At 42.1% G+C, this 72,089-nt stretch overlaps 1 protein-coding gene and 1 long non-coding RNA gene across 5 annotated transcripts; one reads left to right on the forward strand and one right to left on the reverse strand.

Annotated features, from left to right (window-relative positions):
- The first annotated feature begins 3,348 nt into the window (after nt 1–3,348).
- On the forward strand, nt 3,349–45,614 carry MTAP (methylthioadenosine phosphorylase). Of its 4 annotated transcripts, XM_042243493.2 has the most exons (9): nt 3,349–3,468; nt 8,957–9,179; nt 15,748–15,834; nt 16,972–17,030; nt 20,673–20,840; nt 33,805–33,907; nt 38,504–38,743; nt 41,964–42,086; nt 44,398–45,614. In XM_042243493.2, the coding sequence occupies exons 2-9, from the start codon at nt 9,108–9,110 to the stop codon at nt 44,434–44,436; spliced, it is 891 nt and encodes a 296-aa protein (XP_042099427.1). In that variant the 5' UTR covers nt 3,349–3,468; nt 8,957–9,107; the 3' UTR covers nt 44,437–45,614. The 4 variants fall into 4 exon arrangements, with proteins under 4 accessions (XP_042099427.1, XP_060266986.1, XP_027820388.1 ...); XM_060411003.1 differs by having other exon boundaries at nt 41,964–45,614; XM_027964587.3 differs by lacking the exon at nt 8,957–9,179.
- Nucleotides 40,814–55,150, reverse strand: LOC132659298 (uncharacterized). The gene is made up of 3 exons (XR_009599560.1): nt 51,313–55,150; nt 50,475–50,625; nt 40,814–40,933 (listed from the first exon to the last, which is right to left on the reverse strand). It is a non-coding gene; the product is annotated as an uncharacterized LOC132659298 (long non-coding RNA).
- Nucleotides 55,151–72,089: the final 16,939 nt, after the last annotated feature.

Raw genomic sequence — 72,089 nt, forward strand, 5'->3', positions numbered from 1 at the left:
CACAAACATTCAACACATAACATTTGTCGTAGCTCAGATACTGACTTACTGAACAGAGCGTATTACATCGCAACTGTATGTTAAAATATAGTTGAGCACTTAAAACATCCTGGTCCTTTTTCTTCCAGAGTACAGAAATGCCCATGTCTCTTTCTCTTTTCTTTCCTTCTTCTTTTTTTTTTTTTTTTTTTTGAGAATTCGTGATGCCTGTGTTTCACAATAAGAAGGAGATACAGAGAACGATCTAGTTATATAGATACTCTATGGCACATATTTTTATTTTCAAGCATTTTCATGTAATGTCATTTGCATCTTGTTTAAACTGTATTTATTTTTAAAGTAGGTCCTTTTTAGTTATCTATTTAAAATACAGTAGAGTGCACATGTCAATCCCAAACTCCCACTCTCCCCTACCCTTCCCCCCTGGTAACCATAAGTTCACTCTCTAAGTCTGTTCCCTGTCTCTTTATGACAAGATTGCATACTCTTTGCTTCACCAGCGGAGGTGAATAGGCTTTAGGAATTCATCTTGATATTCCTTTTCTTATAATAGAAACAATAATAACTACCTCAGAGGATGTGAGGACTTTGTAATTCCAGGATGGAGAGCCATTCTGTTAACCAGAATGCATTCCTCCTGTGCAGCATTGCTCTAGGGAGAGTGATCAAGATTTTCCTTCAACAAATCCAAATAATACATAACAATTCACCTTTGGTGGGATCTCCAGAAATGAAGGGACAGACACAATTTGAAGTGAACATGGAAGAAAAGACAAGATGAGTTGAATGGAAGCTATTTCTAGGCATTTTAGGGCGAAATGAACTCATGGTAGAAATAAGTAATGGAAAAAACTAAAGAAGTAGAAATTGATTGGATGAAATAAGACAGTTAAATAGGGGAATCTCCAACTATCTCGAGCACACCAAGTTCAAAATAGCTGGTCAAAACTGACTCTTATTATCTCATTTCAAATCATGTGTTTCCTCCCTCAATCAAAGATACAAGTTACATGTTATTGCTGGACACTCCATTTTTATTAAATATGGGATTGCTGGGGCTTCCCTAGTGGCTTAGCAGTAAAAGAATCTGCCTGCAATGCAGGAGACTCGGGCTCAATCCCTGAGTAGGGAAAATCCCCTGGAGGAGGAAATGGCAACACTCTCCAGTAATCTTGCCTGGGAAATCCTATGGACAGAGAAGCCTGGTGGGCTACAGTCCATGTGGTTGCAAAGAATCAGATACTACTTAGCAACTAAACCACTGAAATATCGATATAGTACCTTAATCAGAACTTATAAGGTGGCCTGAGTACTTTTTTAGAATTGTCTTCAGAAAGACAAGGTACAGATAAACAGAGGGAATTTACAAGGCAAGAACAGCAGGGCAAGATAAGGTTATAGACACCTTATCTTGTTCCAGATTCTCTATGCCAATCATAAAGGGAGAGACCACTGACTATCAGAAATTTTGGCCTATTTTGATTCTGGGCCTTGTTAAGAAAAAAAAATTATCCAAACTTGGAAATAAGCCAAAAAGATTATTGCCTGCTTATCAAAGCACTGTCTGATAAGTCAGCCCAAAGGTCATCTGCTTCCGGGAGGAGAGAAGTTCATTCAATTAGATATTATCTATCTTTTGCCCCTATGAGTAGTGGGCTATCAGCAACAGGACAAGCTCTCCACAGCTGACCCAGCTTTCCATCTGTTTTTGTATAGCTTCAAACTAAGGATAATTTTTACAATCTTAAGTGACTGGGTAAATATCTAAAGAATATTTTGTCACAGGTGAAAACTATATGAAATTCAAATTTAAGTGTCCATAAGGTTGCACTGGAATACAGCCAGGCTCATTCAGTTAGATATTGTCTGTGTTTTTTAACTTCACACACTCCTTAATTTTTGCTTCTTTGTAGGCAAGGTTTGCAGACCTCTTACCTAAGGGCTGTGACTGTGTTTTATTGTTTCTTATTGATAAGGGTTCAAACTCTGGTGGTAGTTATCTTACATCAAAGCACCTAAGTTTGTCAAGATTCCCTAACTGTGAAGCACCATGTAACCCAAGGTCTCTGTGTCCCTGCAGTGGTTCCCCTCTGAGCAGACAAGCTCCTAGGAAACCACATTCAGGAGCAACTTGCAGCCCCCTGCCCTTTCAAAGGAGCACTCCAGTCTTCCACTTTGCCATTTCATTTTATAATTTAAAAGAAACAGAAGAAAACTTTACATTGCAAGAAAAGTTACATCTTGAGCAAATAATGAGTGAAAATTTTTACTGTTTTAAGTAAACAGGATATGGGAAGCACCCAGTGATGTCTGAATGAAGTTATACTTGTGTGGGGTTTCAGTTTTACTGCTGTAGGGAAAAAAGGAAGTTCACCCCTCCACAGCCATTCTCCCACCCCCAGAGTAAAATCTTCGCAACATTTCTGCCTATCAGAATATCACTGTCACCCAGCATTTTGTTGAAGAGAATTCAACTCATCCAAAGAGTTTAAATTGGATTATCCCAATGAAGGGCTGGTGCAACGTGAAAGGGCGGGTGGAGGTGGGGGGTACCCAACTAGTGGTTGAGTGATGACAGAAATCCGGATTCTGAATCTAGTTGAATTGGACTTTGATCGGGTTGGTTTGGGTTGAAGTCGGCCTTGGCATTGTGGACCCAGGCTGGAAGTTAGGGTATGGTTTATCCCGTGGAAAACCTGCCCCATAGCCAGAGTTTGTAGGTCAGAAAGTTTATCATTATCCAGCAGCACGTTACCCTGTTTCTTTCTGTCATCCCAGAGTCTTGGGCCAGCCAACCCCACTCTGTTCTGTCTCCAACGACTTAACAGAAAGGAGCAAACCCCCGGTTGAGTACCGGGGATGAGACGAGTCAACGGCACCCCGCCCCACATTCGCAGCTGGAGGCAGCCTCAGCGAAGAGCCTGTCCCCTCGTCGCCACGATTCTCCCTCCCCCGCCCCCGAGAACTTCTGGAACAAGATGGGCCCGACTCTACAGATGAGGCCGAGCTTGCCGCGGATACGAGACGGCGCCAGAAGCGCTGCTCTTCCTTGTCGTGTTCTTGCGAAAGTTAACAGAGCCGATGAGAGTGCAAAGCACAAAGTCTGGAACAGCATAAGCTGTCAATCAACGGTCCCTATTATTATCACTATCATGAACCCGTTAGCTACAACTGGGGGGGAGGCGAGGCAGGGAAATCAACCGAGAACCGAAAAGGTCTGCAGAAGAGGCGGGAGGCGGGCGTCTGGAATTGAGAGGGGAGGCGGGGGAGAGCCCACGCCAGCAGCCAATCCAGCTGTCCCCGGGAGGAAGAGGCGGAGCCACCGCCGACCCCAGGACCTCCCTGCTCAGTCCCGCGCCGCGCGCCTGCACCCGCGCAGCTGCTCTGTTCCCCGCCTCCATCCCGAGCGTGGCCGCCGCTCCTTCCTCGCCAGACATGTCCTCAGGTGCCACTCCGGCTGCCGTGAAGGTGAGATTAGACGTCCTGGCTGCTGCGATCCTGCCTGACCTGTACGCTGTCTCTCTCTTCCGGGCGGACAGCGCCTCTGGGCCGTGCGCCTAGCGGGGGCGCCCCCGCCGCGGCGGGGAGGGTCTGCGGCTTAGCCCGGGGCGGCGAGCGAGGGACAGGAAACCACTGCAGAGTTTGCCATTGCCTTGCCTTAGGTCTCAGCTGCTCACGCAGGGCGAAGGCACGCCCTTCGGAGAGGGGCCGCGAATCGGTACTGCAAGTACCTTTCCGAGCAGATGGGTCAGGCTGGGGCTGGGTGTGCCGCGGGGTGGGCACCTACAACCCCTGAAGGTCTCCTCGAGCCCTGAGCCCTGCCCGACTTAAACGCTTCCGCTCCGACTTGGCCCTCCGCCCGCGGCCCACGTGGGAAAACTGCATGCTTGCTCTTTTGCAAGCTTCCGGCTTTTTGTTTGTGTTCTAAACGTAGGCCTTCTCTGCTTTGGGAACTCTTGAGAGTTTTTACAACACCGAAATGGAGTATAGGAGTACTGGGCCGCTCCCTGTTTGGAGGCCTCTGGCTTTAACCTGCTTTGCTGTTGTTTAGTCGCTAAGTCGTGTGGGACTCTTTGGGACCGCATGGACCACCATAGCCCACCAGGCTCCTCTATCCTTGGGATTTCCCAGGCAAGAATACTGGAGTGGGTTGCCATTTCCTTCTCCATAGGATCTTCCCGACCCAGGGATTGAACCCCGACTCCCCCTTGGCAGCGAATTCTTACACCATTGAGCCACCAGGGCAGCCCAAACTGCTTTGTGGGCAACCTTGGAAGGTGGAGATCAGTTTCCTTGCCCTCGGTCTTCAGGGGTCTCCGTATAAGGGATCATTGTACTGTGGAAGCTTTGACCAGTAGTTCCAAGGTTTGCAACGAGTTTCCCAGGGGCTTTTAAACAGTTTTTCCTGTTGGTCCTGGCTTGGGGGGGGGGGGGGGGGGCGGGGAATGTAGAATTACAGTCCACAGAAGTAAATTAATGATCAAAGTTAACATCGCTTTCAGGCCTAACCAGCTAAGAGGTCAGTTAACTTGTCTGGCTTTAGACATTCTTGGCTGATGAGATAGGAAGGTCCATGATTCCACGTTTTGTGGAATCAGTTTTCAGTTCCCCTGGAGAAAGCAAATCTGTGGTCAGTGTGTACTCAGCCAGAGTGATTACCTTAGTAGGCCCTTGCAGCTATCAGAGACACTAGATGAAAAGGGGGGGGGGGGGGGGGCAGAGTTGCAGTCACACTTAAGATACTAAATTCCTTTTTCCATTTCGAAAAGAATCTTGCACTAAACAAGTATTTGTAGACTACCTCTTCCTTATCAGTCATAGAGAACAAAGCAGAATTTTTACGAAGCTCTTTTTCATTTCAGTAAAATGGGAACCTTACTGTAGGGTTTGCTGGGACATTAGAATTGTATTGTCTTTTAGCATGTGGCTGAAACTTATTCAGTGGTAGCGCTTCCAAGTGGGGGAGCTGAGATTAATTTTGATTATCTTTTTTCCAAAAATTAAATTAGGTTGCAGCTTTCAGTGGGCAAGCAAGAAACTATTGCCTTTCTCTTACAGGAATGCACTTAGAGTGACGTTAAAGATAAAGAGGGGTGATATTTAAAACAGTCTCACTTTAACCTCGTTTGGCATTCTCCCTACCACACAGTTTCCCTGTAAATTAGTGCATTTAAGTGCAGAATGGGCACTGTGATTAGAACTCTGATGTAAATATTGAATGATGTATATGTGTTCTTGGCCAGCTGCTGAATATAAAATTAATAGGTCCAAATAGTGCTGGGCCTGCCTGCTGATTTCTCTTTGGAGTCAGAACAGGTGAAAACATTGCTGTTGCAATTCCTTTATTCCTACACCATTTCTGCCAGACTGTTGAGGCAACATCCTATATAAAGAACACGAGATGGTAATGTCCTGAGCAAAATAAGCTAATGAAAATCATATCGTAGCCCCAGATCATAAACTGTAGAGCTAGAGTGTTCCTTAAGACCATATAACCACACATACCTCTTTTCAGAGGCCCAGAAAGGTCACCTAAAGAGTCCAGAATTACACAGCTGGACCTAGACAGTGATTGAACTGGTGTAGACATTCCACCAGTTAGGTGCTGTGAGCCATTTCTGAACTCTGACACATGTGGTCCCTGTGCCCTGTTTTACTGTGTTGAGAAAGGTCATGCAGCTTTAAGGAAGACGGAGTATAAAGTGTGTCCATAAGCAAGCAGCCTTCCAAGTGCCTTCCGGACACTCTCCCACAGAATTAATAGCAGCCAGTGTCTGAGAGGACCTCAGATATACCGTATCCTACGGCACCAGGCAAGGGCAGGTGGCATGCTTAACCACGTAGAAGGTTTGAACCAGTCTCTGCCATTCTGAGGGGCTCCTTTAATGGGCCATGGCTCCCTTAGGCAGCTGCCCAGCTTCTACTCTGAAAGATTAAAAATCAATCTTGTTTACATGATTGCTATGACAAGGAGGGGATGTGGTCCCATCATAGTTGGGTAGTGCGCTGTAAACAAAATGGTAGTAAGGGGGATGATGGGCCAGTTATGGAGTGTAGACTGTGGAGGACAGGCCTTTGAAGCTCTCCCTTTTGCTGGCTGAGTGTGGACCTTACACTGAAAAGTCCTTGAGTGACCTTAAAATCTGGTAGACAACCCGCAGACCCCAACTGGAAACCACATGACAAGGAGCCTTTGTTTTCTGCCTAGAGACCCAAGGACAGGATGGTTCCTCCCTTAGTAGAACTGTCCTGAGCATTGTTGGACATAAAAGAAACACATCCTGGGTCCCTTCTCCCCACAACATGCTTGTAGCACTCCCCCAGTCATGGTGACGGCCAGAAACGTCCCCGTGGGCTCCCAGGCACCTCCCAGGAGAGCCTCCATGCTTGGTTGGGCACCCCTGAAGCAGAGACCGCCTGGTGAGGAGATGACACAGCCAGGGTTGTGCTCTGAGTAGCAGAGAAAGACAGAAATAAGGGGCTTGTTGTTGTTGCATTAAGGAAGGCTTTTTTTATTTTACTTTTGCTGGAGGTGAGGTGTATAGAAACAGTGACAGATATAAATGCATTATTTCATTTGATTCTCATAGTTGTACAGATTAAGGAAAGGCTGAGCTTACCTGGTGGCTAAGAATCTGCCTGCAATGCAGAAGACCCAGGTTTGATCTCTGGGTTAGAAAGATCCCCTGGAGAAGGGAATGGCAACCCACTCCAGTATCTTTGCCTGGAAAATTCTATGGACAGAGGAGCATGGCGGGCTATAGTCCATGGTGTCATACAGAGTTGGACATGACTGAGTGACTAACACTTTGACCCATTAGAATAATACCTTGACTTTGCAAGGAGAGGTGAGTTAAATTAAAACCATGATGTTCTGAACCTGCAGTTATTTTAGATTAGCGCCCCCACCCCGAGACCTCAGTTAATATTACTTGTTCAAAGACTCATTCTCCAAAAATAGTCAAATTCTGCTCAATGTCACTAATCATCAAAGAAATATAAATCAAAACCACAATGAGGTCACCTCATACCTGTCAAAATGGCTATCATCAAAAAGTCGCCAGGACTTCCCTGGTGGGCCAGTGGTTAAGAACCTGCCTGCCAGTGCAGGGGACATGGGTTCGATCCCTGGTTTGGGAAGATTCCACAAATGCAGCAACTAAGCGCCTGCACCAGAACTGCTCAGCCTGCACTCTAGAGCTCGAGAGCCACAACTACTGAGCCCTCATACCTAGAGCCCATGCGCCCCAACAAGAGAAGCTACTGCAGTGAAAGCCCAGGGACCACAGTGAAAATTAATAGCCCCTGCTCACCACAACTAGAGAAAAGCCCCCATGCAACAATGGAGACTCACAGCCAAAAATAAATAAATAAAGGGCCTATAAGTATGTTGATGGGAGCAACCTAAGTGCTCATCAACAGATGATTGGATAAAGAAGTGGGGTGTGTGTGTGTGTGTGCAGAATAGAATCAGTTCAGTTCAGTCCAGTCGCTCAGTTGTGTCTGTCTTTTTGAGATCCCATGAATCGGAGCACGCCAGGCCTCCCTGTCCATCACCAACTCCTGGAGTTCACCCAAACTCACGTCCATCGAGTTGGTGATGCCATCCAGCCATCTCATCCTCTGTTGTCCCCTTCTCCTCCGGCCCCCAATCCCTCCCAGCATCAGAGTCTTTTCCAATGAGTCAAGTCTTCGCATGAGGTGGCCAAAGTACTGGAGTTTCAGCTTTAGTATCATTCCTTCCAAAGAAATCCCAGGGCTGATCTCCTTTCGAATGGACTGGTTGGATCTCCTTGCAGTCCAAGGGACTCTCTAGAGTCTTCTCCAACACTACAGTTCAAAAGCATCACTTCTTCGGCACTCAGCCTTCTTCACAGTCCAACTCTAACATCCATACATGACCACAGGAAAAACCATAGCCTTGACTAGACGGACTTTAGTCGGCAAAGTAATGTCTCTGCTTTTGAATATACTATCTAGGTTGGTCATAACTTTCTTCCACAATAGAATATTAGCCATTAAAAAAAAGAATGAAATTCTGCCATTTGCAACAGTGTTGATGGACCTAGAAAGTATTAGGCATAGTGAAATAACTCAGAGAAAGACAAATACTCTATCACTTGTATGTGGAATCTATGAACAAATGTCTATAACAAAAACACAGACTCAGAGAACAAGCTAGTGATTACCAGTGGGGAGAAGGAAGGGGGTGGGGTAAGATAGGGGTATAGAATTAAGAGATACAGACTACTCTGTATAAAATTAAAAACCAACAAGGATATAGAACACAGGAAAATATAGCCAATATTTTGTAATAACTTTGAATAGAGTATCATTACAAAAATTGAATCACTTAGCTGGAACTCTAACACTTTGGTCACCTGATATGAACAGCCAACTCATTGGAAAAGACCCTGATGCTGGAAAAGCCTGGACACAAAAGGAGAGGGAGGCAGCAGAGGATGAGATGGTTAGATAGCATCACCAGCTCGATGGACATGAATCTGAGTAAACTTCAGGCAACAGTGAAGGGCAGGAAAGCCTGGAGTGCTGGAGTGCTGGAGGTGGCAAAGAGTCAGGCGCAACCTAGCGACTGGACAACAGCAATGCGATACACCTGAAACGAATATAGCATAACTGTACTTCAGAAATTTTTAAATAGTCAGATTCTGAGGGGTTAGGAGTTAGAACATCAACATATGGATTTGTAAAACACAGTGGCATCCATAACCATCACCTACTAGGGTGGCTTACAGAGAAGGGCCTCCTGTCAGAGATGGAGCCGCTGGCTCTCACCATGGACCATATTGCAGGTTCTGGACAGGCTCCCAGACTGAGACATTTGGCCACGCTCCCCGTACAGCTGACCTTCCAAGATTTTGCAAGACTCTGGCTAGAAGGCCTCACAGCGAGGTCAGCCCATTAAGGGGAGGACTTTTGTCTGCTGTACTTTCAGACCTGTCAGTGGTGACCGAAGCTGAAGGACTGCAGTGCTCAGAGCAGGGCTTGCCGCCAGCTGGAGCTTTGGCTCTTCCCTCATCATGGGCTTGAAGAACTCAGAGGCAGCCCATCTCCCTGGCAGGGGCTAGTCTCACCTGCTCGGGGTTATGGTATTTTTGAGAGTGCCTTCATGGAGTTCTAGGTTCCTCCATGTAATATTTCCAGGCTTCAAATTGATGGTGAGTGGTTGTTGAAAACAAGTGATGTACGTGAAATCAGTTGCTGGTAGAGTTGCACACAGAGTAGGGGTTAGCATGAACCCTTCTGGCATCATTGGAAGTAACCATTCTTGCCAGGCAAGCCAACATTTAGATAGAATGCTTTCACAGTCTCAGAAGTCAAGCGCTCTCTTGTTTTTGAAGAGTCTGACTTGGTCTGCAAGTGGAAAAAAAATATGGGCAGAATCAACTTAATGTTAAAATCTAGCAGTGGCCTTAAATGACCAGGGGATTCTTCTTTCCGAACTTTATCTTGTGTAGTGAAGAAGTCCTGGCTGGGCAGAACTGGCCCAGAAATTCCATCTCAGACCTTGAACACTTCTGAGCATTCTAGGGTTGCTTGGATGCATGCAACACCTTGAAGACCTGATACATACGCATGAGGTCCTGGATGGACTGCCCCCTCAATTCTGGGGTGGTTCACTCAGACGCCCAGAGTTGCATTTCCATGCTCGTTCTGTGACTGGTCCAGAGCTTGAACCGAGCATCAGTTTCTTCCTAACATGAAGACAGGTTTCTAATTGTTGTTGTTCAGTCGCGGTCGTGTCCAACTCTGCGACCCCATGGACTGCAGCACGCCAGGCCTCCCTGTCCCTTACCATCTCCCAGAGTTTGCTCAAGTTCGTGTTCATTGCATCAGTTCTAATAGGGTAGGGTGTTATTATGGATTCCAGGGTATATTGGGAGGTAATACATCATAGTGGTTGAGTATGAAAACCTGGGTTCCTATCCCAGCTTTGCTCTTTATAATTTGCTCTTTGAAAATTCTTAAGTTTTGTGTTTCTGTTTGCTCTTTTGTAAAATGGGTATTAACACTATAGAGCCTATTTTACAGGATGACTGTGGAAAGTAAATGAAGTAAGGCCACTGAAGCACTTAGCACAGTGCCTGTGATGTGTAAATGAGAAGACACAGTTCCTTTATCAAGGCAGATACTATGTTGACCATTTGAATTTAGAGACTGGAGGGGAATGACAAACACCCTTTTCCAACAACACAAGAGAAGACTCTACACATGGACATCACCAGATTGTCGATACTGAAATCAGATTGATTATATTCTTTGCAGCCAAAGATGGAGAAGCTCTATACAGTCAGCAAAACACAACACGGGGAGCTGACTGTGGCTCACATCATGAACTCCTTATTGCAAAATTCAGACTGAAATTGAAGAAAGTAAGGAAAACCACTAGACTATTCAGGTATGACCTAAATCAAATCCGTTATGATTATACAGTGGAAGTGACAAATAGATTCAAGGGATTAGATCTGATAGAGTGCCTGAAGAACTATGGATGGAGGTTTGTAACGTATAGGAGGCAGTGATCAAGACCATCCACAAAAAAAAGAAATGCAAAAAGGCAAAATGGTTGTCTGACAAGGCCTTACAAATAGCTGAGAAAAGAAGCGAAAGGCAAAGAAGAAAAGGAAGGATACACCCATTTGAATGCAGAGTTCTGAAGAATAGCAAGGAGAGATAAGAAAGCCTCAGGGATCAATGCAAATAAATAGAGGAAAACAATAGAATGGGAAAGATAGACATTTCTTCAAGAAAATGACGGATAACCAAGGGAACATTTCATGCAAAGATGGGCACAATAAAGGACAGAAATAGTATGGACCTAACAGAAGCAGAATATATTAAGAAGAGGTGGCAAAAATACACAGAAGAACTATAGAAAAAGATCTTCAAAAAAAAAAAAGAGAGAGAAAGATCTTCATGACCCAGATAACCATGATGGTGTGATCACTCACCTAGAGCCAGACATCCTGGAATGTGAAGTCAAGTAGGCCTTAGGAAGCATCACTGTGAACAAAGCTAGTGGAGGTGATGGAATTCCAGTTGAGCTATTTCAAATCCTAAAAGATGATGCTGTGAAAGTGCTGCACTCAATATGCTAGCAAATTGGGAAAACTCAGCAGGGGCCACAGGACTGGAAAAGTTCAGTTTTCATTCCAATCCCAAAGAAAGGCAATGCCAAAGAATGCTCAAACTACTGCACAATTGTACTCATCTCACATGCTAGCAAAGTAATACTAAAAATTCTCCAAGCCAGGCTTCAACAGTACATGAACTGTGAACTTCCAGATGTTCAAGTTGGATTTAGAAAAGGCAGAAGAACCAGAGATCAGATTGCCAACATCCCCTGGGTCTTTGAAAAAGCAAGAGAGTTCCAGAAAAACATCTATTTCTGCTTTATTGACTATGCCAAAGCCTTTGACTGTGTGGATCACAACAAACTGTGCAAAATTCTGAAAGAGACAGGAATACCAGATCACCTGACCTTCCTCCTGAGAAATCTGTGTGCAGGTCAAGAAGCAACAGTTAGTACTAGACATGGAACAACAGACTAGTTCCAAATCGGGAAGGGAGTACATCAAGGTTGTATATGGTCACCCTGCTTATTTAACTTATAAGTAGAGTACATCATGAGAAATGCTGGGCTGGATGAAGCACAAGCTGGGATCAAGACTGCCGGGAGAAATATCAATAACCTCAGATATGCAGATGACATCACCCTAATGGCAGAAAGTGAAGAAGAACTAAAGAGCCTCTTGATGAAAGTGAAAGAGGAGAGTGAAAAAGTTGGCTTAAAGCTCAACATTCAGAAAACAAAATTGTGGTATATGGTCCCATCACTTCATGGCAAATAGATAGGGAAACAGTGGCAGACTTTAATTTTTTGGGCTCCAAAATCGCTGCAGAAGGTGACTGCAGCCATGAAATTAAAACACGCATACTCCTTGGAAGGAAAGTTATGACCAACCTAGACAGCATATTAAAAAGCAGAGACATTTACCAACAAAGGTCCATCTAGTCATATCATGGTTTTTTCAGTATCATGTTTGGATGTGAGAGTTGGACTGTAAAGAATGCTAAATGCAGAAGAATTGATGCTTTTGAACTGTGGTGTTGGAGAAGACTCTTGAGAGTCCTTTGGACTGCAAGGAGATCCAGCCAGTCAATACTAAAGGAAATCAGTTCTGAATATTCATTGGAAGGACTAATGCTTAAGCTGACACTCCAATACTTTGGCCAGCTGGTGCAAAGAACCAACTCATTTGAAAAGACCCTGATGTTGGAAAAAGTTGAAGGCGGGAGAAGGGGACGACAGAGGATGAGATGGTTGGATGGCATCACTGACTCAATGGACATGAGTTTGAGTAGGCTCCAGGAGTTGGTGACGGACAGGGAAGCCTGGCGTGCTGCAGTCCATGGGTCCAAACAGTTAAACAGGACATGACTGAACTGAATTGACCTGGGGAATGATAGAATTATGCCACTGGTGCGTGGGACTTTTATCCCCTAGTTGTACTTTACCATGGAACCAGCAGGTGGCGACTTTGCCACATCTTTTCACTGCTGGCCTCCATATGCAGCAAGAAAAAGGTGAGTGATTCAGTTCCCTGGTTTGGCTCAGTTGCTACACTTCTTCTGTATCCCTTATAAGATAATGGGTTTTCATAAACCGCTGAAGCCATTTTGACTGGACAGGCTCTCCTGTGGATAATTCCAGTACTAGAGACCATATCCTGGCCTTTCTGAGTTGTAACAGCTCTTGTTTTCACATCCAGTACTAAAATAAGTGAAATCAAAAGACGTTTGCTCCTTGGAAGGAAAGCTATGACCAACCTAGACAGCGTATTAAAAAGCAAAGACATCACTTTGCCGACAAAGGTCTCTCTAGTCAAAGCTATAGCTTTTCCAGTAGTCATGTACAGATATGACAGTCCATAAAAGACTGAGCTTCAAAGAATTGATGCTTTCAAATTATGCTGGAGAAGACTTGAGAGTCCCTTAGACTGCAAGGCTATCAAACCAGTCGATCCTAAAGGAAATCAACACTAAATATTCACTGGAAGGACTGACACTGACGCTCCAATAGTTTGGCCACCTGATGCGAAGAGCCGACTTGTTGGAAAACACCCTGATGCTGGGAAAGATTGAGGGCAGGAGGAGAAAGGGGTGGCAGAGGATGAGATGGTTGGATGGCATCATCAAGTCAATGGACATGAATTTGAACAAACTCCAGGAGACGGGAGGACAGAGGAGCCTGGTGTGCTGTAGTTCATGGTGTTGCAAATACTTGGACACAGCTTTGCAACTGAACAACAACTAAATCTTGCTCACCAGGGCTGAGTGGCTCAGAGGTTAAAGCCTCTGCCTGCAGTGCCGGAGACCTGGGTTCAATCTCTGGGTCAGGAAGATCCCCTGGAGAAGGAAACGGCAACCCATTCCAGTACTCTTGCCTGGAGAATCCCATGGATGGAGGAGCCTGGTGGGCTACAGTCCACGGGGTCGCAAAGAGTCGGACACGACTGAGCGACTTTATGTAGCCAGAGTGGGATGGGCTGAAGCTTAGGGCAGCTGAGGGTGGGCTCCAGGGCACTGAACTTGAGCAAGACCCCAACTGGCATTTCTTATTCACTGCTGTGTTACTGAGCTAGCTTGCCTAAACAGAGAGTAGTTTCACAGCCAAGTCAGATTTGTTTTGTATATACGAGTGTGAGTCCATTGTTAAATCCAGAATGGCAGATGCCTTGGCCCGAGGAAACAGCCAAGTCAAAGTGGTAGTATTTTTTTTTTTTAATTAAAAAGAAACCCCCAAAACCACCCGAAGTTTGCATCCGTAGCAGAATCTCCAAAAGTAGGCTGAGAGTGATTTCAGAGTCATCAACTGAATTTGGTGGTCTAGGGGATGACATGAGTTGAACAGTTCATTACATCCCCTACCCATCCCAGCTATGATCTGAGATGCCTTGGCAGTACATAAAATGATAAAAGGGAGATGCCAGCTGGAGGAAGGATTAGGATTTCATAAAACAGTGTGATCTTAAAATTTTCTTCTGAACTGGAATGATTTAAACCCACTGACTTAAGTGAATGAACACTTCCATTGATTTGAAAACTGCAATAGTGTACTGGTTAGTCTTCACCTATGATTAACAAAGCAGAAAATGGTGAACTGCTGCTGCTTGCTGCTTGTCACTTCAGTCGTGTCCGACTCTGTGCGACCCCATAGATGGCAGCCCATTAGGCTCCTCTGTCCCTGGGATTCTCCAGGCAGGAATACTGGAGTGGGTTGCCATTTCCTTCTCCAGTGCATGAAAGTGAACAGTGAAAGTGAAGTTGCTCAGTCGTGCCCTACTCTTAGCGACCCCATGGACTGCAGCTTACCAGGCTCCTCCATCCATGGGATTTTCCAGGCAAGAGTACTGGAGTGGGTTGCCATTGTAGTTTCAACAATGTGCCACAAGGTGGCAGCAACCTCAAAAACAGGTTTAGCCACCCAATGTTGTGGGAATGCTTTCAAAGTGCTGTCATAAACCTGATTTTGTAAAAATTTTAAAGTTCTTTGTAAAAATCTTACGCAATTGTGCTTTTTCTTACTGTGCTGATGTCTTTTTCTAGGGAATAGAGCTAGTGAGGTAAGTGCTTTCCCACATATTAGTATAATTCAACTTGTGTAACCCTATCTGAAAATTATTTAATTTAGATATTCAGTTAATTCTTAACTTGGAAAATTTTTTTCTCAAGGAGCTACTTTCTTTCATTGAATAGAAATTTTACTCAAGTGACAATAGATTTAAAGCTATTCATTGAAAAAAAATTGCTCAGGTGACTTCATTAGGTTTCTAGTAATTTGTCATCTCTGTAGCTTATTGCTGACAAGTTATTATTTTTCCTTTAGGAAGTATCAGCCCAGGGAAACCTTGCTAATGATTTAAGCTATTTAATTTTTAGTTTGCAGTTAATCAGTTATCTTTGTAATTGTTTTTGTTCGTGTGTCTTAATCATCAAATTAGATTAACTCTACAGGGTAATATCAGGTTTTTTTAATTCAAATTAATCCCTGAGGATAAGCACAATAAAGTTAATCGCTGGAAAATGCAATGTAACACTTAAAAATAATTTAGGACTATGGCCTTTGAATTATTTATATTTACATATATATGAATGATAGCTGGATTTCATAAATATACATGAGGCTAACTTTAAATGCTTTTCCGTATTCCTCTGATCCCTTACAGCTCTGATTTTAGTCGCATAGGAAAGAAAATCTCTCATTTCTTTACAAGTGGGGTAATGAGAAATCCTTACCAAATGGAAATACCTACTATTTTCTATCCTAGTTGTCTTTTGAACATTTATTCCGTTACTTATTCAATAAAGATAATAAAATTGGTTAGAAAGTACTTTCTCCAACCATATTTACTTTATGTTTGGTTTTATAACTTAAAATAGTTACTTTACTATGCTAATTTGTTATTCAAATAGTGAGCAAAAATGTGATTTAGTCCAAAAAGGTGACTCATGCTTTGGTTATTTCTCAAATACAGAAGGCTTTCGAGTATTTGTTGAATAAATGACTGCTTTTCAGTAATGCTCAGATTTTTAAAAATAATTTAGGGCTTAGCAGGAATGGAGAAGAGCATCTAAGTATGGATAAATGAATTTGCTTAAAATGATGAATTTGTTTCTACTGAAAAATGATCAAATGTGGTATCTTTTTATTGTCTCCTTTAGATTGGAATAATTGGTGGGACAGGCCTGGATGATCCAGAAATCTTAGAAGGAAGAACCGAAAAATATGTGGATACTCCATTTGGCAAGGTATCCATTTATGGAGACATACTAGCTTTTTTCTTTTTCCTTGCTAGCTTGATTTTTTTAAGTTGCAAAAAAGAAAAGTTTAATTGCTTTTGTCTTGGCAGCACAGGGCTGCCTGCCCCAGGCGGAGAGGGGCCAGGAGTTCTGCCAACTGAGATGGTGTCCCTAGGGATGCCTTGTACTTGACTACCAAGAACATAGCTTTTAAATACATACAAAAAATTTCTTAATTATATCCCTAGAAGCCAGATGCTCATTTCAAACACAGGAACTGTACCCTCTAGATCAATGCATTCAAATCAGCTTCTAATTTGGGGCTTGTCGGTCATGCCACAGTCTTTAACAAATGGGAGGAAATATCAAATGGTCTTTTCTTAGTAAACCCTGGCTCAAGGGGAGATTTTAGGGGGACTGAGAGCACAACTGCAGAACTGAATTGGAAATAAAACATTCCTCCTTGTCTGTTAAAAGGAGGCTGTTTAGTTTTCCCAGACCATGCGTCATCCAGCCAGGGGGAGGGTGTCTGTCTTCTCCTAATTCCATAGGGGTACTTCTAAACATGTGGTTCCTCTGATCCTCCTACAAAGATCCCTGCATCTGGCAGTCCCAACCCAAATCCCCCTTTTCAGCCAGGTCCTTAGATTTGATATCTCATCCTCCCAAGTCCTGCTGTCAACTTGCTGACATGTTTTCTTCACCTCCTAGGTTCTCAGACCTTTATCTGAGGCCTAGTTAACACAGCGAATGCTTCCAATGCCGAGTTCATAAATTGCCTGAGAGTGGCCTCCTACTCCCTTTGCATTTCACTCTCACACCTGTTCTTGAACCTGCCAAATACCCTTGACACATCTGTGTATGATCAGTCTGGCATCAGAGTCCCCAGGGGTGCTTGCTACAAATAGATCTTACTAAATGGTACCTTCCCATGCACCCTTCTGAGTCTTACATGTCTCTGTGCTGGTAGAGAGGGCTCAGTAGCTACTGAGTGATTAAGTTGAACCATCAAATCTAGACTCTTTTACGTCTTTAAAATATATCTTCAGACCTCAAGTTTCTATGAATCCTACTGTAGTTGAGCAATTTTTGGTTGTTCTATGTATTTTCAAATCACTGACTTGTAACCGTTTTCATTATGTGCAGCCTTCTGATGCCTTAGTTTTGGGGAAGATAAAGAATGTTGATTGCGTCCTCCTTGCAAGGTAAGGTATTTCAATCTTTTGAATGTTACTACTAAAGGACAGTTTAACTTAAATTCTGAAAAGAGTATTGGTGCAGGTATGAGTTTTTAATGTCTTGGTGGAGCCATAGCATCTGGGTCATCTTTATCGCTTATGGTTTGGGGGTAGGTTTTACTGACTTTGGTGATTAAAGATCTTGCCCATACCCCCTTAGGTTGGGAAAATGCTTAGAAGAATCTAATGACCGATGCGATGATTTGACTAAACTTGAAGCTCTGCTTTCAGTTCTAGCAGCAAGAGGCCATGTTTTCTTCTGTTCTTTTTTGTCTTTTATCAAGGTCAAGAAAAACTGTTTTATTCATGACCTTTTGTTTAATAATAGTTCTGGATCTTTGGGAGGGGGTTTCAGGTCCCTGAAGTTGAGTTCTCTATGGTGTCTATACCCTTGTTCCCTTGACAAGGCTCATGCTGTTCCGTAAAGAAAAGGAACAAGTCATTTTTCACAGTTAGAAATTAGTGAGACTGCATATATTAGCTTTCTGTTGCTGCATAACAAATGACCACAGATTTAGCAGCCTAAAACAGCACACATTATCCCACAGTTTCTAAGTAACCAGAGTGTGGCCACAGCTCATCTGTGTCCTCTTCAGGGTCACACAAGGTCACATGTGTATATGTAAGTGCTTGTTTTTATCCGGAGCTCCAGGTCCATGTTCAAGCTCACATAGGAATCGGCAGAAAAAGTTCCTCAGGGTTGAAGGACTGAGGCTGTCCCTCCTAGAGGCTGTCTATGCTCCCTGCATTGTGGCCCTCCCCATGGTCATTTCAGGAGACAGTAACTTGCTTCTGCACAGCCAATGGGAGGTCTCTAGTGCATGCTGGAAGGAGGGGCCTGATCATGGGAGTGACTTCCAGCTCGTGTGTGCTGTGTTATATTGGTTAGAAGCATCTCAGGTCCACCCACACTTGAGAAAGAAGGAATTATTCAGAGCATGAAAATGAAGACCACCCTAAGGTCTGTGCCACACTGCATTTTTGAAACAAGTGGCTTTGCTGAAACCAGTGAATCTAAACTTTAATTTCAGATGGTCACACAGGGTTGGTTTCAGGCAACCTTCTTGTTAATCTGTAGTCATTGCTAGAGAAACACTTAATTTCTTCCAGACTCTTAAGAGAAAGTGGTTGGTGTTGTAGCCCCGTGGTGAAGGTTTTATACTCCTACCAGCTGAACTGAAGTGTTGGATTGTGAACCACTCTACGTAGTGGTTCATAACTCCTTTTGATGTTTGAACTTCTGTTGAAAATCTAATCAGAGTTGGATATGACTGAGCGACTGACCTGAACTGAATCAGAGATTTGGAGACCAGACTTAGAAAAATCATGTACAGTAGTAGTCCACTCTCACTGGAGATTTCAGTTACCCATAGTCAGCTGTGGTCCAAAAATATTAAATGGAAAATCCAGAAAGAATTCATAAGTTTTCATTTCTGTGCCATCCTGCTCCGTATGCTTGGACCAGGAATCACCCTTTATCCAGCGTATCCACCTGTTGTAGGACAAAACTGCATATATGGAAGTCAGTACTACCTGCATTTTCAGCAGCCTCAGGGGGTCTTGTAATGCATTTCCTGTGGCTAAGGAGGGGCTGCTGTACTTTCTGGGCATTCATGGACTTCCACCTTTGGAGAGGCCATTTTTGACCTTGGGGTAAAAACCCTGATATGCTATGCTTATCTGCAGTTAACATACGAATTATTTTGATAGTCTTAATTCTGTTGTTAGTGATCAGAAGAGATAAAGTTATTTCAAAATATAAATATGGAATGATATAAGAGATACTGAGTAACAACCCTGTGCTACTGGTTTCTATTATCTATTTTAACAAATTTTGCCCCCCACCCCCCCGCCAAAAATCGGGGCTGAGAGAGCTGAGTGACTTTGAGGTGGCAGAGGTAGCATTTAAACCCAGGCAGTTTTACTTCAGAGCCCAAGCTTTAAATCATTATGGTACAAAGTAAGATTTTTGTGTGTCAGTTACTTCCTTGAGAGGCTGCTTATTGCGTTACGTGTGAAGACCACTGGTCTCCTGACACTTAGCCTTGTTATAGTCGAACATTCTCCGTGATGTCTGTAGTTTTCCAAGCAGCTCAGGATAGTTTCAACTCTGAAATACGGCTTGTAAATATACCCTCTAAGGTGTGAGTTTTTAAAAAATATGATTAGAAATTGGGTTCCCTTCACTGGCTGTTTCCTGGCACCCTGGGTGGGTGGGTGTGGGTGGATGTGAGAGAGGGGGATGGAGAAAGTGTGTGTGAGTACTCAGTTTCTTGTCCAATGAATGACCTAATCATGCCAAGTGCAGTTCTAGGCACCAGCAGAGAAGACAGATAAGGGGCTTTCCCTCTCAGCACTGTTGCTAGTGGAAAGATGGGTGATGAGAAGGAAATAGTCTGAGTGGCCAGTAGGTGCCAAGAAGAAAAATAAGGTCAGGGGTAGTGATGTATTGTAGATGCCGTGGTCATGGAAAGCACACCTCTGGGGAGGTGACGGGGGGGCCAAGCCCGCACAGGAGTGGGTACAGCTGAGCAGCGAGGCCAAGCAGGCAGGGCGGGAGAAAGGTGCGGGCTGAAGTGGCCATGTGCGGGCTGGGCCCAGATGACCTGAGGGCCACGGTAAGGTGCTTGGATTTTCTGTGAAGTGTGACAGGAAATCATTAGTGGCTGTATGAAGTTTGCTGGGGCTGCCACAATAAGAAGCCACAGGCTGAGTGAAATGGGAATTTGTTCCTCACAGTTCTGGAGGCCAGAGGTCCGAGACCAAGGGATCAGCAGGGCTGGTTCCTTCTGAGGTTAGGAGCAAAGAAGGGTCTGTTCCAGGGCCCTCTCCTTGGCTTGTAGAGGACTGACTGTCTTCTCCCGGAATCTTCACATTTCTTCTCTGTGTGTGTCTGTCCAGATTTCCTTTTATAAGGATACCATTTGTATTGGATTAGGACCCACCCTAATGACCTCATTTTAACTTAATTACCTCATTAAAGAGCCTGTCTCCAAATACAGTCATGCTCTGATATACTGGGGGTTAGGACTTCAGCCTAAGAATTTGGAGGGGACATAATTCAGCTCATAACAGTGGTGATGTGTGAGGTGACCCCTTCTTGGACCATACCTGCTGATGTCAAACAACTGGGAAATCTGGTATTTTAAATGTTTCAAAATTTAAATTTATTTGGATGATCGGGCAAAAAAAGAATAGAGAGATTAAACTGGAAACTTGAGTTTCTATTTCTGTCTGTCTGTTTCTTCATTGGCACCTCTTGTTTTCTGTGTTGTGGCTTAGGGGAGACCAGATGCCTCGGATTTGGGGGTATTGGTGCCTCACAGGATAGACACGGCATGTCTTCCCGGGGAGTGAATTCTAAGTTGGCTGTTAACCTACCCTCGATAGGAAAGTCGATATGGAGAGTAGGGTGAGTCTGCGCTTGAAAACCAGATAGTTTATACTTAAAGTAGGCTGGTAATTGCCTGACCTGTTTGCGTTCTTCCTCTGCCAAGGAAAGCACTTTGGTGGAAAGGGCTGGAAGGCACTGCTGGAAATGAGTTTTCTTTTCCAGAAGTGTGAAAATGCCCTGCTCACTCCTCTACTGTGTGTACTCTCCTTCCTTAGGCATGGGAGGCAACACACCATCATGCCTTCGAAAGTCAACTATCAGGCGAACATCTGGGCTCTCAAGGAGGAGGGTTGCACACATGTCATCGTGACCACAGCTTGCGGTTCCTTGAAGGAAGAGATTCAGCCTGGCGATATCATCATTATTGATCAGTTCATTGACAGGTGAGCAGTCACCTAAGATGCTTCCGGCTCCTGTAAGACCATTCCCAGCCCCGGGGGATAGTGTGGGGACTTGGGGGAGAGGCGGCACAGGCCTACAGAAACAAAACAGAATAATCCCCATGAACTCTCAAGTTCCTAATTCCCAGCTTCAACATTTATCAGTTTGTAACTTTTAAAGATAAGAATTCTTTAAAAAACAAATTACTTCATATTTCTTTAGAATTAGGTGTCTAGGCAATATTTTTTTCCCTGTTGTCTCACAAACTTTTTTATAGTTGATTTGTTCAAATGAAGATCCAAAGAAGCCTGTTTTTCCATTTTTTTTTTGTCCTTTAGTCTTCCCCACATGCTAGATTTTACTGATTGCATCCTCAAGTGTCGTTTAGTGTCTTCCTCTGTCCCATGCATTTACCTGATAAAACAGTGCTTAATTCTGGAGGCCTGATCAGAACCAGGTCTGAATTCTTGGCAAGAATCTTTCTGTGTCATATCAGGAGGCACGTAATGTCTGGTTGTCTTTTTCTGATGTTAAGATCAATAGTTTGTTCATGAACTAGGGGATTTTTTGTTACTGAATTGCACAAGGAATATATAATGTTCCTTTACTAAAATATTAAACAAGGATGGACTGCCAAGATCCTGGGCTTTGCATTTAGAAGTAGGTGAAGAAATGGACGAGAGAGAGTGGATGGTCTCCTAGGGATCCCATCCACACACTGCCTTCACCTCCCATTCCTGGTGGGAGTAACCGCCTCCCGGAATGCACTCGATAGAGGCAGGTTACTGCACTCTGCTACTTGAGTTGGGGAGAAGTACCACAGAGAGTAAACCGCTCGGTAGCTCCTATCAGAGTCCCCCACCCAGTCACCCAGACCATCACCTCGGTCCATCCTGCTCTTCCTGCTTGCTATACCCAACGCCTCTCCTACTGTATCTGTTACAGGAGGAAAGTTTATTCAATCCTATTCTGTGCCTTCTGTTTTCATGGATTTAAAATGATCCCTAGTCCATCAGGAACATTCTCGAATGTTTCCTGATGAAATGAAGCTACTAGCTTGAACCAAATGCAACTGCTTGTTCTGTAAGGCAGAAGTGGTTGAACATCAGCAGTTTCGAGTGGTGCAGTCTGAGGATAGACTAAAATCATTACCTGCCCCTTTCATTCTCTCCAGGCATTTTTCTGCATCTGACACTGCAGGTTTTACAATCTCCCCTCTAGAATGGAAAGTGTGAAGGTTACAGACCCCACGTCTCCTGTTTGCCACTTCATCCCCAACACCCACCACACTACGTGGCCTGGGGAAGTTCAGGCAGTAGTGTTTGAGTGATTGTGTGAACGTGGTTGTTCGAAGGGAGAGGGAGGCTGGAGTCTGTGTTTAGGGGATATCTTGATCAAAATCTCTATGGCTCTCAGACGAGTGTTTAGGGGCAATGACTTAAGAAAATGGGTGTAATGTGGTTTTTTAATAATGCAATACACAAAACTCTAGAATGATGCGGATTTATAAAGTATTATATATGATACTGGAAAGAAAAGTTTGGCTTGGTTACTAAGCCTGGGATTAATTTGTTACTTAAGTGGTGTAACTGTACACTGTTCTGTTTCCCAGATCTTTTTCTCACATAGTAAACGTAGATGTTTCACATACTGGCTCCCACGAAAGCATTTGGGACACAAAGACAATAGAAAGTGTTGCCGTCAGATCTGGTTTCTTCCTGTCTTGGCACTTAGCTGTGTGACCTTAAAATCTTCTGGTATCTGTTTGCTTCTGTGTGCCATGTCCATTAACCTGCCTCCTTACTCTCAACTTAGCGAGTACCTTTAATGGAATCTAGTTTGTGTTGCTGCTGCTGCTGCTGCCAAGTCACTTCAGTCGTGTCCAACTCTGCGTTACCTGCCCAATAAACACCTTTACTGTGAGTCTGGGCTGGAGTATGTCTACTAGTTAACATCACTTGGTAAAGACAGAAGAAATGATCTGTTAAAAGGGAGAATCCCCTAAGAATCATTTAGAATGCAATGTCAAATTTTATATTGATTATATAACAGTAACACTTTTTATATGTTAAGTTACATAAGATATAAAGCTAATTTTACCTATTTCTCTTATACTTTTTTGATGTGATTGCTAGAAAATTTTAAATGACATGTGCCTTGCATTATGTTGCTCTTGGAGAGCATCTTATAAGTATTACTGCTGCTGGCTGAGCTGTGTGGTTTCTGTTACCCAGGCTTGAGAATGTCTTATAGGATAGGAGAATCCGAACTTTTTGCCTTGTGAGAAATGGCCTAAATGTGTTGTACTGATAGTACTTTATTATTTTAACAGAGTAAATCCTGGTGTGTTGAGGCAGGCACCTCCACTTACTCCTGTCATCAGGGATGAATGGTGAGCTGGAGGCTGTACTGCTTGTAGACTGAGCGCCCATAGCTAGAACCACAGCCTCAACATGTTGAGTAGAATTGCGACATCCTGCCAAGCTGCACAGTGGATTAGTGCTGTGGGGGCAGGAGCCCTGGACTAGAAGGATTCAGTCTGGCTCTGTTTGGCCTCAGGCAGATCATTTCACCCCTGTGGGCTTTGGTCCTCTCTTGGGAATTACAAGTTGAATTCTATCACTTAAGCTCCTTTTCCTTGAACGATCCATGGGTTCTCCTCCAGGGACTGATCTGGAAACACATATTTGCCTACTGCTATAACTTTGCCAGCACATCATCTAAGAAACAGTGTCCTCATCCTAAAGTGTCTTCAAAAGCTAGAAGGATTGTTTTAATCTCTGACATACATTCATGATAAAGAATCAAAAGGGAAGAGTGTGGCTGTTCTTTTTTTAACAGATGACAGGACTGGAACCTCTTGCTTTCTCTGCCCTTGGTGCTTAGCATAGGGAAAAAAAGACATCAACCTGGCCTCTCACCAATGCTGTGCATACCTTAGAGGTCATTACAATTTAAGAGTGACAGGCAGCTTTGATTTTTATGGTTGTTTTTTAAAATCATCAGATTTTTATAAGCTAAAAATGAAAAAATATCCTTGAAAGGTATCTGACAGGCTGAAAGCTCTTGTAAGAAAATAAGATCATTCTCTTCTAAAAATCACTGGGATTGCTCATGCTACCTTCCAGCCTGTGAAAACTTGAAAGCCTGGGCATGAGAAAAGGGGAATCCTGGGTGTGGCTGACCTGGAGAAATCAGAACAGCAGACAGGTAGGGAGAGGAGTGGTTCCAGTATTTTTGGGGTGTGTCCTCTTAGTCCTTCTGTTTCTCAGACCTGCAAGGAAATAACCTTTGCTAACGCGCAAAGTGAAAGTAATCATTCATTCGTCATTAGGGCTGCTGTCTAAAGGAAAATGGATATGGATCTAGCCCTTAAAGCTGAAAGGAGGAGTCCTTTTGTCATTTCCCACGCGTGCTACACAGTGACAGGTTTCCCAGTGAACTCTTCCCTCATCCTGACTCACATGTGCAATATTCTTCACAAACCCAAAATAGTAACTCATTCCAGGGAGCTGTAAGAGGCTCACCCACAGTAAATGTCCTCAGCGCCTTGGGCCTCCTGATGCACTGCTTTGGTTAATCCCTTTCTTCTGCTTGGTGGAGGACTCCACTAACAGAGTCATGAGTCATTTGGCAATTCAGGAGAAAACATGGGTGAGCATAGGGCTTGTTCTGCTTCTTGACCATCGTTTAACAGTCCATATGAACTGTGGAGAGAATGTAGCTGACCTTTCATCTGTCTTAAGAGAAAGCTGTGAGGCTGTTTCTACTTTAAAAGGATCTTATAAGGGAGATGCTCCCAAGATTCATAATCTGGGGTGCTTCTGTGGTACAAGTCTGTGTCTGAGCAGGGCACACCCGGTTCTCACAGTGTCACCGCTGGGGAAGCAGGACTCTCAGCGAGGCAGAGAAAAGATCTCATAGGAAATCCTAGTCCATCCCCTCGCCAGAATCTGGCTTTGCTCAGGAAACGGAGAGAGCAGTCTGAAAGCTCAGCTGCTCTCCCGTTTCCACGGGGCTTTTCAGATTGGCTCTCCGTTGTGCTTCACGCCTGCCTGCGTGCGTCCTTACGTCTGGTGCTCTCCCGTGTCTACTTGCCCCCGCCCAGCAAGCGCTTGGGACAGTCAGCAGGCTGTGTTTGTTCACTGGTTCTGCTCCCCTCCCTTCCTGCTGATAGAAGCGCTCCCCTCCTTTGAGCCCAGCAGGATCAGTGGTACTTGCTCTATGGAGCTGGGTCCTCCCTGCCTGAGGTTTGGTGATGGCTCCATATAAGACTAACCAAATTCTGAGATGAGACTTGGAAACTTGGAGGCATGACTATGCATTTACTTGGCTTTTGTTTCATTTTTGCTTTTCAGCCTTGCAGGTAAAGACATAACCATCCCTCACATCCTGCCCCCACTTCAGCCTGACTTTAATGATGCGTTATAGATGGAGTGGAGAGCTGACCTCTGATGAGATTTTTGTTGTTACAGAGCGAGCAGCACTGTGTGCCCACTAGCTGCTTTTTCCAAAGCAGGAGGCATTTTGTTGTCTCTTCCTGTTTTCCTTCTGCTGCCCATCCCTGCCATTGGGGACCAGTTAGGTACTTCTACAGATTCATTTGTCTTCGGGGTAGGGGGGTGAGCTGATTATATGGCCTTTCACTCCAAACTAGTAACTGTCCATACCATGGAAGACGCACATGGGCAGGGGATTCTAGAAGTTTCTGCAAATGACCTCTCTCCTCTTCACCGTCAATCCTGATTATTATCATTGAAGGGAATTCAACTTACACATTTATTAAAGGAACAATTGGATCTGCAGAGTGTTTGGAAAGATGCCCACATTATGTTAGGTTTTTAAAAAAATGCAAACTAGTTGGATCTCTTAAATTGCTTCTGTTTCTACCAGAAATATCTCAAGGTGAGGCTGGGTAACATCCATAAGGGTAAGAATAAGATTCTTTCTTTTTAATAGTGGCCTCTTAAGGGGTGTTTTTGTTTGTTTTTTTAATAATGAGAAAAGTATGACCAAAAAATTAAGATTAAAAAAAAAGCAGGAAGTAATTCCTAATGCCAGGTGTTTTTTGCAAAACGCTGTTAATACACTGGCCTCTGGCCCCCGGTTAGATTCTATTAAAAGAATGCAGTAGAAATCCTGGCTTGGAAGTGCGGACATCCAAAATTGTTTCCTGGCTCTGCCCCCAGATTCCTGTGTCACTTAGTGTCCTCATCTGCTAAGTGAGGGTGCTGGATTGATTCCTAAGGGTTCTGATGTCCACCCTCCTGACAGAATTCTTTTCTTTTCTCGCTAGAGTCGGGAGAGGTTGGGGGTTGGGATAAGCGTTGGCTGGTGATGCAGGCTTACTCATCAGGAAAGTCCCGCTGTAAGAGTGGTAAGGGATTATGTCAGTTTATTTCCCTCTCCCAAAGACACAGCCCTGCCTTGGGCTTCCCCCACCGTGTCTCAGTGCAAAGTTCTTCTTTGCCACCCTTGGGAGGTCAGCCTGGGGAGGCTGAGATGTGTACTAATGTCAGTTCATTAGTCCTTCCGCCTGTTGGGCAGGGGGTGGGTTCTTACCAAGAGAAATGGAGGTTTATGATAAAGAATTATACGGGAAACCTTGCTCAGCGAGCTCTTTCTCCCGTTCCTGTCAGCAGTTATTTTAAAACCTTTCTGTTCTCTCACAGCTTCCTGCTCATATCCTTCACTCTTGGTTGAAACGGTTGCCTCTTTACAAGAAAACAGATGTTATTAGGCACAAACACGTCATCTTCCTTCACCCTCCCTTTCACCAGTTACTTGCATCCCTGTTTGTCATCATGATATTGTCCTTGAAGTGGGGGCCTTTATTCCCTGGGTGAGGTTAACTCTTCCTTGTTCTGCAACCTACCTTCTCACCTTCTGTCCTTACTCTTATTTAAAAATGCTAATAAGCTCCCAGTGTTTGAGTTCCCAGTGTTTGAGTTCCCACCAAGTGCCACAAATCAATTAACCCTGTTTATAGCTCAGTTGGTAAAGAATCTGCCTGCAATGCAGGAGACCTGGGTTCGATTCCTGGGTCGGGAAGATCCCCTGGAGAAGGAAATGGCACTCCACTCCAGTATTCTTGCCTGGAAAATCCCATGGACAGAGGAGCCTGGTGCGCTACAGTCCATGGGGTTGCAAGAGTCAGACACGGCTTAGTGATTAAACCACCACCACATATAAGGATCAGTTTAAATTGATGTTACTTAAGCTTAGAAATACTGGTCATTTGCTAATAAGTGGGACCTATGGGATCTGAATTTGGGTTCATCTCCAAAGACTGACCTCAGCCACTCCTGATCTGTGGACTTCCCAGATCTGTCCTCCCCCTTGAGATCCCCCTTGGCTCCCAGATACAGGACAAGGTCCCAAAGACATCTCACACTTTGTAATTCAAGTGTATGTTATCAGATCAAGTGTATAATATTGTATGTTAGTACATATATGAACTCTAGAAACATGGTATACATGAACCTATTTGCAAAGCAGAAATAGAGACACACAGAGAAAAAAGGTATGGACACTAAGGTGGGAAAGGAGAAGTGGGATGAACTGGGAAGTTGGGATTGACATAAATCCACTACTCTGCATAAACCAGGTAACTAATGAGAACCTGCTGTACAGTGCTGGTAGCTCTTAATCCAGTCCTCTGTGGCAACCTAAATGGGGAGGAAGTCCAAAAAAGAGGGGGTGTATGTCCGCAAAGAGTCGGACACGACTGAGCGACTCAGCTGAACTGAACTGAACTGATGTATAACTCCGCACTTCGCTGTACAGCAGAAACTAATACAACATGGTAAACAACTATATTCCAATAAAAAGCTGTTTTTAAAAAGACTGAATTATCCCCCTTGGTAGTCTTCTAACCCACACCTCCCCCCATCCCGAGCTCCCTCCTCTCCACTTGGTAAGTTGCTACGTTGGTGATACCACAGCACTGCCGTCCACCACGTGGTCATTGCTGAGGATCTGTCACCCCTGTATCCAGCTGGTCTCCAAGTCGTGCCCATATGTGCCCTGAATCCACCCTGTTGTCCATCACCACTGCCCTCATCTGGATTATTAAGTTTCTTAACATTTTTGCTTCTCTCAGCTTGACTCCCTGGTTTCCGTACTACTCCCTGGAAATAGAAAGAAAGACACAGTCACCAAGAGAGCTGGAAGCCAAGCCCAAACATCTGCTGCCTCTGGGAGGGCTTGCCCTGAAATCTGTTACTGTAATTTGATGTAATTTTTCCTCGTTCCTTTTGTCACTGATGGTAATGATCTTTGACGTAAACTTAAAACTGTCCCATCCCTTTGTGGTGGTTTCTTCACTGCTTTTGTACTTCGCATCCCTGCTCATATTCCTTTCCCCAGTGAAGGATTAATGTTTATTATCTGGTCATCTCTGGTCTTTGGAACATGAAGTTATTTCTGGATATTTATGAAGGGGGTGGTGGAGTACTGAGTTCTTCCCATCTATGAGGGAATGCTGTTAGGTCCTGGGTATTAACATACATATATGTGTTACTGGTAGAGATGGTTAGAATCATAAAAGGTAATCTGTCACATAACTAAAGTTTTAATATGCATGCCTTTCCAACCAGCCTTCCCCCTTTTGCAATTTGTAGTCTTACGAATAACTGCACCAAATGATGCGTTTTTCAATTAGGGGTTCTCCTGAGATAGACTGTTTGGATAGACCTTAAGAGATGTGGGTGGAATCATTTCCCTGAACCCAAGCTCCTCATAAGGAGCTCTTGGCACCGCTTTGCTGGTAAATTAACTGCCTGGTATCCCTGTGTGCTGAGGCTTATGGACAGGTCCTGTGCTCCAGAACTATCTTGGAAGTATGCAGGTGTGTGACAGGTGTTTCTGCTGTGGGACAAGTGTTTTCTCTCAACTTGTCTGCAACTCAGCATTTCTTCAAAGGAAAACTATTAACAGATAGCAATCTTTGTGTGCAGATTCAAGGGTCTTGATCCTGAAAGAACCTACCAGTCATTCTTTCTCTGCGTTTTGTTCCCTGCTGTGTCTGAAAGTGCCCGGTGTTCTCTCCTCGATGGCCTTGAACTCATTTCCCTTGCCAACACACACCATAATTTTGTCTCCTTCACTCTTCCATGGCAGTTTGTTGTTTGCTTCCTAACTTTTCTTATCACATATCTCTTTTTGGAGGGTATCCTTTACATGAGGCCCACGTAGAAGCCACCCTCAGAGGTTGGCAGACGAGAAGTGCAGAAGCAGATTCCGACCGGCAGTGAGGACTTGGGCTGAGCACTTACTTCGTGTGCTCTGTCTTCACACTGACCGTATTTCCCCTTCATGTCCCCGTTTTAAATATGAGAAGACTGATAAGTGACTGAGGTAGACAGAGGTCAGGGTGACTTTCCTGCAGGCACACAGCTAGCCAGGGAGTAGTAAAGCCAGCCAGTTGGGCAGTCCCTGAAGTGTATTTCCAGTGGGTGTCCCAGGATGATGGTGCGGTTGGGAGTGAGAATTAGCAGTCCCTTAGCCCCGCTAGGAGGGTTCACCAGTTGAAGCAAGAGTTGGAAGCAGACCTTTGGCATCAGATCTTTACTACCAGAGAAATTACACTGTGTTAACCAGGTTAAATCATATCAGCACATGTATTAGCTTCCTTTTGCTGCTGGAACAAATTTCCACAAATGCAGTGGCTTAAACAACACAACATTATTAGTTAATTCTGCAGGGTAGGAGTATAACATGGGTCTCAGTGGGCTGAAATCAAGGGCTGAATTCCTCTCTGGAAGCTCAGGAGAATCCCTTTCCTCGTTTTTTGTCACCTGCATTCTTGGCTCCTGGCCCCCTTCCGTCTACAATGGAAGACAACCTATGTTCTGGGCATTGGGCTATGAGCATTTGGGGATATGGTGGGAGGCATTATTCTGCTTGCTACCACATGCCACTTTCACAGGTTGGTAGGATGGAGCCACTGCCCCCAAACTGTCATCCTTGGTCTAGGTTGCTTCTAGCAACTGGGTGATCCTTCCTGTTCTTCTCGCCCACAGTCTAGAATACTGCTTCCCCACGGATCCAGCCAGTCTGACGTTGTCTAAGGCCAATTTTTTTCCTATGGCCCAGCAATGTATTTCAGTTCTAGCTCTTAATGGAAGGAAAAAGATATCCCATTAAGGCCCCTGTTTATCAGGAAAAGATGCTCACTTGGGCACCGCTCCAGATCTAGAGAAATCTGCAGGTGTCTTCCATTGACGGGCTCCATATGCTTGCGTCCGCTGCGCCTGCATCCATCTGTAACGTGACTTGTGTGAGTCTGTGTGCTGGACGCTTTGTTCCCTCACTGATCCTCAGGGCAATAGTAGTAGTGCTTTGTAACAACTATTGTTTATCCCCAAACTCACACATTTGACATAAAAAAATGGAGGACTTATTGCATCTGCCTGTTGGGATGTCGCTACTAGAGATTTCTGTGACTCTGTTTTCATATTTAAACAATATTTCAATATATTTAAACATATTTAAACAAGGGTGTAAGTGTATGTTGTTAATACGTTATGAAGAAAGAACTCACAGAGGTTAAGTAATTTTCTCAAGGACACATGAAAAATCAGTAACAAGATTGAAATCTGTGTACAAAACTGAGGATGAGCCACTATTCTGTCTACAGAAGAGCTTTTCTTTTTTGACTAGAAATTAGGAGTGAACAGGCAGGCGAGTCCCTGTCAACACAGGCTCAATCAGGTAACAGTCCCCACTGTGGGATGTCCCTTGCTTCTTGCAGACTTGTAGAACCTCTGACTTCTATTTAATGTTCTCAGGGGGAGGATAGGAGATCTTAAAATTACATGTATTTTCATTTTAGAATTTCCCTTGGGTGCGTCCTTCAGTACCTTCACTTGTGGTTGCATACCTCATTGTTCTTGATCTGAATTTCACTCAGCATAATCATGCCTCATTTTATGCGGTATCGGAATATTCACAGTGATTTAAATTCAGATCATTATTTGAATGTATTGCTATCTGAGTTGCGCAGAACACCGTGATTAGGTGGGCAGGCTGCATGAAGAGATGTTTCTAATCAGCATTTTCCTTCCTGGAATCTTAACAGTATAACCCTGAAACTGTTAGACATATGGGTATTAAAGTCCCCAGGTCTTCCTTGGGGCTACCCCTCCTGCAAGGCTGGGTGTTCTGAGGGCCAACTACAGCTTCTCCTTGGTGCTGACTCCTGATTCAGCCTCCAGCTCAGACCTCAGTCCTGAGCTGCTGTGGGGTAGCTGGGCCTCAGGGCTGACTTAATCCTCATAGCACTCTTACAAATGGGTAGTGAACAATACATTTTATAACTGGAAAATGAAGAATCAAAAAGATATGGTGGTTTTACTATAAACCGTAGAGGTGGAAGTTGGGGAGCTTTGTTTAAAGAGAAAAATGTAAAATGTTAAACTGTAGGCAGTTAACATCACGTGTTTATAGCATAACATAAAGAATTACTCCTTGGAAGGAAAGTTATGACCAACCTAGACAGCATATTAAAAAGCAGAGACATTACTTTGCCAGCAAAGGTCTGTCTAGTCAAGGCTATGGTTGTTTCCATTGTCATGTAAGGATGTGAGAGTTGGACTATAAGGAAAGCTGAGAGCCAAAGAATTGATGCTTTTGAACTGTGGTGTTGGAGAAGACTCTTGAGAGTCCCTTGGACTGCAAAGAGATCCAACCAGTCCATCCTAAAGGAGATCAGTCCTGGGATGTTCATTGGAAGGACTGATATTGAAACTCCAATACTTTGGCCACCTGATGCGAAGAGTTGACTCACTGGAAAAGACCCTGATGTGAAGAGCTGACTCATTTGAAAAGACCCTGATGCTGGGAAAGATTAAGGGCAGGAGGAGAAGGGGATGACAGAGGTTGAGATGGTTGGATGGCATCACCGACTCGATGGACATGGGTTTGGGTGGACTCTGGGAGTTGATGATGGACAGGGAGGCCTGGTGTTCTGCGGTCATGGGGTTGCAAACAGTCGGACACGACTGAGCGACTGAACTGAACTGAGCTGAAGAATAATACATAATCGTTGCTTAGTCACCAAGTCAGGTCTGACTCATTTGCGACCCCATGGACTGTAGCCTGCCAGGCTCCTCTGTCCATGGTATTTCCCAGGCAAGTACTCTGGAGTGGGTTGCCATTTCCTTCTCCAGGGGATCTTGCCAAGCCAGGGATCAAACCTGCATCTTGTGCATCTCCTGCATTGGCAAAAAGATTCTTCACCACTGAGCCATCTAGGAAGCCCACTAATGATGTCTTAAGGTAAATGTTCAGAACAGAGAGAGGAGTAATTAGGCGAAGAAGGGACGGGGAGAGAGGGGGACAGAATAAATAAGATGGGGTGTTACTGCATAGATGTCTACTGGGACATAGCTCCTGAAGGGTTCTGTGGCCCTGTTTTTACACTTAGTCATGGTTGTAAATAGGATTATTGCTAATATTTGCTTCACTGAAGGCTGAAACCAAGTCAAAGCTGGAATATGTGGCACCATTTTATTGGTCAGTTTTACAAAAAGAAAACAGCCTCTGTGTATATAGGCTGGAAGAGTCATTTGACCTGTTCTTCAACCCCATCTGGAATTGCTTGGGATTAATTTAGCCTTTCTCTTAAGACTCGCGTGATAAGGGGGTTGAGAGGAGCATGGACTTTGATTTCATTCCTCCCAAGCTCTGAGGCCTAATCTCTGAGAGAGGTGGCTTTGATGCCAGCTGGTATCACTGTTTAATGTGTGATGGGGAGGAAGTGACAGGTGAACTTTGAGAGGTAGACATGCCAGCTGTGTAAACTGAACCAGAACGTTTCTCCATGCTGTTCTCTGCCCTCCCAGTAGAAGTAGAAATGAAGCGATGTACCTTCAGCTGTTGGTTTTCCCATGCCCTGTTGCTACCCTGCTCTCCCCTCTCTAGGAAAATGAGGGCTCTCTCTTTCCTATATTACTCATGAGTTCAAGTTTAGAACAGTGCAATGGATATAAAAAGTGCTTTATTCTGAAAACTTTGAGAGAGAAGTTGCTGGGTGACTTGGCACTGGGTTAATTTTGGACTCTTATGGACTCAAAAATGTTTTATCAGAAAGTTAACTTTAGAACTTTCATGAGACTTTAGAATTAATTCTGGCAGGCAGACGCACAAGTTTAAGCAAGACAGCAGAGACAGATGCTTCGAAATGCAGAGCCGGATGAATGGCTGCTTTCTTCAATGGATCAAAGGCATGAAAAAATAAGGTTGAGGGTGGAGGGCAGGAGTTACTCTCAATTTAGTGACAAGGCAGTCAAGTGCAAAATTTGGTCCTTGGACCTTGTTTGGAATATGAAACTAACCAAACCACAGTTTAAAAAAAAAAAAAAGACTTTATTTTTTGAGGAGGACACGAGGGAAATTGGCAGATGGTCTATAATACATTAGATAATACTTAGGAATTGTCATTTTTATCAAGTGTGATAATGACATTGCCATGGAAAATAATCCATGTATTTTAGTCTCTCTGAAGTAGGGATAAAGTGACAAAGTCTGGGATTTGCAATACATGAAGTAGGTTTGATGAAATTTAGGAAATTTTTGAATCTAAATATATATAAGGGGTTCACTGTACGATCCTCTATATTGAGATGACGGAAGGTGTTCACAGTTGACTTCTTGAGTGTTTCACCTGGCCTGCTGAGCCCACAGTTGACTTTCTCCTACTGTGCAGTGTGGTTAGCCTGTCACGGTCAGCAGACCACAGACACTTCAACTCCTGTTGGGAGGCAGGTTACTACCAACCCAGAGCCAGAAAAACCAGGGACTATCAAGAAGCTCGCTCTCTTTTTAAACAGTTTCTTTCAGCTTATCCAGAACTATTGATTCTAGAGTGAGGACCAAGATCCTGACCTAGATATAACTGGTTACCAGCTCTAAAGGGTGGAGAGGTAACTTTTTAAAAAATAACTTTTTTACTTTATTTTGTAGGACTACCAGAAGGCTTCAGACCTTCTATGATGGAAATCATTCCTGTGCCAGAGGAGTGTGCCATATTCCAATGGCTGAGCCATTCTGCCCTAAAACAAGAGAGGTTCGTAATCTTCCTGGAAGGTGTGCCAGAGTAAACCATGAGGGCTTGGGGTGGCATCTACAGACGGATTAGTTGGCCAAGCATGTGGTCTCTCTTCCCCTCTCTAGTTTGATGCTTATGTAAGGTTTTAGGAAGAGTCGTGTACCTTTGTTAATGATCCCACTGTCTCAGTCATTTATAAGCTGAATTGCTCAAATTTGCAACCTTTTTTTTTTTTCAGTAAGTTGATTTTAGTGTCAGGATACCTGGATGCCTTTTAAAATAATTTAGACAGCATAATATGGAGTATACACTCTGGAACCAGATTTCTTTAGATCAGGTCTTTATTCTTCAACTTATTGTTGCTTGTTTCTGGATCAGAACCTTGGACTCTGGTTTCCTTATTTATAAAATAAAGTAATGATAACATATTGATACTTCACAGGACTGTGAAAGATAAAAGAGTAACTTACTTAAATAAAGTGCTTTGAGTGATGCCTGTCAATTATAAGACATCTAGTGACTGGTAACTGCTTTTATAAATTAAATTATTAATAATCTAAATAGTCAGATTGGTATCATTTGCCTTTGAGCTGAGTTTGACTTTTCCTATCCAGCCTCCTCTCCTCTCCAGGATTATAGTAAGATCTCAGGATTGTAGAGGTAACCCTTACAAAAGCCAGTGGTGGTATAAAACAAGAAATCCTAGCCTTAGCTTTCAGAGAATAAAAATGGCTACCACAATTCACAAGTCCATCCATGGTACTTTTCTTATAACCCCAAAATTTGAAAGTCAAATGCAACCTAGTAGGTCAGAAGTACTGTCAGAAGGAGGCTGCCTAGTAAAATCTTACTTAGACAATACAAATAACTAAACATGTTACTCATTCAGATAATTTTAACACCTGATGTGAAACAGATTTATGTTCAGCCTTGCATAATCGTGTAAAACTAGCTTCTTTACAGGCAAAGCTAGAGTGCTTTAAATAACCGCACTCTGGCCTCAGAAATCTAGAGTCCGAAGCCAGGCTTTGAAGGGAGCTATTTCAGGTATATCACTGCATGTTTATTCTTTGTGACTTCTGTGAAAGCATATTTTTATGTAGGCGTTTAGATATACATTTGAGCCTTAAACAACATTCGGCGTGGTTAGAGGCACTGACCCATCATCCAGTTGAAAATCTGAGTATAAATTTACAGTTGGCCCTCCATATCTGGCGGTTCTGCATCCAAGGATTCAGCCAACCCACAGAGTGAACAGCATTGTAGCATGAATCTATTGTGAAAAAACTCCATGTAAGAGTAGACCACACAGTTCAAACCTGTGTTGTTCAAGGATTAACTATATATGTTCCTGGGTAGTTATCAGCAGAATATATCAGAATGATGTTGGCCTTAACCTCTGAAACACAGATCTCTGCAAAATAAATGTGCTCTCCAAGAGAAGTTAGAAGTGTATAATAACATTTTTGTCCACTTCAGATTGGGAGAAGCTTGGAAGAAATAGACTAGGGAGAGAATATGCATGTTAATAGTAAATCTGAGGTATTGCCCCAGAGATTTGGGTACTAGGAGTAGAGGTGTGTAAGGGAAGTGCTGATGAGGTATTCAGAGTACTTGTAAATGTGGTGGCTGAGTGATAGTATCCAGGAATAAATACAGTTTGGCCTCCTTTGAGACTGAATTAATTCAGCTATTATTAGTCTAGCCAAGCTAAGGACCCATAAAGATTAAGAGTGCTAGGGAAGGCAGTTTCAGAAAATGGGGAGGCGGGGAGAGGCCTTCACAATATTATTTTATTCTTATATACCCTAAAAGGGATTTTAAAAATACTGTCAAAAAATGTAAAGAGTAGATGGTGTTGCCCTTTGGTAATTATCACTTAAACTTTCAGTATCCTTGTGATCTTTTGTGTACTGACGACAGATTATCAAGATGAACTGTCCAGTGGCAAGCAAGGTGCATAATGGTTGTACTGTATCTTATTTGTGTTAAATATGTGTGTGTGTATATATAAGGGGCTTCCCTGGTGTCTCAGCGGTAAAGATTCCACCTGCAATGCAGGAGACATGGGTTCAATCCCTGGGTCAGGAAGATCCCCTGGAGGAGGAAATGGCAACCCAATCCAGTATTCTTGCCTGGGAAACCTCATAGACAAAGGAGCCTGGCAGGCTACAGTTCATAGGGTCGCAAAGAGTCAGACATGACTGAGCATCTGAGCGCTCACACATGTGTATATAAAAGAGATAAATATGAAATTATTTATATGTGAATAGTGTTTCTGGAAAGCGGACCGAAAACTAGAAACAGTGATTTCCCACGGGGAAACTGAATCCCTCATACACAGGCAGAAGAAATACTTGTGAAATAAGAACCTTTGTGCTGTTTACATTTTGTACCATGTACGAGTATTACCTATTCAGAAAACAGTGTCACTTCTAGTCAAAAAGTAATCTGAAACATATTTCTTCAAAAAGTCCTGACACATTAAAAAGACCTCTCAGGCTGGAGTTGCATTTCTGGCACCTTACAATGGCATTACCTGTTTGTGCAAAGCGCTGCTTCGGGTGGCAAGCCCTCAGGGTCTAACACTGGCTGGGCCATGCCCACAAGCCTCCACTTCTCCTCCCCAGCGTGGCACCCACCCCAGGGTGATGGTGAAGACTTACATGCCATATGGCACTGGCTTGCGAGAACTCTGATCTTCCTTCACACATCTTTAGAAGCACTCTGAAGTTTGGCCAAGACATATAGCTCAGTTATTTGGGACTTTTAAAAGACATTTAATGAAGACAGGACTGGGCTGGTTATACCTTAATTTTGAAAGGGGGTGGGGACAGCAGGGGAAGGAGTGATTTAATAAGGCTTATTATTTATAACCTGTGCTCCTTAGGAAACAGTTTTGATTTAGCACAGTCTTATTTTCAGCATGTACAGGAGAAATAAACATGATGGAGCATCAACTAGTCATTGGCTAGCGCTTGTCATGGTTCTAAATTTAGTTGCCAAGGTCTTACTAAAATTCTTCTATTGCCATAGCACAATGTTATTTTTAAGGAAATAGGTTAATTTGCCTGTGTGGTTCAGACATGTGCAGGCAAGACTTTGGCCTAGATTGGAGCCTTCTATTGACTTTGAGTCACTCCGTTTTGTATATAGTATCCTAGGAACTTTGACCAATTACTTGGGAAATGTGTAGAAGCTGCCAGTGTTAATAATTTGAAGAGGACTTCCATGGTGGTCCAGAGGTGAATAATCCACCTGCCAATGCAGGGAACATGGGTTCGATCCCTGGTCCGGGAGGATTCCACGTGTCACGGTGCAACTAAGGCTCTGCGCCACAATGAGAGAGTCTGCGCTCTAGAGCCGGTGAGCTGCGACTGCTGAGGCCTGCACGTCCTAGAGCCTGTGTGCCGTAACAAGAGAACCCACCTGGACGAGAAGCCCAGGCGCTGCATTTAGAGAAGTCCAGACCCAGTGCAGCCAAAATGATTAATTAAAAAAAAAATCAGAAGACCAGTTAAGCATTTATATATTGTGTCGGGCACTCCTTGCCGTTTATTCCTTGAAAGTGTTGCCCAGTCGTGTCCAGCTCTTTGCAGTCCCAATGACTGTAGCCCACCAGGCTCCTCTGTCCCTGGGATTCTTCAGGCAAGAATACTGGAGTGGGTTGCCATTTCCTTCTCCAGGGGATCTTCCCAAGCCAGGGATTGAACCTGCTTCTCCTGCATTGCAGGCAGATTGTTTACTATCTGAGCCACCAGAGAAGTGGAAGTGTATTCCTTAGCTCGTATCTCTGAGTTATATTATTACTCCCATATCACTGATGAAAAAACTAGGGCATAGGAAAGTGAATTCTTGTCAGTACTTTAACAGTTAAGTTTAAAGGACTAACTTTTTTTCAATTAAACAGGAATGTTTAAGCACAGAGTAAGAGAAAAATGAAATTAGATTAGATATACATTATTAGACACTAGGAAAAGTAATCAAACTTTTAAATAATGTTTCTAAGCTCATATATAGCCTTGTCTCTAAAAGGATGCCAAGATAAGTTTATCTCTGGATAGAAGAAATCAGCATAGCCTCCATTCTGTTTTTTATTGTATGTCTTTAGAGAGGCAGCAGGCAAAGAGATTATGAAAGCACTTTCTACCCCAAAAAAGCTTTCACAAAAGCCCTCAGGTTTTGTATAGAAGAGCAATGAGAATGAGTTTCTCAGGAGCTTGGAAACTTTACTCTGCACATCTCTGAGACGTGGATGAGGAGGGTGCCTTGTGTCGCTTTGAAAGTTAAGAGCTCAGACTCGAGCCCACATTCACAGTCCATGATAATCTATTAAATCAGCTAAAAAGTGAGATTAAAGCATGTAAACAAATGCCTGGTGTAAAGAAAAAGCCCACTGTTTGCTCTTATTGCTGTGAGCTAGATGTTGGGTGGGACAGAGCATTATGTAAATAGATAGGGAGCTAGGAAACTCCCTTCTGTGATTACCCAGGTTCTCTTTGAGGGCCTGCAGGTACTGGGTATTTATAGCAAGAATCTTTTAAAGTAGTAGGGAAGAAGAAATAAAGCTCAGCTTCTGTTTGTATGTTTTGAGTTTGGTTCTTTCTGTTCTAGGTCCTCATAGAGACTGCTAAGAAGCTAGGACTCCGGTGCCACTCAAAAGGGACAGTGATCACCATTGAGGGGCCTCGTTTCAGCTCCCGGGCAGAAAGCATCATGTTCCAAACCTGGGGGGCGGATGTTATCAACATGACCACAGTTCCAGAGGTGGTTCTTGCTAAGGAGGCAGGAATTTGCTACGCAAGTATCGCCATGGCGACAGATTATGATTGCTGGAAGGAGCATGAGGAAGCGGTAGGTGGAATTCTCTTTGATGCATGTACGGCCTGGGTTTCCATGTGCCATGAGAGCCAGTGACAGAGTGTCTTAACTTTTTGTTTCTATTACATTAGTTCCAAAAAGTGCCTTTATACCAAGTTTTAAAGTCAGCTTTTTATACATTGTCATTAGGTGTTACCAGATTTTTTTTCTGTAGTTCCCATTGGAAGAACAAAATCTTCATAGAGAATGAAAGGACACTTATGCAAGGATCAACAGGGAAGAGTACACTGTAAACATGTAGGTGTTTTGGGAATCTCACTGAGACTCAGCCCTTGCATTACAGATAAAGATTCTTGGTTATAAGTTCTTTATGTTCCTATTTATTATGTAGCGGGAAAACCTATTAATGTACCTCTTCCCTACTCAGTTTTCTCCCAGCTACCCTCATGATTTTGAAGTAAATTTTCCTAAAAGACCTCTCTTTTAAAAATAATTTTTTAAAACCACACCACCACTGTTGTACAAAACAATGAGTGATATTAATTCTTTAATAAAATAAAATGTCCAGACTTGTCACATTTTCCCCTCCTGTCTCATAATTTTTAACTGTTCAAATCAGGATCCCTTATAATCCACACTTTGTATTTGAATGATAAACCTCTTAAGTCTTTAATCTAATATTCTCCTCCCTTTTCATTCCTTGCATTTTACTTGAAGAAACCAGATCACTTGTGTTGTCATTTATCTCATTTTAAAAAGAGAAAAGGACAAAACTGCAGCCAGGAAATTTTGAAGGAAGGAGTATGGCAGTGGCTGTTCTGGACACATCTAGGGGAGGGGACATCTTCTCTAGGGGGACCGTACCACCATCTCAGAGCTGCTTGTTTCACCATCCAGTTTCATGTAAAATGGGCTAAGATATTCTAGCTGCCTCTCCATCCATGGGTATGGAGTTTAGGTCATGGATGAACACAGATTCTTTGAGGATGTTTGTTAGTTAAGAGACTTGCAAATCCTGACCCAAGGTAGTCTCTGACTTGGCAGCTTTGGTCACCTCAGGGGCAGCTCGGCCTCATGATGTTGAGAAGCTGCTTCCAATTAATAGGAGACTCCAGCCTCTGCCACTCCCCGAGAGCAGACTGCTTCCTGCCTGTGGCTTTCTGCGTGGTCTCATAACATTTGTCTCCTTTGCAGAGCTAATGGTGCTTTCATTTAGTAGGCCACATGAGGTTTGGAAAACAGTCAATTGGAGCTACTTCAGTTAAAAGCAGAAAAACTAAGCTCTGTGTAAGTGGTAAGGCATGAAAGCAAATAATGTTAAATGCCACAAGGAAAGCATAGAAAAGATGGCATCATCTCAGTCAGCTATGTGTGTCATTGTGCTTTAAACCAGATGTGCAGCCTGGCACGGAAAAAGGTTCTAGAGTTGCCTAACCCCTTCTTCAAACTCCTGTTGTTCTTTTTACTTGTAATATTGGGTGACTTATTTAACCCTTCCACATGAGTGGGGGGTGTTAATTACATTTCTGACCTTCTAGGATTCCTGGAAGGATTAAACATGATAAATACGGAGCCACTAGTACAGTGCTGGGGCTTCCCAGGTGGCACTGATGGTAAAGAACCCGCCTGCCACTGCAGGAGATATAAGAGACACAGGTTCGATTCCTCGGTCAGGAATATCCCCTGGAGGAGGGCATGGCAGCCCACTCCCAGTATTCTTGCCTGGAGAATCCCATGGACAGTGGAGCCTGGTGGACCACAGTCCATAGGGTCGCACAGAGTTGGACACGACTGAAGTGACTTAGCATGCACAGTATAGTACTGGCTTCTAAGAAGGTCGTAGTCAGATGATAGGTGTGATGGAATGGTGGAGGGATGTAGTTTCCAAAGAAATCTTTTGAGATTTAAGCTGGATGTTGACCAAGTGAGAATTTATCGTGAGAAAGCAGAAAGGACTTTCTGGGTGGAGTGCAGCAGCAAAAACACAGAGGTAAAGGAGGTCAGAATCTATATAGAAATAGCAGTCACAAAGTATGAAGAAAAGAGGAAAATATAAGGTAAATCTCCTGGTTGTTTCACAATGCTGCATTTGGAGTTTCCTACCTGGCAGGCACCCAGCTGGCCGCCTCCTTCTGCTGTGATCCCTCCCACGGTGATGGCACTCCTCTCTGCTACGGTGCTTATCATTTTGTTGTAAACACATCTCCATGTTGTGGGAGGGGTCTAGGAAGGAATAGGAAGGTATAATCATGGTGCCCCTGAATCTTGGGTTTCTTCTCAGCATAGTTAAGCATGACAAGTACGCTTTCTGGTCATCTGTCTTATACTCAACTTCCTTAAGCTTCCTTAGGAAGCAATTTCAGTCATACACAGAAGCAGTGGGGTAAGCTTCTGTGAATCCAACATCCAACTTCAGTCATAAACATAACGATTTTAAGCCAACCATGTTTCATCTACATGCTGATCCATGATCTTATCTGTGAACATTCTAGGAGACATCTAACATAACCACATTGCTGTTATCACACTCCAACAATAATTCCTTAATATATCCGGGCAAAGTTCAATTTTCTAGCTATCTCAGGTAGCATGATTTTTTGCTTCCAGGTGTTCTTTAAAGAAACTAGGTCATTTGTCCTATGGAGTTTCCCACAGTCTGAATTGCTGAAATCATCTCCTTAGGATGGTTTATCCAGTTTCGCAGTGTTCTATATTTTCTGTAAATTGGCAGCAGGATCCAGAGATTTGATCTAATTCTGACATCATAATCCACAAGGAAACTCATGAAAGTAGACTGTTTGTTTGGTTTGGGTTTCTGGTTTTGTGATGTTAATAGCCCATCCATTAATTCACTGGGACTATAAAAATGGTGATACTTTGATTCCATTATTTTTATTAAAGGCTTCTCTAAAGGGAAATGTTCTTATCTTCTGATTTGTCCAGTATAGCAACAGTTTTAAAACTGGAATCCATTCTGTGGACATGAGAAGAGCCACAAACTTTCTAGGCCATGCCAACACATTATACAACTGAAAAGGTTTCTCAGACACCATGTTGAAAACTAGTTGTGCTTTTCAGAGATGTCATTGGATTTCTCTATGACCTCTCCCCTAATAAGTGCAGAACTTGGGTTCAAGTTCTTGGGGAGTAAACTGACTTCAACAGATCAGGTAGGAACTCAGAAAAAAATGTTCTGTGAGAAGCAGTGGAATTTTAAATTGCTGGTAATAGCCTGTGCTGTTGTTTTTTCTAGGTTTCAGTGGACCGGGTCTTAAAGACCCTGAAAGAAAATGCCAATAAAGCCAAAAGCTTACTTCTCACTACCATACCTCAGATAGGATCCATGGAATGGTCAGAAACCCTCCATAACATGAAGGTAAGTATCGTCTCCATCTGCCAGCAGACACTTCCTAGACTCTCAGCTGCCCTTTGCTCTAATTTGCATTGGACCCTTGGTCCATCTGTTCATGTATTTTATACGAGACTAGATGTTCTCTACATGTTTTCATGTCATTTACTAGCATACTAACCATAAATGGAAGAGAGATATTCTGGCTGGTAACGCAAGAGCACTAAAAGTTGAGGTGAAGGAGATTGATTATCTAATCTATCAGGTTCTTGACACTGTCCTGCTTTGCAGTGTATCCGTAAATTTTACGTCAGAAGATTGGTGATGTTTGCTCTGTATTATGCTGCAGACAAGGCTGTTTTCTCTTTGGCAGATCCATGCTAAGTCCTGCAGCCTTTAAAGCCAGAACACTGGCATACAATACCAAAGTGGTGCCAGGGATTGTCTACTTACAGTTAATGTTGCATCAGACAAACTAAGACAGTAATAAACATGTGGCGGGTTGCAGATTGGTAGCTTTTCAACTCTTGTATTAATTCCCAGAATATGATTTGAACTGATGGCTGAGCTCAGATGTATGGTTTTTATCTGGACCTCTTACGTCTCTTGACTAACCACCTTAGATAAGGAGTTGGCTGAAATTGATCAGATGTTACATTCACCTAGTATCCAAAGAGGGTAGCCAGCATATCCAAAGGTCTCCTAGGATACATCTCTACTCTTAGGTCTTAGAGTTGAGAGAGGATTTGAAAAGTTGATAAAAGCCCTCTCAACCTGAATAACTGCTGAGGAGCCCTGGAATGACAGCTACTGTTTCAGTGTGATGGCAGTACTGTGGTAGTAAAGGACTGCCAACTGCTGGGCGTGGAAGAGCCATGATTTGTCGTTTGCTGACTGCCATGGTATAAATGCTCTTGCACAGCCCATTTCAAGCTATCAACATGAAGCCACTGGTAAGCTGGGAAGTGATATACATAATGGGTTTTTACAAGCTGGTACAAGCAGGCTCCAGAAAACCAGTGTAATAAAATGTGTCTCAGCCTTGAGGACTGGCAAAGTCAGGAATACTGGCATTTTGTAATCTGTCTTCCTTACCAGATTTTAAATCCATAAGGAGCAGGAAACACATCTGTTGGTTTCAGCCTATCTGCTCAGGAGATAAATGTTCTTTAATGATAGGTCCCTTCCCTCATGAATTACTTCATCATAATTGAAATATAGGCAGCTCTTTTAAATGGATGAAGAAAAGGGGAACAGAAAATAAGGTTTAGGAATTGGAGACTATCACTTTAAACAGAAACAGCTGCATCTGGTAGTGAGTGTAACAGCATGACTTTGGCATATCTAAACAAACACACTGTTGACTGGCAGGAAATGTGATTCATACTTTTGGTACTGCTGAGGCTGTTACCTGCAGGATGGGAGGGTGAGGTTTGGGGTTTGGTTTTTTGTTTTTTTAAGGTTTCTGACCCTTGGTCAGAATTTGACTAAGCCAATTTGACCATAGTCCCTTGAACTTTCAAAGATAATTTGTCAAGGAATAAATTTATTATTTTAGCTTCATTTTTAAGTAAAAATGTTTGGATAGTAGATTGGTGTTCTCTATTCCTTCTGTGAAGCTTCTGAAAGTGTATGTAAAACGGCATTTTTTAAAAGGGTTAATATGTGTAGAAGAGAGAAAATGAAGAATTGCTACTCTAGACAAAATTGGGAATCATGGCCTCCATTCTGTAACATATAAGGAATACCACACTAAAAATCCCTTATTCCAAGGCAGTATTTTCAGCTCTCTGAACACTGAAGTGTGTATCATTAATTCACTAATTCATTTCAGAATCACTTAACAAGCACCAACTATTTGTCAAGCTATGGTTTACACAGATATGTAAGATGCTGTTATGGAGAAGCTCCTGGTCTATTTGGAGATACTCACATATTAAAATTTCAATGACATTTTTCAGCAGAATAAGACAAAGGCTAGCGGTTGGTGTATAAAATATGTCCTAGTGGATGTAAAGGGGCAAGGGTGGAGATAAGTGAGAATCAGAACAGTCCTCTGAGATAAACATTCTAAACCTCACTTTACATGAAAGGAGAATGAGGAACTAATAGTTAAAAAAGAGTTATGCTCAAAACTCCATATGTGGTTAGTGATTATTAAACTTTCAGTGAACATGAGAATTTTCTGGAGAGTTTATCAGTGTATATCCCAGGAGTCTCACTCTATAAAAATCAAAGTGGTAATAAGCACTCCAGGTGACTATCAGGCCCCCAAGCATGAGAATTCCTGCCTGTAGCAGTTTTTGATTAATCATAATCTGTGCCTACTTCCTTTCAGAAAATGGCCCAGTTTTCTGTTTTGTTACCAAGACATTAAAATAGCATGGCTGCTCAGAAGACCAGGAGACTTTGAAATTCCAGTCCTTTTGGGAATTCCTGCTTGAGAAAACATAGAAAAGACATGCAGCTTTCGTGCCCTTGCTGCCCAAGGAAGAAGTGATAAGGCATTGCACTCATCAGAAATGCCTTCTCAGAGACTTGGACTGCTTCAAATAATTGAAGGAAAACAAATTACACTTCCAGAAAAGAAAAAGAAGACACCTTTCACCATTCCCCTATTAAATTTGTAGCAATAAAGGTAATCAGTAATATTCCTGTGCTGCCAAGGAATTTGAAGAAGAAAAGCTCTTAGACTATTTACTGGTGTGACTGTAAGTTGGTATAATCTTTCTGGAGGGCAGTTTGGTAAAATGTATCAAAGGCTTAAAAAATACTCTGTGCTGGTTAAACTCCTAGGAATTTATCTTTAAGGAATTATCAGAGATACATATAAGTAATTATGAATAAAGAAGGATGTATAAACATAGTTATCATAGCAAATATTCAAAACAATCTGAATATCTAACACATGAAGGTAAATCATGGTCAAGCTCTTAGATTGTGAAGCAGCCAGCTGAACATCATAGCTTCACATAATGTACAAAAGACATTGTTGCTGTAAATATGGAATGAGGATATGTAAGCATTTTACAGTACTAATTTTTGTTTTAAAATTCTACATAGTTATGTACAAAGAATAGAAAGAAATACTCTTCTGTTATTGTATTTGGGAAGAGGGATACTGGGTAATTTCTAATTTTATTTTTCCATTTCTTCACATTTTTCTACAATGAATATAATTGAATAGTGAAGTTTTAGAAATAAAAATGGGCTTAGAAAGATCCGGTTCTTGAAAACCCACTGTTTTTGGTAATGCAGCAGAAGTTACGATGGCACTGCCAAGAGGAGTTCTGTTTGAGTTCCATCTTTGTATTGTTAAAAAGACCATTAATGACTGTATGGTTAGAACAATATTTGGGTTTGCAACAATGTAAGAAAAGCTGAGTGTTGAATATGGAGCTAATCTTAAATTATTTAAGAGACCGTATACACACATTATAGTGTGTCAGATATTTTTAAAACTGATATTTGACTTTTTATTTCTACACCTGTTTATGATTTGATGAATTATTTTACATGAGTTGATTTTTTTTTAATAAAAAAAATGGAAGCTTCTTACTGGTTTTTATTCTTAACTTTATAGGAATGTGGTTTGTTTTCTTATAGAAAGATCATTTTTCCCTCAGAATTACTCCCCACTGTAGTCTGTTTCTCAGTCCCTTTAGTAATGTGTATCTCTTGCCTGTTTAAAGAGAATGTAGAATGAATGTGTTTGTATCTAAGGAATTGTCTTCAAGATAATGAGCGGCTAACTGTAAATAATAAACCAGTTACCCTTCAGCATTAATACAGAGCTGTTTGGGTTATATATAAGTATGGCTCTTGGACTCTGAAGCAGCGTTTCAGCTCTGTGCATGAAACAGCCACAGACGACGTGATGGATCTGAACCCAGGGTTCTCTGGCTCTGTACACCATGATTGTTTTCACTACCCTGTAATATATGCTATGCCTTACTATCCTTCTTTCTTGGTAGACATCTAAGGATGTCAAGGCTGAAATGTAGGAATTTTTCTTGTTCCTTCAAAAGTACGGTGGTTTCCAAATTCAGTTCAGTTCAGTCATTCAGTTGTGTCGACTCTTTGCGACCCCATGGACTGTAGCACGCCAGGTCTCCTTGTCCATTGCCAACTCCCAGAGTTTACTCAAACTCATGTCCATTGAGTCAGTAATGCCATCCAACCATCTCATCCTGTGTCATCCGCTTCTCTTCCCACCATAAATCTTTCCCAGCATCAGGGTCTTTTCAAATGAGTCAGTTCTTTGCATCACGTGGCCAAGGACTGGAGTTTCAGCTTCAGCATCAGTCCTTCAAATAAATATTCAGGACTGATTTCCTTTAGGATGGACTAATTGGATCTTGCTGTCCAAGGGACTCTCAAGAGTCTTCTCCAACACTACAGTTCAAAAACATCAATTCTTCAGCAGTCAGCTTTCTTTATAGTCCAACTGTTACATCCATACGTGACTACTGGAAAACCATAGCCTTGACTAGACAGACCTTTGTTGGCAAAGTAATGTCTCTGCTTTTTAATATGCTGTCTAGGTTGGTCATAACTTTCCTTCCAAGGAGCAAGTGTCTTTTAATTTCATGGCTGCAGTCACCATCTGCAGTGATTTTGGAGCCCAAAATATAAAGCCTTTCTCTTTCCATTGTTTCCCCATCTATTTGCCATGAAGTGACGGGACCAGATGCCATGATCTTAGTTTTCTGAATGTTGAGTTTTAAGCCAACTTTTTCACTCTCCTCTTCCACTTTCATCAAGAGTCTCTTTAGTTCTTTGCTTTCTGCCATTAGGGTGTTGTCGTCTGTATATGTGAGGTTGTTGATATTTCTCCCAGCAACCTTGATTCCAGTTTGTGCTTCATCCAGTCCAGCATTTCTCATGATGTACTCTGCATATAAGTTAAATAAGCAGGGTGTATCGTATACAGCCTTGACGTATTCCTTTCCCAATTTGGAACCACTCTGTTGTTCCATGTCCAGTTCTAACTTGCTTCTTGACCTGCATACAGTTCTCAGGAGGCAGGTCAGGTGGTCTGGTATTCCCATCTCTCAGAATTTTCTACAGTTGATTGTGATCTATACAGTCAAAGGCTTAGGCATAGTCAATAAAGCAAAAATAGATGTTTTTCTGGAACTCTGTTGCTTTTTTGATGATCCAATGGATGTTTGCGATTTGATCTCTGGTTCCTCTGACTTTTCTAAATCCACTTTGAACATCTGGCAGTTCATGGTTCACGTACTGTTGAAGCCTGGCTTGGAGAATTTTCAGCATTACTTTGCTAGTATGTGAGATGAATACAATTGTGTGGTAGTTTGAGCATTCTTTGGCATTGCCTTTCTTTGGGATTGGAATGAAGACTGACCTTTTCCAGTCCTGTGGCTACTGCTGAGTTTTCCAAATTTGCTGACATACTCAGTGCAGCACTTTCACAGCATCATCTTGTAGGATTTGAAATAGCTCAACTGGAATTCCATCAACTCCACTAGCTTTGTAGTGATGCTTCCTAAGGCCCACTTGACTTTTCATTCCAGGATGTCTGGCTCTAGGTGAGTGATCACACCATCGTGGCTATCTGGGTCATGAAGATCTTTTTTGTATATTCTTCTGTATATTCTTGCCACCTCTTCTTAATATCGTCTGCTTCTGTTAGGTCCATACCATTCCTGTCCTTTATCGAGCCCATCTTTGCATGAAATGTTCCCTTGGTATCTCTCATTTTCTTGAAGAGATTTGTAGTCTTTCCCATTCTGTTGTTTACCTCTATTTCTTTGCATTGATCACTGAGGAAGACTTTCTTATCTCTCCTTGCTATTCTTTGGAACTCTGCATTCAAATGGGTAAATCTTTCTTTCCTTTTCTTCTTTGCCTTTCGTTTCTTTTCTCAGCTATTTGTAAGGCCTTGTCAGATAACCATTTTGCCTTTTTGCATTTCTTTTTCTTGGGGATTGTCTTGATCACCGCCTCCTGTACAATGTTACGAACACCGTCCATAGTTCTTCAGGTACTTTATCAGACCTAATCCCTTGAATCTATTTGTCACTTGCACTATATAATCGTAAGGGATTTGATTTAGGTTATACTTCCCTAGTGGCTCAGATGGTAAAAGCATCTGCTTACAATATGGGAGACCTGGGTTAGATCCCTGGGTTGGGAAAATCCACTGGAGAAGGAAGTGGCAACCCAGTCCAGTATTCTTGCCTGGAAAATCCCACGGACAGAGGAGCCTGGCAGGCTACAGTCCATGGGGTTGCAAAGAGTCGGACATGACTAAGCGACTTCACTTCACTTCACTTCATACCTGAATGGTCTAGTGGTTTTCTCTGCTTTCTTCAATTTAAGTCTGAATTTTGCAATAAGGAGTTCATGATCTGAGCCACAGTCAGCTCCTGGTCTTGTTTTTGTTGACTGTATAGAGCTTCTCCATCTTTGGCTGCAAAGAATATAATCAATCTGATTTTGGTATTGACCACCTGGTGATGTCCATGTATAGAACCTTGTCTTGTGTTGTTGGAAGAGGGTGTTTGCTATGACCAGTGCGTTTCCTTGGAAAAACTCTCTTAGCCTTTGCCCTACTTCATTCTGTACTCCAAGGCCAAATTTGCCTGTTACTCCAGGTATTTCTTGACTTCCTACTTTTGCTTTCCAAATTACAGAAGTTATTTTCTTGATTCAGTAGTGTTTTCTTGCAACCTCATTTTTAACTTCTCAAATGAAGTATACAGTTCACTTATTTTATTGCCCACCATTCACTCCTTAAGCAAAGCCAACAATATAATTTTCCTCATAGCTCATCCTTGAAGACTTTGCTGACCATTTCTTCCTGGAATACTTCTCAATTTCCTGGTTCTTCACTCCTTTTCTAAGCTACAACAATAAGTGAATACTGTGATGAGCTCTGAGTATGTCAGAGTTTCTCCAGAGAATTATGGGCATATTAGAAAAGTTCTAGCTTTGCAACTCAGCCCCTTAGAAGAGTGCTGAATTACTAATTAGTACATCTGCATCTACATAAAAATATTTTATTGGCATTGTGAGCTGCTTATTTTTATTTTGCATTGTTTTTCATGATTTTGATGAGTAGATAACTAGAATAGTTCATAGGCAGAGTGTTGATAGTTCATAGGCAAAGAGTGGAGAAGGCTGGAATAGTAGGGTTACATTTGAGAACTGAAAATACTTTGCAGATTAGCCTCAGTGCATCCTGGATTTGTTCATAACAGGTCAAAACTTAAGAACGGCTAAAATTCTCAGTGGTGTGGGGAAGTCTAAATAAGGTTCATTAATTCAAATCAGTGTCTATACACCAGTATAGAACAATGTCTATGACAAAAGTGGAAATCAGAAAATTATGTGAAGTAAAGCAGTTTGTCTGTGAATAGCATATTTATGTTTTATGGCCACAGAGTTTCTGGAAAGAAGCTGAGTGACCACCTCTGAGGTATGAATCAAAAGACCTACTGTCTACCTCATACCTTTCTGTACTGTTTGGACTTTTTACCATAGGCATCTACTTAGTAGATGCTTACATGTTTTGAGGAATGGAGAATAGAGACCTTGCTTTGTAGCAGTTTATATAAAATAATCTCTTTAGCCTGACGTTGATTTCTGTTAGGTCATGTCTGGGTCAGTGTGTCCAGTTCTGGGCACAATACTTTCAGGGGAACTCTGACCAGAAAGCACCAACAGAAGAGTATAGGAACTGGGAAAGCAATGCCCACATATGTAATGGTGGAAGCAACTGAGTATGTCTAACCATTTAAGAGAAAATCTTACGTGAGCATTTCAAATATTTAAAAGGCTGTCATTCAGTTATAGACTAGTCTATCTCACTATTGAGTAAGCCTCCATAAAATCATGAAACATCTTTTTATTTATGAGATCCTTTGTTCCTTGAACTTACTATCACAAGATCAATCTATATGTGTGTAAGTGAAAATCTGATCTTACTTTTGCTACATAAAACCTTCATTAGCTCTTCATGAACCTTCCCCTCCATGTCAACTTTCAGTAGGTAACTTCAGTTCCTTATTCACTGACAAAACTGAAGCCTCAGCAGAGAACTTCCAGGCATACCCCCCTTTACCATTCCCCAAACTCTTTTCTCCTCTCTTGCTATTTCTGACAATATACATAGCAGCACCTGGAGGGCTTCTTGAAACAGACTACATGGCACCACCCTAGAGTTTCTTTTTTAAAAGTCCTCAGTCTGGGACGTCGTAATCTGGGGTTTGTAGCTATCTTGAAATTATACACACATTTCAGTACTGGTGTCTCAGTCCCCCTTTCTATCTTTGTATCTTCCAGCCTCTACTGAGCTTGTTGACTGGTGCTCCCAACATAACCCATTCCACTGGTGGACAAAGGATAATTAGAAAAAATTCTTTCTCTTAAATTTTGAAATTAATCTACCTGTAGCTTTCATTTATCCTTCTCTGGAACTGTTCGGGCGTCATCTAATCTCTTCCACACAGCACAGTTCTAAGATTTGATGGCGGTCTATCTGTCCTCCCAAGAGATCTTTTGCCTGAACATCTTTAGTTCATTTTCTTTTCCAGTGTTCCTGAAATAAAATTACATTTGATGTCATAAGTTTAAATGTACAGCACAATGGCATATGTATCTATTGCAAACATTACTGCAGTAAGTTTAGTTAGCATCCATCACCTCATCAATTCAGTTCCATTCAGTCAGTCAGTTGTGTCCCACTCTGTGACCCCATGGACTGCAGCACACCAAGATTCCCTGTCCACCATCTCCCAGAGCTTGCTCAAACTCATGTCCATCGAGTCGGTGATGCCATCCAGCTATCTCACCCTCTGTCATCCCCTTCTCCTGCCTTCAATCTTTCCCAGCATCAGGGTCTTTCCCAATGAGTCAATTCTTTGCATCATGTGGCCAAAGTATTGGAGCTTTAGCTTCAGCATCAATCAACTTAGTTACAGAAAATCACCATAGTTACAGAAAAAAATGTTTTCCTTGTGAGGAGAACTTTTAGGACCTGTCCCTTAGCATCTTTCAAATACGCCATAAAGGATTGTTAACTACAGTCATCATGTTGTACACTACATCCCCAGTACTTACTTATTTTATAACTGGGAGTTTATACATTTAACCACCTCCACATAATTCCCCTATCCTCTATGCCCTACTTCTGGCAACCTCAAATCTGATCTGTTTCTATGAGTTTAGTGTTCTGTTTTAGATTCCACATATAAATGAGACCAAACAGTATATGTCTTTCTCTCACCTATTTCACTTGGCATAATGCCCTCAAGGTCCATCAGTGTTGTTACAAATGGCAGAATTTCCTTCACTTTATGGCTGTAGCATATTCCATTGTTTCTAAATATACCACATTTTCTTTGTTCATCCCTCAGTGAGTATACAGTTTGTTTCCATGTCTCAGCTGTTGTGAATAATGCTGCAAAAAAAGGACATGGGGGTGTAGAGATCTCTTCGACATAGTGATTTTGTTTATTCTTGCGAACCTCCAGTATTTCCTATAGAGGCTGTACCAATCTACATTCTCACCAACCTTGCACAAAGTTTCTCTTTTCTCTACATCCTGATGAGCATCTGTTATCTGGTTGTTTTTTGTTTTTTGTTTTTTTTGGAGGATAGACATTCTGATGGAATGGCTGACATGTAATCTCATTGTGGTCTTGATTGCACTACCCTAATGTTGAGCACCTTTTCATGTACCTTTTGGTCATCTGAATATCTTAGAAAAATGTCTATTCAGGCCCATTGCCAACTTTTCAATTAGATGATTATTACTTGCTATTCAGTTGTATGGGGCTTTTATATATTTTGAATGTTAACCCCTTGTCAGATACATGATTTGCAAATATCTTCTGCCATTCTGTAAACTGCTCTTTCATTTTGTTGACTGTTTCTTTTTGGCATTCAGAAGCTTTTAAATTGGACATAGTCCCATCTGTTTACCATTGTATTTTGTTGCTTGTGATTTCAGTGTCATATTAAAAAAAATCACTGCCAAGACCCATGTCAATAAGTATTTCTCCCAAGTTTTCTTCTAGGAGTTTTATGGTTTCATGTCTTAACATTTAGGTCTTCAATTCATTTCAATTTAATTTTGTGAGTAGTATAAGATAGGGTTCAGAGTTTCTGATTCAAGGCATCTGAGATAGGGCCTGATAATTTACATTTCTTACATAAGTTCCGGGTGACACTGAAGCCACACTTTGAAAACTGCTATCATAGATGTTTTCCCCTGCTCATCCACTTACTGGATCTTGTAACTCTTACCTAGTCAAAGATGTCACTGTGACACTTGACCCTCTCTAAAAATCAAACCATCTCTCATTACTGGATCATTGCATCTCAGTGCACAAATATGCTATTATTTCTCCCATTAAAACAAACAAACAAACAAAAACTTCTTGACCACAATTCTGTTTACTGATGGTCTTAATGCTTTGACTTTCATTGAAATATGACCTCTTGAAGAGTTATATATTTTCACTGTCTCCAACTGGTCTTCATTCTTTGTTCAGCTCACTCCAAATCAAAGTTTGTCAGCAACCCACTTCCAATACCACCAAAATTATTCTCAAAGTTATCTCTAGTAAATCTGCTGGTCAGCTCTCAGACTTCATCTTTTTCCTATCAGCAGCATTTGATAAATTTACCCATTCCTGCTATTTGATAACCTTTCTTCACGTGGCTTTCAGGGACATCACACTTGATTTTTCTTTTATCTCAATAGCTGCGATTCAGTCTCCGCTTATTCCTCCTCCCTAATCTTTCAACATTACCTGCCTCAAGGCTCAATCTTTGGATTTTTCTATCTTCACTCATTCTTTGGGGACCATTTCTCATCTGCATCCCAAATCTGCCCTCCCAGCAGAGCTGGCAGTTCCTTCCTTCCAGTTACTCAGACCAAAAACATGGAGTCATCCTTGCCACCTCAAAAGCCATATTCACACCAGGAAAACTTTATTCACTCTGCCACCAAAACACATCCGGAAACTAACTATTCCTCACAGCAAACACTATTTCTACCCTGATCTGAGCTGCTCTCATTTCTTATCTGACTACTGAAATAATCTTCTATCTGGTCTTCCAGCTTCTACTCTTCTCCATGAGACCTGCATCTTTCCCTTCTGTCTCTTAATTCCTTCCTAACTATACTCAAAACTCACTCTGCTCCATACCACCACCCTTACTTTTCCTATAACACACCAGGCCTTCTCCTCCTTAAGTATTTGCTTTGTGTCCCTCTTCCTGAAAAGTTACCCCGGATAAACATGTGGCTCAGGCTTGCAGCTCCTTCAATTCTCTGCTCAAAATAAACCTTAATAGGTCAACCTCAATCATCCTACCTTAACAGAAGGCAAAGATCCTCACTCCACTACACACCCCCAGCATTCCTGGCTCAACTTTTCTTTTTTCTCCATAGCTCTCAATGTTCCCAACACATGCTAGTATTTGTGTTTGCTTATTTGTTTTTGTTGTTTCTTGACACCCTTCCCCTACTGCCTTCTCTAAAGTGTAAACTCTGCAGGAATACTATCATTCATTGATAACGTATTCCAAATGACCAGAATAGTGTCTGTCTGGCACTTAGAAGGCTTTTAGCCAATACTTTTTAAATGTACAGTTTCCCCTTCCTTATCACAAGCCCTGCATGTTCTAACATTTTCTGGCCTGTTACAGCCTCTTCTTTCACCTCCCACACCTCATGGCACTCTAGATCAGAGCTAGCCTAGAGAAATATAATGTGCACCAATATGTAATTTTAAATCTTCTAGAAGCCACATTTAAAAAGTAAAAAGATAGCAGAGGAGCTGTCTGGCAACAGCAGCTGCCTCCTCCTTTCCCACCATCCCGCATCAGAGTGGAAGAGACAGAGTCTGGCACTGTAAGTGCAGATGGCCAGCAATCAGCCAGCAGCCAGTTACCTGCCTCCAGTTCTCCAGTTCTGAAAAGAAAATTCCCTTTTGAGAGGACACAAGAAGGTAGAGTAGAAGGAAGCCAGGTCACCTCTTCTTATGGAAACACCAAAATCACAACTAACTGCTGAACCCCACTGACAAAACAGCAAACAAACACTGAAACCTACCAAAAGAGACACTCTACATCCAAAGACAAAAAAGCCACAACAAGATGGTAGAAGGGACACAATCGTGATAAAATGAAATCTCGTACACAGGGTGTATGGGATACACTTAGCAAATAATTATACCACAGAAGTTCTCCCACAGGAGAGAAAGTTCTGAGCCACCATGTCAGGCTTCCCAGCCTGGGGGTCTGGCAACAGGAGGAGTAGCCCCCAAAGAATCTGCTTGCAGGCCAGTGAGGTTTGATCTGCATTTCGGACTCTTTTGCTGACCATGATGGCTACTCCATTTCCTCTGAGGGATTCCTGCCCGCAGTAGTAGATATAATGGTCATCAAATTCACCCATTCCGGTCCATTTTAGTTTGCTGATTCCTAGAATGTCGACGTTCACTCTTGCCATCTCCTGTTTGACCACTTCCAATTTGCCTTGATTCATGCACCGACATTCCAGGTTCCTATGCAATATTGCTCTCTATAGCATCAGACCTTGCTTCTAACACCAGTCACATCCACAGCTGGGTATTGTTTTTGCTTTGGATCCATCCCTTCATTCTTTCTGGAGTTATTTCTCCACTGATCTCCAGTAGCATATTGGGCACCTACTGACCTGGGGAGTTCCTCTTTCAGTATCCTGTCATTTTACCTTTTCATACTGTTCATGGGGTTCTCAAGGCAAGAATACTGACGTGGTTTGCCATTCTCTTCTCCAGTGGACCACATTCTGTCAGACCTCTCCACCATGTGCACCCGTCCTGGGTGGCCCCACAGGGCATGGCTTAGTTTCATTGAGTTAGACAAGGCTGTGGTCCTAGTGGGATTAGATTGACTAGTTTTCTGTGAGTATGGTTTCAGTGTGTCTGCCCTCTTGCAACACCTACCATCTTACTTGGGTTTCTCTTACCTTGGATGTGGGGTATCTCTTCACAGCTGCTCCAGCAAAGTGCAGCCACTGCTCCTTACCTTGGACGAGGGGTATCTCCTCAACGCCGCCCTTCCTGACCTTCAACGTGGGATAGCTCCCCTAGGCCCTCCTGTGCCCGCGCAGCCACCGCTCCTTGGACATGGGGTCACTCCTCCCAGCTGCCACCTCTGGCCTCGGGCGTGGGGCAGCTCCTCCTGGCCACTGCCTCTGGCCTCAGGTGGGGGTAGCTCCTCTCAGCTGCTCCTGTGCTGTGGCAGCCTAGTAATACAAGTCTATGCCCCAACCAGTAACGCTGAAGAAGCTGAAGTTGAACTGTTCTATGAAGACCTACAAGACCTTTTGGAACTAACACCTAAAAAAGATGTACTTTTCATTATAGGGGACTGGAATGCAAAAGTAGGATCAAGAAACACCTGGAGTAACAGGCAAATTTGGCCTTGGACTGCGGAATGAAGGAGGGCAAAGACTAATACAGTTTTGCCAAGAAAATGCACTGGTCATAGCAAACACCCTCTTCAAACAACACAAGAGAAGATTCTACACATGGACATCACCAGATGGTCAACGCCAAAATCAGATTGATTATATTCTTTGCAGCCAAAGATGGAGAAGCTCTATACAGTCAACAAAAACAAGACTAGGAGCTGACTGTGGCTCAGATCATGAACTCCTTATTGCCAAATTCAGACTTAAACTGAAGAAAGTGGGGAAAACCACTAGACCATTTAGGTATGACCTAAATCAAATCCTTTATGATTATACAGTGGAAGTGAGAAATAGATTTAAGGGCCTAGATCTGACAGACAGAGTGACAGATGAACTATGGACAGAGGTTCATGACATTGTACAGGAGACAGGGATCGAGACCATCCCCAAGAAAAAGAAATGCAAAAAAGCAAAATGGCTGTCTGGGGAGGCCTTACAAATAGCTGTGAAAAGAAGAGAAGCGAAAGGCAAAGGAAAAAAGGAAAGATGTAACTATTTGAATGCAGAATTTCAAAGAATAGCAAGAAGAGATAAGAAAGACTTCCTCAGCAATCAGCGCAAAGAAATAGAGGCAAACAATAGAATGGGAAAGACTAGAGATCTCTTCAAGACAATTAGAGATACCAAAGGAACATTTCATGCAAAGATGGGCACAATAAAGGACAGAAATGGTATGGACCTAACAGAAGCAGAAGATATTAAGAAGAGGTGGCAAGAATACACAGAAGAACTGTACAAAAAGATCTTCATGACCCGGATAATCACGATGGTGTGATCACTCACCTAGAGCCAGACATCCTGGAATGTGAAGTCAAGTGGGCCTTAGAAAGCATCACTACGAACAAAGCTAGTGTAGGTGATGGAATTCCAGTTGAGCTATTTCAAATCCTGAAAGATGATGCTGTGAAAGTGCTGCACCCAATATGCCAGCAAATTTGGAAAACTCAGCAATGGCCACAGGACTGGAAAAAGTCAGTTTTCATTCCAATCCCAAAGAAAGGCAATGCCAAAGAATGCTCAAATACCGCACAATGGCACTCATCTCACATGCTAGTAAAGTAATGCTCAAAATTCTCCAAGCCAGGCTTCAGCAATATGTGAACCGTGAACTCCCAGCTGTTCAAGCTGGTTTTAGAAAAGGCAGAGGAACCAGAGATCAAATTGCCAACATCCTCTGGATCATGGAAAAGCAAGAGAGTTCCAGAAAAACATCTATTTCTGCTTTATTGACTATGCCAAAGCTTTGACTATGTGGATCACAACAAATTGTGGAAAATTCTGAAAGAGATGGGAATACAGAGCACCTGACCTGCCTCTTGAGAAATCTGTATGCAGGTCAGGAAGCAACAGTTAGAACTGGACATGGAACAACAGACTGGTTCCAAATAGGAAAAGGAGCACATCAAGCTGTATATTGTCACCCTGCTTATTTAACTTCTATGCAGAGTACATCATGACAAACGCTGGACTGGAAGAAACACAAGCTGGAATCAAGATTGCCGGGAGAACTATCAATAACCTCAGATATGCAGATGACACCACCCTTATGGCAGAAGGTGAAGAAGAACTCAAAAGCCTCTTGATGAAAGTGAAAGTGGAGAGTGAAAAAGTTGCCTTGAAACTCAACCTTCAGAAAACGAAGATCATGGCATCTGGTCCCATCACTTCATGGGAAATAGATGGGGAAACATTGGAAACCATGTCAGACTTTATCTTTTGTGGCTCCAAAATCACTACAGATGGTGACTGCAGCCGTGAAATCAAAAGACACTTGCTCCTTGGAAGAAAAGTTATGACCAACCTAGATAGCATATTCAAAAGCAGAGACATCACTTTGCCAACAAAGGTCCGTCTAGTCAAGGCTATGGTTTTTCCAGTGGTCATGTATGGATGTGAGAGTTGAACTGTGAAGAAAGCTGAGCGCTGAAGAATTGATGCTTTCGAACTGTGGTGTTGGAGAAGACTCTTGAGAGTCCCTTGGACTGCAAGGAGATCCAACCAGTCCATCCTAAAGGAGATCAGCCCTGGGATTTCTTTGGAAGGAATGATGCTAAAGCTGACTCTCCAGTACTTTGGCCACCTCATGCGAAGAGTTGACTCATTGGGAAAGACTGTGATGCTGGGAGGGATTGGGGGCAGGAGGAGAAGGGGACGACCAAGGACGAGATGGCTGGATGGCATCACTGACTCGATGGACGTGAGTCTGAGTGAACTCCAGGAGCTGGTGATGGACAGGGAGGCCTGGTGTGCTGGAATTCATGGGGTCACAAAGAGTCGGACATGACTGAGTGACTGAACTGAACTGAACTGAGGTTTGATCACAGGAATTTCACAGGACTGGAGGAAACAGAAACTGTACTCTTGAAGGATGCACATAAGGTCTCGCGTATACCAAGACCCAGGAGAAAAAGCAGTACCCTCCTAAGAGGCTGGGGCAGACTTAGCTGCGAGTACTAGAGGGTATCCTGAAGAATTGGAGGGTGGCTATATCTCACTGCAGGTACAAAACACTGTGGTGATAGTTCTGGGGAATATTCACTGGCATGAGTCCTCTTGGAAGCTGCCTTTTTCTCACCAAGACTTCAGTTCAGTTTCAGTTCAGTCGCTCAGTCATGTCCAACTCTTTGGACCCATGAATCGCAGCATGCCAGGCCTCCCTGTCCATCACCAACTCCCAGAGTTCACTCAGATTCATGTCCATCGAGTCCGTGATGCCATCCAGCCATCTCATCCTCTGTCGTCCCCTTCTCCTGCCCCCTAACACCTCCTAGCATCAAAGTCTTTTCCAATGAGTCAACTCATTGCATGAGGTGGCCAGAGTACTGGAGTTTCAGCTTTAGCATCATTCCTTCCAAAGAAATCCCAGGGCTGATCTCCTTCAGAATGGACTGGTTGGATCTCCTTGCAGTCCAAGGGACTCTCAAGATTCTCCAACACCACAGTTTAAAAGCATGAATTCTTCGGTGCTCAGCCTTCTTTCCAACCCAACTCTCACATCCATACATGACTACTGGAAAACCATAGCCTTGACTAGACGGACCTTAGTTGGCAAAGTAATGTCTCTGCTTTTGAATATACTCTCTAGGTTGATCATAACTTTTCTTCGAAGGAGTAAGCATCTTTTAACTTCATAGCTGCAATCACCATCTGCAGTGATTTTTGGAGCCCAAAAAAAATAAAGTCTGAAACTGTTTCCACTGTTTCCCCATATATTTCCCATGAAGTGATAGGACCAGATGCCATGATCTTCGTTTTCTGAATGTTGAGCTTTAAGCCAACTTTTTCACTCTCCTCTTTCACTTTCATCAAGTGGCTTTTTAGTTCCTCTTCACTTTATGCCATAAGGGTGGTGTCATCTGCATATCTGAGGTTATTGATAGTTCTCCCGGCAATCTTGATTCCAGCTTGTGTTTCTTCCAGTCCAGCGTTTGTCATGATGTACTCTGCATAGAAGTTAAATAAGCAGGGTGACAATATACAGCTTGATGTGCTCCTTTTCCTATTTGGAACCAGTCTGTTGTTCCATGTCCAGTTCTAACTGTTGCTTCCTGACCTGCATACAGATTTCTCAAGAGGCAGGTCAGGTGCTCTGGTATTCCCATCTCTTTCAGAATTTTCCACAATTTGTTGTGATCCACATAGTCAAAGCTTTGGCATAGTCAATAAAGCAGAAATAGATGTTTTTCTGGAACTCTCTTGCTTTTTCCATGATCCAGAGGATGTTGGCAATTTGATCTCTGGTTCCTCTGCCTTTTCTAAAACCAGCTTGAACAGCTGGGAGTTCACGGTTCACATATTGCTGAAGCCTGGCTTGGAGAATTTTGAGCATTACTTTACTAGCATGTGAGATGAGTGCCATTGTGCGGTATTTGAGCATTCTTTGGCATTGCCTTTCTTTGGGATTGGAATGAAAACTGACTTTTTCCAGTCCTGTGGCCATTGCTGAGTTTTCCAAATTTGCTGGCATATTGGGTGCAGCACTTTCACAGCATCATCTTTCAGGATTTGAAATAGCTCAACTGGAATGCCATCACTTCCACTAGCTTTGTTCGTAGTGATGCTTTCTAAGGCCCACTTGACTTCACATTCCAGGATGTCTGGCTCTAGATGAGTGATCACACCATTGTGATTATCCGGTCATGAAGATCTTTTTTGTACAGTTCTTCTGTGTATTCTTGCCACCTCTTCTTAATATCTTCTGCTTCTGTTAGGTCCATACAATTTCTGTCCTTTATTGTGCCCATCTTTGCATGAAATATTCCTTTGGTATCTCTAATTGTCTTGAAGAGATCTCTAGTCTTTCCCATTCTGTTCTTTTTATCTATTTTTTGCATTGATTGCTGAAGAAGGCTTTCTTATCTCTTCTTGCTATTCTTTGGAACTCTGCATTCAGATGCTTGTATCTTCCCTTTTCTCCTTTGCTTTTCGCCTCTCTTCTTTTCACAGCTATTTGTAAGGCCTCCCAGACAGCCATTTTGCTTTTTTGCGTTTCTCTTCCATGGGGATGGTCTTGATCCCTGTCTCCTGTACAATGTCACGAACCTCTGTCCATAGTTCATCAGGCACTCTGTCTGTCATATCTAGTCCCTTAAACCTATTTCTCACTTCCAGTATAATCATAAAGGATTTGATTTAGGTCATACCTGAATGGACTAGTGGTTTCCCCCACTTTCTTCAGTTTAAGTATGAATTTGGCAATAAGGAGTTCATGATCTGAGCCACAGTCAGCTCCTAGTCTTGTTTTTGTTGACTGTATAGAGCTTCTCCATCTTTGGCTGCAAAGAATATAATCAATCTGATTTTGGCATTGACCATCTGGTGATGTCCCTGTGTAGAGTCTTTTCTTGTGTTGGAAGAGGGTGTTTGCTATGACCAGTGCATTTTTTTGGCAAAACTCTATTAGTCTTCGCCCTGCTTCATTCCGTATTCCAAGGCCAAATTTACCTGTTACTATGGGTGTTTCTTGATTTCCTACTTTTGCATTCCAGTCCCCTATAATGAAAAGACATCTTTTTTAGGTGTTAGTTCTGAAAGGTCTGTAGGTCTTCATAGAACAGTTCAACTTCAGCTTCTTCAGTGTTACTGGTTGGGTCATAGACTTGGATTACCGTGACATCGAATGGTTTGCCTTGGAGACGAACAGAGATCATTCTGTCGTTTTTGAGATTGCATCCAAGTAGTGCATTTCAGACTCTTTTGTTGACCATGATGGGTACTCCATTTCCTCTGAGGGATTCCTGCCCGCAGTTGTAGATATAATGGTCATCTGAGTTAAATTCACCCATTCCGGTCCATTTTAGTTTGCTGATTCCTAGAATGTTGACGTCACTCTTGCCATCTCCTGTTTGACCACTTCCAATTTGCCTTGATTCATGCACCTGACATCCAGGTTCCTATGCAATATTGCTCTCTACAGCATCAGACCTTGCTTCTAATACCAGTCACATCCACAGCTGGGTATTGATTTTGCTTTGGATCCATCCCTTCATTCTTTTTGGAGTTATTTCTCCACTGATCTCCAGTAGCATATTGGGCATCTACTGACCTGGGGAGTTTCTCTTTCAGTATCCTATCATTTTGCCTTTTCATACTGTTCATTGGGTTCTCATAGCAAGAATACTGAAGTGGTCTGCCATTCCCTTCTCCAATATTGGGCATCTACTGACCTGGAGAGTTTCTCTTTCAGTATCCTATCATTTTGCCTTTTCATACTGTTCATTGGGTTCTCATAGCAAGAATACTGAAGTGGTCTGCCATTCCCTTCTCCAGTGGACCACATTCTGTCAGACCTCTCCACCATGACCCGCCCATCTTGGGTTGCCCCTCAGTCATGGCTTAGTTTCACTGAGTGAGACAAGGTCCTAGTGTGATTAGATTGACTAGTTTTCTGTGAGTATGGTTTCAGTGTGTCTGCTCTCTGATGCCCTCTTGCAACACCTACCACCTTACTTGGGTTTCTCTTACCTTGGGCGTGGGGTATCTCTTCACGGCTGCTCCAGCAAAGCGCAGCCGCTGCTCCTTACCTTGGATGAGGGGTATCTCCTCACCACTGCCCTTCCTAACCTTCAACATGGGATGGCTCCTCTAGGCCCTCCTGCTCCCGTGCAGCCGCCGCTCCTTGGATGTGGGGTTGCTTCTCCCCGCCACCATCCCTGGCCTCGGGTGTGGGGTTGCTCCTCCCGGTCACTGCCCTGGCCTCAGGTGTGGGGTTGCTCCTCCCAGGCGCCACCCCTGGCCTCAGGTGCTGCCCCTGGTCTCAGGCGCTGCCCCTGACCTAGGACATGGGGTAGCTCCTCGGCCACCGCCCCTGACCTCGGATGCAGGGTAGCTCCTCTTGGCCGTTCCTGCGCCATCGCAGCCTGGCACTCTAGGCCGCTGCCCCGACCTCGGTCGTGGGGTAGCTCCTCTCAGCGCCGGCCGCAGCCGCCTGTGCTCAGTGTGCCGGCCGCAGCCGCCTGCACGGTCCCACCCAACAGCCTGTAGGCTCCAGTGATGGGATGCCTCAGGCCAAACAACAGAGTGGGAACACAGCCCAACCCATCAGCAGACAGACTGTTTAAAGTCTTCCTGAGCACACAGCTACCCAATAATCACATTCCCTGACATGGCCTTGCCACCTGATGGACAAGACCCAACTCCACCCATCAGTAGGCAGGAACCAGTCCCTCCCACCAGGAAGCCTGCACAAGACAGCCTCATTCACCAGGGGACAGACAGCAAGAGAAAGAACTACAACACTGCAGCCTGCAGAACAGAATCCACAACCACAAAAGACAAAATGAGACAGCAGAGAAATATGTCCCAGATGAATGAGCAAGATAAAACCCTGGAAGAACAACTAAGTGGACATAGACACATTGCTTAGGAAAAAAAGTCAGAGTAATGAGAGTAAAGATGATCCAAGATCTCAGAAGATGAATGGAGGCACAGATTAAAAAGACATAAGAGATGTTTAAACAAAGACCAATAAGAACTAAAGAACAAACAGAGATGGACCAGTACAATAACTGAAATGGAAACTATAGTAGAAGGAGCCAATAACAATAACTGAGGCAGAAAAACTGGTAAACAAGCTGGAAGACAGAATGGTGGAAATCACTGCCATAGAACACGGTAAAGAAAAAAGAATGAAAAGAACTGAAGACAGTCTAAGAGACCTCTGGGACAATAGTATAAATACATCAACATTCACATTTAGGAGTCCCAGAAGCAGAAGACAGAGAGAAAGGCCCTCAGAAAATATTTGAAGAGATAATAGAGAACTTCCCCAACATGGGAAAGCAAACAGTCACTCAAGTCCAGAAAGCACAGAGTCCCAATCCCAAGCAGGAACTTGGAAGAACATGCTGAGACATAGTAATCAAAAAATATTAAATATTTAATTAAATATTAAATCAACAAGGAAAAAGCAACTAAAAATATGAGAGAACTCCCATAAGATTATCATCTGACTTCTCAGGAGAAAATCTGCAGGCCAAAAGGGAGTAGCACAATATATTTAAAGTGATGAAAGGGAAGAACGTACAGTCAAGAATACTCTAGCCAGCAAGGCTCTCATTCATATTTGAAAGAGAAATTGAAAGCTTTACAGACAAGCAAAATCTACGAGAATTTAGCACCACCAAACAAGCTCTGCAACAAGTATTAAAGGAACTTCTCTAAGCAGAAAAGGCTACAACTAGAAACAACCTTACAAATAGAAAAGCTCATTGGTAAAGGCAACCATACAATAAAGACAGGAAATAATCTGCAGACAAATATGATATCAAAACCAGCAATTGTGAGAAGAGAGCACAAACACAGGAAATTGTAAATGCATTTGAAATTAAAAGACCAGCAACTTAATCCTATGTATATATATACACTGCTATCTCAAAATCTCATGGTTTACCACAAGCTGCAAATCTACAATGGATATACATACAAAAAAGAGAAAGGAATTCAAACACAACACTAAAGATAGTCTGATCACAAGAGAATAAAGAAGAAAGGCAGAAAAATAAAGGTCTATAAAAACAAATTCAAAACAACAAATTGGCAATAAGAACACACATATTGATAGTTATACTAAATGTAAATGAATCAAATGCTCCAACCAAAGACAACTGGCTGAATGGACACAAAAACAAGACTCATATATATTCTGTCAACAAGAGATCCACTTCAGATCTAGAGGCACATACAGACTGAGAGTGAGGGGACAGAAAAGGTAGTCCATACAAATGAAAATCAGAAGAACCTGGAGTAGTAATACTCATATCAGACAAAATAGACATTCAAATAAAGACTGTGACAAGAGACAAAGAAGGACCCTACATGATGATCAAGGGATCCATCAAAGAAGATAAAACAACTGTAAATATTTATGCACCCAACATAGGAAAACCTCAATATGTAAGGAAAATACTAACAGAGAGAGCAACAGTAACACAATAATAGTGGCAGGTTTAATACCCCACTTTCATCAATGGACAGATCATCCCAATGGAAAACTGGTAAGGAAACACATGCCTTAAGTGACACATTAGACCAGATAGACCTAATTGATATTTATAGAGCATTCCATCCAAAAGTAACAGAATATATATTCTTCTCAAGTGTACTTGGAATATTTTCCAGGATTGATCACATGTTAGGCCACAAAGAAAGCCTTGGTCAATTCAATAAATTTGAAATTATATCAAGCATCTTTTCTGACTGAGCATCTTTTCAGCATCTTTTCACCTTAATATCTGTGAGGTTAGAAATCAGCTACCAGGAAAAAAAATAAGCCTGTTAAAAACAAAAGCACTTGGAGGCTTAACAATATGCTACTAAACAACCAATAGATCACTGAAGAAATACAAGAGGAAACGAAAAAACACAGAGACAAATGAAAATGAAGGCACAATGATCCAAGCAGCATCAAAAGCCATTCTAAGAGGGAAGCTAATAGCAATATAATCGTGCCTTAGGAAACAAAAATCCCAAACAGCCGACCTAAACTTACACCTGAAGTAACTAAAGAAAGAACTTCAAAACTCAAAAGTCAGTACAGTACATATGAATGAGTGCCATTTCAAGAGCGAGTGTGTAAGTCCAATCTGTTCACAAGTCCAACAAAGTTCCCTAGGTACTTAACTAACACAATTGTCTACATAGTACTGTACTGTAATAGGTTTGTAATACTTTTCACACAAATAATACATTAAAAAGACATGAAAAATAAAGAAAGCATTTTTAATCTTACAGTACAGTACCTTGAAAAGAATAGTAGTAGTATAGTTCAACACTTGGCATACAGGGGCTGACACTGAGTAAACAGTCAAGAACTGGAGGAGGTGGTAGATGGTAGAACTGAAGTATGGTCAGGAATAGGAACCAGAGGGCAGGCTGCAGTATCACTCATGCCTGACCCTGATGGCATGGGTTCTGGCTCCTTGCTGGATTCAACTGTGTTTACCTTCTTGGAAAAACAATCCAGTGACATCTGAGTAGTAGACCTTTTTTCCTCTCCATAGATGACACAGTATCACTGACTGAATGACTGCTGCAGCCTTCATGTGCCTCTCTACATTTGGGTCCTGTCCCTCAAAACTAACAGTGCCTCGCTAAATAAAGAAAGTCCCCTTGCCATTTCCTGTGTCATGAATCTCTTCAGTTCTTCAGTTGCTTCTTCCTCCTCTTGTCTCTCTTTGTCATTTCTCTGGGCCTCCAGTTACACTAGGTCTTCATCAATAAGTTCTTTGCGTTATACAGCAATGAGTTCAATGAAGTTGTCCTCTTATAGATTTAGCTTAAAATAAAGATACTATACAGTACACAGTACTGTAAAGTACACAAAAGTACCACAACAATTTGTATAGGATGCACACACATGATAATGTACACCAGACATGTAACCTAACATATGTAACTGGCATATGAACATACTTCTGCATCTCTGAAACTTAGCAACTTAAAGGTTTGTATGTAAGGGGTTAACTGTGGAAGAAATCATTAAGATCAGAGCAGAAATAAATGAAATAGAGACAAAATAGTAAAAGGTCAATGAAACTAAAAGCTAGTTCTTTGAAAATATAAGCTAAATTGATAAACATTTAGCCAGACTCATCAAGTAAAAAGGTCAAAGGCTCAAATAAATAAAAATAAGAGATGAAAAAGGAGAAATAAAACCAAATAAAAATGATCATAAGAGGCTGCTATAAGCAACTACACACAAATAAAATGGATAACCTGGAAGAAATGGACAAATTCTTAGAATGGTATAATCTCCCAAAACAGAACCAAGAAGAAATAGAAAATATGAACAGACCACTCACAAATACTTAAATTGAAACTGTGAATAAAAAACTCCCATGAAACAAAAGTCCAGGACCAGATGGCTTAACAGGTGAATTCTATCAAACATTTAGAGAAGAGTTAAGACCTATATTTCTTAAACTCTTTCAAAAAATTAAGAGGAAGGAACATTCCCAAACACATTCTATGAAGCCACTATCACCATGATACCAAAACCATACAAAGATACTACAAAAAGGAAAATTACAGGCCAATATCACTGATGAACCTAGACGTAAAAATTCTCAACAAAATACTAGCAATCTGAATCTGCCAATACATTAAAAGGATCACACATGATGATCAAGTGGGATTTATCCCACAGTTGAAATGATTTTTCAATATCTACAAATCAATCAGTATGATACACCACATCAACAAATTGAAAAATATGGGAAGGAAACCTAAAAAAGAGTGGACATATGTATACATATTACATATGACTAATTCACTTTGTTTCACTGCAAACATTATAAAGCAAATATGATCCAATAAAATTAATTTTTTAAAAATTGAAGAAGAAAAATCTTATGATTATCTCAATAGATACAGAAAATGCTTTTGGCAAAATTCAACACTCATTTATAATACAGACAAAAACTCTCCAGAAATTAAGCGTAGAGGGACCATATGTCACAAATGCTACATATGACAAACCTACAGCTAACATCATAGTCAACCAGGAAAAGCTGAAACATTTCCTCTGACATCAGGAATGAGACAAGAATGTTGACTCTCACCAAATTTATTTAGCATAGTTTTGGAATTCCTAGTCACAGCAATCAAAGAAGAAAAAGAAACAATGGGAATCCAAATAATGGGAAAAGAAGACATAAAACTGTCACTGCTTGCAGTGACATGATACTATACACAGAAAATCCTAAAAATGCTACCAGAAAACTACTAGAGCTCATCAATGAATTCTATAAAGTTTAGGATACAAAACTAATACATAGAAATCTGTTTTAAAATATCTGTGGATATTTTTACACACTAACAATGAAAGATCAGAAAGAGAAATTAAAGAAACCACCCCATTTACCACTGCATCAAAAAGAATAAAATACCTAGGAATAAACCTATCTGAGGAGACAAAAGACCTATACTCTGAAAACTATAAGATGAAAGAAATCAAAGGCGACACAGATGGAAAAATATACCATGTTCTTGGACTGGAAGAATCAATGTTGTCAGAATGATTATACTATCCAAGGCAATCACAGATTCAGAGCAATCTCTATCAAATTACCAATGGCATTTTTCACAGAACTAGAACAAAAATTTTTTAAATTTATATGGAGACACAAAAGAACCCAAATGCCCAAAGCAATCTTGATAAAGAAATATGGAGTTGGAGGAATCAGGTTCCTTGAATTTAGACTATACTACAAAGCAACAGTCATCAAAACAGTATGGTATTGGCACAAAAACACAAACAGAAATCAATGGAACAGGATAGAAAGCCCAGGATAGAAACCCTCACACGTAGGGTCAGTTAATGCATGACAAAACAGGACAAGTCTATACAATGAAGGAAAGTCTGTCTCTTCAATAAGTGGTGCCAGGAAAACGACAGCTACCTGTAAAAAAATAAAATAAAATAAAATCAGAACATTCTTTAACACCATACCCAAAAATAAACCCCAAATGGATTAAAGACCTAAGTGTAACACTTGATACTATAAAACTCTTAAGAGGAAAACATAGGCAGAATACTCTTTGACATAAATCACAGCAATATCTTTTTCATCCCATCTCCTAGAGTAATGGAAATTAAAACAAAAATAAACAAAAAGGACCCAATTAAACTCAGAAGCTTTTGCACAGTAAAGGAAAGCAAACAAAATGAAAAGAAAACAAACTCGCAAAATGGGAGAAAATACTTACAAACAATGTGACCAACAGGGATTAATCTCCAAAATTTACAAACAGCTCATGTAGCTCAAAGTTAAAAAAAAAATGCAATAAAAAAATAGGCAGAAGACCTAAGTAGACATTTCTCCAAAGAGGACATACATACAAATGGGCAAGAGGTATGTGAAAAGATGCTCAATACTGCTAATGATTAGAGAGATGCAAATCAAAACCACAATGAGATATCACATGCAAATCAAAACCACAATGAGACATCACCTCACACCAGTCAGAATAGCCATCATCAATGCTGGAGAGGGTGTGGAGAAAAGAGAATCCTTCTACACTGTTAGTGGGGATGTAAATTGGTACAGTCACCATGGAGAACAGTATGGAGGTTTCTTAAGAAACTAAAAATAAAGGTACCATGTGTGCTGTGTGATATAAGTCACTTCAGCTATATCTGACTCTTTGCGACCCTATGGACTATAGCCCGCCAGGCTCCTCTGTCCATGGTATTCTCCAGGCAAGAATACTGGAATGGGCTGCCATGCCATTGAACCCAAGTCTCCTGCCACTTCTTCACTGCAGGTGGACTCTTTACCACTGAGCCACTAGGGAACCTACCATATGATCCAGCAATCCCACTTCGAGGCATATATCTAGAGACCATGGTGTGAAAGGACACAGGCAGCCCAGTGTTTACTGCAGTGCTGTTTACAATGGCCAAGACATGGAAGCAACCTAAATGTCCACTGACAGAGGAATGGATAAAGAAGATGTACTACATATGTACAATGGAATAGTACTCAGTCATTAAAAAAATGAAATAATGCTACTTGCAGCAACATGGATGGATCTGCAGATTATCATATTAACTAAAGTCAGACAAAGGAAAGACAAGTATTCTACGATATTGCTTACATGTGGAATCTAAAAAAAAAAAATGACACAAATCAACTTATTTATAAAACAGAAACAGACTTACAGACTTAGAGAAAGAAACTATGGTTACCAGAGGGGAAAGGGTGGAAGGGATGGATACATTGGGGGTTTGGGACTGACATGTACACACTATTGTATTTAAAATAGATATCCAACAAGTTACCTCTGCATAACAGAGAACTCTGCTCAATACTTTGTAATAACCTAAATGGGGAAAGAATCTGAAAAAGAACAGATACATGTATACGTATAACTGAATCACTTTGCTGTATACCTGGAACTAACACAACATTGTTAATCAACTATACGCCAATATAAAATAAAATTTTTTTAAGTAAAAAGAAACAGATAAAATTAATTAATCTAAAATATCCAAAATATTATGTCAACATACAGTTAATATTAAAAAGTTATGAAATTTTACACATTCTTTTCCAAACACAAAATCTTTGGAATCTGGCCTGTACTGTACACCAACAGTGCATCTCAATTCAGATGCTAAATCATCACAGGACATATTTACTCTTTATTTAAATGTAATAATATTTACTTTGAAAAAGCAGATTCACATAATCAAGTTGTTATTTGTTCCAAATATAATGAAACAGATGTCAATTTTTAAGCTTAAGTTAATTAAAATTAAATAAAAATTTGGTTTCTTAGTCACATTTGCTCCATTCCAAGTGTTCAACAGCTGCATGTGAAAAGGACCACCATAGCAAGCAGGGCAGTTCTTGGGCTTGCAGCTCCAAGCAGCCTGGGTGGGCCCCTTCTTGCCACTGGCCCTTTGTAACTGCTGACCCTCCACCTGGAAGACAGTCCTCTTTACTCCACTATCACCTTTCTTCATTTGGCTCCTTTGCTGTCTGTCTTTCCTCTGTGTTCCACAAATACCTTGTTCTATTACAGTACTTTGGCACACTGTTATCATAATTGATTCATTGTCTATTTAGCATAGCAACTGACACATAAGAGTTACCATGTATAATTGTCAAATAAATGTATAAACCTATGGTATTTTTGCCTACTGAAATTTTAGTCATCCATCCATTTCCAGTTCAAATCACTTCTTTCCAAGAACCTGATCAGACCAACTCACAGTAAATATTTTCTTGTTTGTACTCCCAAACCACCTGGTCCATATTTCTCACAGACCATTTATTGGAGTAATTTTACTTTTGTACAATTTCTACTCTCCAAACTAGATACACTGGAAAACCAAGAACTCTGGAAAAGAAACTTACTTACATAATAGGTGTTCAATCAATAATTAAATGTACTGCCTGGTTTGAATCTTGGGTCTGGTAACCGCATTTTCTTAGATAATCCTATGACACTTTTCCCCCCTGTTTTAACTATGATGTTAAAACCTACTTTCTTTCAATCTTTTGATTGGATTTTAAGTATTTCATAAAAAGAGAAAATTTACTTTCTGAATGACTACATGTGTCTTCATGTACACATAGTCAGTCATTCATCAAAATGTCATTTATCTCCTCAACTTCTCCATTTACCTTTGACAACCTTCTTCCTAGGAACTAGTCAGATCTGATTCATTGTCTGTTCTATCACTGCAGGTATCTGTCCATCTCTCTGAAAATATAAGTAACCAATCACTCATCAAAACGTGGTTATATACCAACCTTGTTCATTTCATTTATCACTGATGAGCAAGATCCTAAACATTCAATTAAGAGCAAAGCTTATTTCTTCCTTTTACAAAAAAACATACCCTTCAATAGACAAACTAAAGGGGAATACAGCAAACCAAACTATAAAACTGCTGCCAAATGTGTTCTATATGATTTAGTACAAGCATTAAAAAAACTGTTTCTCTACCAGACTGAGGACGAGATGGTTGGATGGCATCACCGACTCAATGGACATGAGTTTGAGCAAACTCTGAGAGATGGTGAAGGACAAGGAAGCCTGGCATGCTATAGTCATGGGGTCACAAAGAGTCAGACATGACTGAGAGACTCATCAACAACCAGCAGATTGAAGAAGATGAATGTGTACAGTTATTGTAGATAAATCATAATTTCTCAGCCTCTCACACGCTTTATGAACATAGCCCTAATAAATAACCCCAAAGGGAAAGTGGGATCTGCTTGTGGGTGGCTGTGAGCCTGGAGTCCCACTCCCTGTCAACTATTCAATTCATGATAAGGAAAACTTCACATTTTCCAGGAGAAGGAACGAATGTACAGATCTTATGTTGGTGCCTATATTAACGCTAACAGAGTCTTTTTTCCCATTCTCTCCTATTTTTTGCAACTAATGCCCCCTTGTTATCTTAGGGAGGTAGGGAATAATCAGGGTACAGTATAGCTGAAAAATACCTCAGATGGCGGAAATTAGGAATTTGGGGTTTCGAATTTTTAGTTGGCAAAAATAATCATATAACATTTATTCTGTTGCTTTGGTGATTATTTGTATCTTTTGGGGGTTGTTCATCTTGTCATGTAGTTCAGTTCAGTTCAGTCTCTCAGTCATGTCTGACTCTTTGCGACCCCATGAATCGCAGCATGCCAGGCCTCCCTGTCCATCACCAACTCCTGGAGTTCACTCAAACTTACATCCATTGAGTTGGTGATGCCATCCAGCCATCTCATCCTCTGTTGTCCCCTTTTCCCTCTGCCCTCAATCCCTCCCAGCATCACAATCTTTTCCAATGAGTCAACTCTTTGCATGAAGTGGCCAAAGTATTGGAGTTTCAGCTTTAGCATCATTCCTTCCAAAGAATACCTAGGGCTGATCTTCTTCAGAATGGACTGGTTGGATCTCCTTGCAGTCCAAGGGATTCTCAAGAGTCTTCTCCAACATCACACTTCAAAAGCATCAATTCTTCGGCACTCAGCTTTCTTCACAGTCCAACTCTCCCATCCATACATGACCACTGGAAAAACCATAGCCTTGACTAGATAGATCTTTGTTGGCAAAGTAATGTCTCTGCTTTTCAATATGCTATCTAGGTTGGTCATAACTTTTCTTCCAAGGAGTAAGCGTCTTTTAATTTCATGGCTGCAGTCACCATCTGCAGTGATTTTGGAGCCCTAAAAGATGAAGTCTGACACTGTTTCCACTGTTTTCCCATCTATTTGGCATGATGTGATGGGGTCAGATGCCATGGTCTTCGTTTTCTGAATGTTGTTGTTGTTCAGTTGCTCAGTCATATCTGACTTTTCGTGACCCCATGGGCTGCAACACGTCAGGCTTTCCTGTCCTTCACCATCTCCAAGAGTTTGCTCAAATTCATGTCTGTTAAGTCAGTGATGCCATCCAACCATTTCATCCTCTGTTGCCCCCTTCTCCTCCTGCCCTCAATCTGACACAGCATCAGAGTCTTTTCCAATGAGTTGGCTCTTTGCATTAGATAGTCAAAGTATTAGAGCTTCAGCTTCAGCATCAGT

This window comes from Ovis aries, chromosome 2 (assembly GCF_016772045.2).
Source record: "Ovis aries strain OAR_USU_Benz2616 breed Rambouillet chromosome 2, ARS-UI_Ramb_v3.0, whole genome shotgun sequence".
In the NCBI taxonomy this organism is placed as follows: Eukaryota; Metazoa; Chordata; class Mammalia; order Artiodactyla; family Bovidae; genus Ovis; species Ovis aries.

Bases quoted from the DNA above. Each gene is read 5' to 3' on its own strand.
- MTAP (XM_060411003.1), top strand. From the start codon at position 9,108: ATGGTATTTTTGAGAGTGCCTTCATGGAGTTCTAGGTTCCTCCATGTA. The intron at 15,835-16,971 runs GTATCCATTTAT...CATTATGTGCAG, and splicing joins TGGATACTCCATTTGGCAAG to CCTTCTGATGCCTTAGTTTT. The intron at 38,744-41,963 runs GTAGGTGGAATT...TGTTTTTTCTAG, and splicing joins GGAAGGAGCATGAGGAAGCG to GTTTCAGTGGACCGGGTCTT.